The 72,089-nt window shown below is 38.7% G+C and overlaps 1 long non-coding RNA gene across 8 annotated transcripts; it reads right to left on the minus strand.

Annotated features, from left to right (window-relative positions):
- Positions 1 to 6,117: 6,117 nt before the first annotated feature.
- On the minus strand, positions 6,118 to 28,598 carry LOC103159827. Of its 8 annotated transcripts, XR_003485766.2 has the most exons (9): positions 28,440 to 28,598; positions 25,775 to 25,842; positions 24,944 to 25,034; positions 24,315 to 24,463; positions 23,497 to 23,625; positions 17,754 to 22,161; positions 17,479 to 17,649; positions 7,649 to 8,114; positions 6,118 to 6,424 (listed from the first exon to the last, which is right to left on the minus strand). It is a non-coding gene; the product is annotated as an uncharacterized LOC103159827 (long non-coding RNA). The 8 variants fall into 8 exon arrangements; XR_003485765.2 differs by lacking the exon at positions 24,944 to 25,034; XR_003485769.2 differs by lacking the exon at positions 24,944 to 25,034 and having other exon boundaries at positions 17,754 to 22,205.
- Between the last annotated feature and the right edge of the window lie 43,491 nt (positions 28,599 to 72,089).

The raw sequence follows: 72,089 nt of genomic DNA on the forward strand, positions 1-72,089 counted from the left end.
CATAGTTCAGCTCAGTGTATATCTGTGGATGTCCATCAGCCACTTGATGAGGGCTCTAGGATGGCATAAAGAGTAGTCATCAATCACATTTTAGGGGAAGGGTGTTTAGGTTATCCTCTCCATCATTGCCTGGATTGTCAGATCGCGTCATCCTTATAGGTCTCTGGAGATCTCCCTAGTTCCAGATCTCTTCTTGGACCTATAGTGGCTCCCTCTAATATGGCATCTCTCATCCTGCTCTCTCTCCTCTATTCATCCCCCAACTCAATATTTCTGCTCCTCCATTTCCTCTCCTCTACTCCTCTTCTCCTGCTCTTATTGTGGCAGCTCCCTCTCGCCTACCCTAATGCTCCCAATTAGCTCAGGAGTTCATGCCACTTCCCATTCCTGGGGTCCCTTTATAACTTAGAGTCCTTCATGTTTCCTAGTTTCTTTGGTGAAGAGGATTATAGGCTGGAAATCCTTTGCTCTATGTCTAAAATTCATATATGAGTGAGTACATACCATGTTTGTCTTTTGGTGACTGGGTTACCTCACTCAGGATGGTTTCTTCTAGTTCCATGCATTTACCTGCGAATTTCAAGATTCCATTGCTTTTTTCTGCTGATTAGTACTCCATTGTATAAATGTACCACATTTTCTCTATCCATTCTTCAGTTGAGGGGCATCTAGGTTGCTTCCAGGTTCTGGCTATTACGAACAATGCTGCTATGAACATGGTTGAACACATGTCTTTGTTGTATGAACATGCACTTTTTGGGTATATACCCAAGAGAGGAATGGTTGGATCTTAAGGTAGATTGATTCCCATTTTTCTGAGCAACTGCCATACTGATTTCCAGAGTGGTCTTACAAGTTCGCACACCCACCAGCAATGGAGGAGTGTTCCCTTTTCTCTACATCCTCTCCAGCATAGATTGTCATTGGCCTTTTTGATTTTAGCCATTCTGACAGGTGTGAGGTGGTATCTCAGAGTTGTTTTGAGTTGCATTTCTCTGATGGCCAAGGATTTTGAGCACTTTCTTAAGTGTCTTTCAGCCATTTCAGATTCCTCTGTTGAGAATTCTCTATTTAGTTCTGCACCCTACTTTTTAATTTCATTGTTTGGTGTTTTGGTGGCTAGCTTCTTAAGCTCCTTATATATTTTGGAAATCAGGCCTCTGTCAGATGTGGGATCGGTGAAGATCTTTTCCCATTCTGTGGGCAGTTGTTTTATCTTACTGACTGTGTCCTTTACCTTGCAGAAGCTTCTCAGTTTCAAGAAGTCCTATTTATTAATTGCAGACCTCAATATCTGTGCTACTGGTGTAATGTTCAGGAAGCGATCTCCTGTGCCAATTTGTTCAAGGGTAATTCCTACTTTCTCTTCCAGAAGATACAGTGTGGCTGGATTTATGGTGAGATCTTTGATCCATTTGCACTTAAGTTTTGTGAATGGTGACAGGTATGGATCTATCTGCAATCTTCTGCATGTCCGAATCCAATTGTGCCAGCACAGTTTGTTGAAGGTGCTATCTTTTTTCCATTGTATAGATTTAGCACCTTTGTCAAAAATAAGGTGTTCATAGGTGTGTTTATCAGGGTTTACAACTGAATTCCATTGGTCTATCTGTCTATTTTTGTGTCAATTTCAAGTTGCTTTCAGAACTATGGCTCTATAGTAGAGCTTGAAGTCAGGGATGGTGATGCCTCCAGAAGATCCTTTATTGTAAAGAGTTGTTTTGGCCATCCTGGGTTTTTATTTTTCCATATAAAGTTGAGTATTGTTCTTTCAATGTCTCTAAAAAACTGTATTGGGATTTTGATGGAGATTGCATTGAATCTGTAGATTGCTTTTGTCAAGATTGCCATTTTTACAATGTAGATTCTACCTATCCAAGAGCATGGGAGATCTTTCCATTTTCTGGTATCTTCTTTAATTTCTTTCTTTAAAGTCTCAAAGTTCTTATTGTACAGGTCTTCCACTTTTTTGGTTAGTGTTACCCCAAGATATTTTGTGTTGTTTGTGGGTATTGTGAAAGGTGATGTTTCCCTTATTTCTTTCTCATTGGATTTATCATCTGTATATAGTAGGGCTACTGATTATTTTTAATTAATTTTATATCCTGCTACCTTGCTGAAGGTGTTTATCAGCTGTAAGAGTTCTCTGGTAGAGTTTTTCGGGTCACTAATGTAGACTATCATGTCATCTGCAAATAGTGAAATTTTTACTTCTTGCTTTCCAATTTGTATCCCTTTGATCCGCTTTTCTTGTCTTATTGCTCTAGCTAGAACTTCAAGTACAATATTGAAGAGATATGGAGACAGTGGACAGCCTTGTCTTATTCCTGATTTTAGAGGAATCGCTTTGAGTTTCTCTCTATTTACTTTGATGTTGGCTATTGGTTTGGTGTATATTGTGTTTATCATGTTTAGATATGTTCCTATTATTCCTGTTCTCTCCAAGATCTTTATCATGAAGGGATGTTGGATTTTGTCACAGGCTTTTTCAGCGACTAGTGAGATGATCATGTGGTTTTTCTCTTTCAGTTTGTTTATATGGTGGATTACATTGATTGATTTTCATATGTTGAACCATCCTTGCATCCCTGGAATGAAGCCTACTTGATCATGGTGGATGATTTTTCTGATATGTTCTTAGATTTGATTCACCAATATTTAATTGAGTATTTTAGCATTGATGTTCATGAGGGATATCTGTCTGTAGTTCTCTTTCTTAGTCATATCTTTGTGTGGCTTGGGTATCAAAGTGATTGTAGCCTTGTAGAAAGAGTTTGGCAATACCCCATCTGCTTCTATTGTGCAGAACAGTTTGAGGAGTACTGGAATTAACTCTTGTTTGAATTTCTGGTGGAATTCTGCATTGAAGCCCTCTGGCCCTGGGCTTTTTTTGTTGGGAGGCTTTTGATGACTGCTTGTATTTCATTAGGGGTTAGAGGTCGATTTAAACTGCTTATCTATTCTTGGTTAAATTTTGGTAAGTGATATCTATCCAGAAAACTGTCCATTTCCTTTAGATTTTCGAATTTTGTGGAGTACAGGTTTTCAAAGTATGACCTGAAGATTCTCTGGATTTCCTCAGTGTCCGTTGTTATATCCCCCTTTTCATTTCTGATTTTGTTAATTAGCATGCTCTCTCTCTGCCTTTTGGTTACTTTGGCTAGAGGTTTGTCTATCTTGTCGATCTTCTCAAAGAACCAACTCTTTGTTTCATTGGTTCTTTGTAATGTTTTCCTAGTTTCTGCTTTATTGATTTCAGCCCTCGGGTTGATTATTTCCTGGTGTCTACTCCTCCTTGGTGAGTTTGCTTCTTTCTGCTCTAAAGCTTTCAGTTGTTCGTCAATTCTCTAATGTGACTTTTCTCTAGTTTCTTTATGTGGGCACTTTGTGCTATGAACTTTCCTCTCAGAACTGCTTAAGTGTTCCATAAGATTGGGTATGTTCTGTGTACATTCTCATTAAATTCTAGGAAGTCTTTAATTTCTTTTTTTATTTCTTCCTCAACCCAGGAATGGTGCAATTGGGTGTTATTCATTTTCCACGAATATGTAGGTTTTCTGCAATTCATATTGCTGTTGAATTCTAGCTTTAATGCATGGTGATCTGATAAGATACAGGGGGTTATTTCAATTCTTTTGTAACTGTGGAGGTTTGCTTTGCTGACAACTATGTGGTCAATTTTAGAGAAGCTTCCATGTGGCACTGAGAAGAAAGTATATTCTTTCATGTATGGATGGAATGTTCTATAGATATCTGTTAAAGCCAGTTGGGTAATAACTTCTGTCAGATCCTTTCTTTCTTTGTTAAGCTTCTATCTGGTGATCCTGTCTAGTTGTGTAAGGGGGGTGTAGAAGTCTCCTCCTATAAGTGTGTGTGTGTTTTATGTGTGGTTTGGGCTTTAGTAATGTTTCTTTTACAAATGTGGGTGCCTTCGTATTTGGGGCATAGATATGCAGGATTGGGACTTTATCTTTGGGTTTTTCCTGTGATGAGTATGAAAAGCCCTTCTTCATCTCTTTTGATTGATTTTAGTTTGAAGTCTAATTTGTTAGATATTAGGATTGCTACACCAGCTTGTTTCTTGAGCCCATTTGATTGGAAAATCTTTTCCCATCCTTTTGCTCTGAGGTAACGCCTGTCTTTCAAGTTGAGATGTGTTTCTTGTAAACAGCAGAAGGATGGATTCTGTCTTCTTATCCACTTTGTTAGCCTATATCCTTTTATGGGTAAGTTAAGACCATTAACATTTAGGGATATTAATGTCCATTGTTTGTTGGTTCTTGTTTCTTTTGGATTTATTGTTGGTGGTGTCATTGTGTGTGGATTTCACCCTCCTGTTTCTTTTTGTGTTTGGTAAAATTGGATTATCTATTGCCTGTGTTTTTGTCAGTGCAGTTAGGTTTGGTGGGTTGTAGTTTTTTCCTTCCAGAACCTTCTGTAGTGCTGGATTTGTGGATATTTATTGTTTAAATCTGTTTTGTCATGGAATATCTTGTTTTCTCCATCTATAGTGATTGAAAGTTTTGCTGGGTACAGTAGTCTGCGTTGACATCCATGCTCCCTTAGTGCTTGTAGAGTATCTATCCAAGACGCTCTGGCTTTCAGAGTTTCCATTGGGAAGTCGGGTGTGATTTTGATTGGTTTGCCTTTATATGTTACTTGGCCTTTTTCCTTTGCTGCTCTTAATATTTTCTCTTTATTCTGTAGATTTGGTGTTTTGATTATTATATGTCGGGGAGACATCTTTTTGTGGTCCAGTCTGTTTGATGTTCTGTAAGCTTCTTGTACTTTCATAGGCATATCCTTCTGTAGGTTGGGGAAGTTTTCTTCTATGATTTTGTTGAATATGTTTTCTGTACCTTTGAGCAGTGTTACTTCACCTTCTTCTACACCTATTATTCTTAGGTTTGGTCTTTTCACGGTGTCCCATATTTCCCGGATATTTTGTGTTAGGGATTTGTTAGACTTGAGGTTTTCTTTGGTTGGTGAATGTATATCCTCTAGCGAGTCTTCAATAGCTGAGATTCTCTCTTCCATCTCTTGAATTCTATTAGTTATACTCACATCTTTAGTTCCTGATTGTTTATCCAGTCTTTCCATTTCCATCATTGCCTCATTCTGTGTTTTTATTGTGACTATTTCAGCTTTCATGCTTTGAACTCTTTAAAGAGCTTTCTTCACTTGTTTGGTTGTTTTTTCTTGGGTTTCTTTAGATTCTTTTAGAGATTTGTTTACTTCTTGAATTTTTTGTTTTGTCTTTCCTCCATTTTGTGTAATTTTTTGCTTGCTTTTTCTTCTATTTCTTTAAGGGATTTTCTTGTTTCCTCTTTAAAGGTCTCTATCATCTTGCCAAGATAATTTTTGAGGTCCATCTCTTCTTCATGCTCTGTGTTGGGCTTTTCAGATCTTGCTGATGTGGAGTCCCTAGATTCTGGTGGTGTCATATTGGACTTTCGGTTGTTGAGTGAAATCTTATTCTGTCTTCTTCCCATATCTTCTTTTAGTGGGTGCAGGAGGGGTCTCTCTATCTCTTCTTGTGACCCAGTGGTGTGTGTGGGCCAGGAATTCAATGTCTGCTGCTCTGGATGGTCTTGCCTCACCTAGTAGTCTCCTTACTCTGAAGGAGTTAGGCCTCCATAGGGGTCAAGTCAGGGAGGGGAGGGGAAGGAAGAGTGGGGTGTTTCCAGACTCAGCGAGTTCCTCCCTGCTTGGGCAGATCTACTTCAAGCAGGTGCAGGCCCAGAGAGATTGGGGTGAATGGGGCTTTGGACAGGAGTTGGGTAAGAGCAGAGTGTCACTCACCTCGTTGTGGATCAGGTCGGTGGAAAGGGAAGGAAGAGTGGGGTGTTACCAGATTCAGGGAGCTCTCCCTCAGTTTAAAGTAATTTTTGTTTGCTTGCTTGTGTTCATGTATGTAATGTTGATACATGTGAGCCATGGCGTTCATGTGGACATTAGAAGATAACTTAGGTAATAGTCCTTACTCTCCACTTCCTTGAAATGGAGTCTTCTGCTTATTTCCATCATATAATGCCAGGTCAGCTGGCTGCAAGCTTCCAGGGATTCTTCTGTCACTACTTCCCAGCTTCCTGGAGAAGTGCTATGACAATAAACTAGTAAGTGTCTGCATTGAAGTTTTATGTAGGTTCTAGGGAAATCACATTCAAGTATTCATGTTTGTGTGGCAAGTCCTTTACCCAGTGAGCCATCTACCCAGCCTAGTATTGCTGCTGTCTGTAACATCAAAACTGTAAATTGCCTAAATTACTATCAAAACTGTATTTTAGGCAATCCTTTCCCCAAACCCTGGAACTTCTTTTCTTTCTGACACAGTGTTGAGTTTGACATTTTCGGCTCATGGGAGGGCTCTGCTGCTGTTTAAGGAGGTCTGCACTTTAAATTCTCTGAAGGCGGCTGCTGTTCTCTAGAGACAGAAGGGTAGAATTATTTATGAAGTTGTATATTCTGCTTCATACTTTTCATTTAGCTCTAATATTGCTGATCTGTCCTATACAGCCCAACACAGAAGGGTGAACATTTCTCCTCCCCTTTGCCTGACGTTGCTTGCTCCTCTCTCACAAGTTACACTAATATCCATTGTGGCAGATTTGTATTTCCTTTAAACCACTACTTTGGATTTTAATAGTCTTGACAAGTTATGTTTCCTGGGATCCAGTTTGGTTTTCGCAAAAGCATTTAAAAGCAATACTGTAGTGTATATTTCTATTGTAACTCTTGGTAAGAAAGGCAGTTTCTTTGTTTGGTGTGAGTACTTAGTCAGGGCCTGAGGGAAAGGACATCCACACCCCCCTCTTAATCCAAAGATTAATCTGAGGAGCCTGAAATTCACAGTTTTCAGTCCTTGTCTTTATCTCAATGAACTGGTAAACAGTTATTAAAAAGAAAAAGTATCTCTGATTTCCCTTCATGTTGGCAAGGAGTTGTGACATCAATATCTAGTATTTCAGGAGGAAAAATGTTTCTAATGAAAAAATGAAGAGATAGACTTATGGTAAAGACTTTGAAACTGTAATATTTCTCTTTGTTTATCATTGTGCGCCTCTGACCATGGTAGTATTACTGTCATATATTCATATGAAATGGCTGGATATCCAGTCAGAATTACATACAGTGCTCCAGATTTCCACATGCTATCTATGAGTGTCAGATCAACTATCAATGTAGAAGTGCAAATAGTGACATTAAATGTACTCAGTTGATAAAACTTTGTTTAAAAATTAAGAGGAAATCTGAATATTTATATTAGTTTTATAATTTAGCTTCATGTCATAAGTTTATTAGAAGCAATTTGAGCCTGACTGTGGAATTTTATATTTTTCTTACACTTTCATATTTCCAAATAACATCCTACTCACACTGCCTATCTCTCTCTCTTCCTCTCTCTCTCTCTCTCTCTCTCTCTCTCTCTCTCTCTCTTCCTCTCTCTCTCTCTCTCTCTCTCTCTCTCTCTCTCTCTCTCTCAAGAAGGGATGGTCCTGTCTTAGGATACCTGATGCCTAGATGGTTCTTTCTCCTTGCTAGGCTTCACATTATTGACAAACATCTTTTTGCAAGTAATGATCATAAAACTATTTAAAGCTTTAAACAGCAAAAATCAGTTAAATGATGTTTTATGATTTATACTTACATAAATCTAAGAGACCATGTACACAGCATCATGGCATCACTAGATGTCACCCCTGGTGAATCCTTCCTGCTCTGATGTTTAAACCCTTCTCCCTTGGTGCAGGAAGACTTTGTTGAAAGCAGGCAAGACATATTTCAAAGGTGCAAACTAGTCTGGTACCTTTTGTCTTTAAATTTACTTTTTCTGCTGCTGTAACAGACAACTATTGTATTTTCTATGTCACTGAAAATTCAGGTGTTTGGCCAGGTCTGAATGAGATGGGGGTCTGATGCTGTTCATCTTCACAACGCCGGAATTAATATGTAATATGTAACATGAAGCTGCCACCTTGGTGCCTGCAGGGACACAGCTTGTAAAGTTGAAATACTTCATCTGTACATGAAACATGATTTGTTGATTTTGCTCCATGTACGACAGATCTCACATTACCATTCCAGGTTAAGAGCAGGTTCCAACTGTCTGTAGCCTATTAAAATTAAGGTTGATAGAGTCTTTGTAAGGCTTTCTACTGATTTCTGCATTGTTCCACTTTCACCTAGTCAATAGGCTAGAGTCTGGTGTTAAAAGCCTTCACAGACACGACTAACACTGGCTGTTTTCATTAAATTTCCACATAGAATTTCCTTATCCAGCCTCAGAATAAACCCCCCCCCCCAGCCAGAGAGTCCAGGCCTCCTGAGCTGAGTCTGGAGGACTGATCATCATTGCCTAGCAGTTAGTAAATTTTCCTATTAGCTGTTGGGGGAACAGAAGTGAAATGAGTCCCCAGAAGCTTCTGTGCTGTGCATTCACAGTCCCACAACCAGTTACTATGTGAACAGGACATTTTCCCAATTCTGAGGAGAAGGAATATGTTGCATTTTAGATGTCTATACCTAAAGCTATGAAGACTTAGCTAATGCCTAAGCACAGTAGCAATTGTTAGAAAGGACTGTGAAAGCCACACTGGAAAAGGAAAGAAATCTAATCCTAAATTCAAACAGTTGGAAGATCATAAACTATCTCTCAAATTATGACTGACTTTCATATTTAATGTTTCTGATATATTCAATGAATGTTTTTCATTTTCATCTAATAATGGCTAGATAATTAATGCTCTGCCTGATTCTTACTTGATTAAATATATTTTAAAGATTTATTTTCAATGTTAATGTAAATTGAGTAATTAATTATTAAGAGGTTTTTCTAGAATGTACAAAAATAGTTTAGAAGTCATTTTATTATATACTCATTGTATTTACTCTAGTCTCCAATTCATGTTTCTTTTTTGTTTGTTTTTGTTTTTTTTTGGGGGGGGGACAGGGTTTCTCTGTGGCTTTGGAGGCTGTCCTGGAACTAGCTTTTGTAGATCAGGCTGGCCTCGAACTCACAGAGATCTGCCTGCCTCTGCCTCCGGAGTGCTGGGATTAAAGGCATGCGCCACCAACGCCCGGCTCAGTTCATGATTCTTATTCCAATGAGCTGTCTCTGTTTTTCTCAAGCCAAGACAAACTCACAAAACAATCAAGTCTTAGCATATAGCAGTGGTTTTTAAAATTACACCCTGATGATGTTTTTAACTGGAGAAGATATAATACCCCCTTCTTCTGCCAGAAGCTACCAAAATGTGCCATAGTCAAGATTCCATATTACCCAGAAGACAAGTTGTTAGGAGAATTGAAGCAATAGGGATGATGAGCTTTAATACAAGCTTTGTAGATGAAACAGCCCTAATCATATGCACATTGACATTAGATGATTCTCCATCAGTCAAAAATGTCCTTTATGAAGTAAAAAATCACATTTAATGCAAGTACATTATTAAACTTGAGCAACACAGATGAATACTTGAAATAAATCTTTGTAGTACATCCATGGTACAAAAGAATAGCTAGCTATGAAGAATAAAAAAGAAAAGTGAGCCCAAACCTGGGTTTTTGCACTGGAAGGACTTATTTGGTAAGACAAGACATATAGTCAGGTAACTTTAAGTTTGGTCTTATTAATAATTTGAGAGTTGGGGAAACATCTATATGTTGAGAATCTCAGTATATGGGAAGCTGAAAGTTATGAGAGGAAGGAATGATTCAATTTAAAATTGGTGATGATACCTTAGGGACATGATACATTAAAGTAAAGCTTAATGTTACTTTACAAAATGATATATGAAGACATGTAAAGATTATATTTGATAGAAAATACTAATGAATTTCAAGGTCCCAAAATTAGTTCAAAAGGGGGAAGGAAGCCAGTAACTGGTAGGCAAGATTTAAGAACATGAAATACTAAATAAACCCATAAACTAGTGACCTGATATTTACTGACCCAAATACTCCAATGATCCAAAGTTATTCCAAAGTAAGGTTATTCCAAAGTAAGGACCGGATGTTCTATAGTCTCAAAGTAGTATTTGTGTATTCTGCATTCTTGCAGTGACCAGTGATAGTTTTTCAGTGAAATATATTGAAAAGTTTAATTATGTGCACCTGTGTTTGTAACTTTCTGTTGCCCTGTCAAGATACTAGAGAAAATGGACCTTTAGGGTGCTAAGGTATGTTTAGGTTCATAGTTTCAGAGGGTTCCACCCATAGTTGATTGACTGTCACTCACATCCCTGCAGCAAGAGACCAAACAGACAAAACACTCTCTGTCAATAAATCCCTTTCCCATGAATTCACAAAACCGGGGTCCAGAACTAGGTTAAGCCACTGAGGGAGATCAGAGCTCTAGCTTCAACCTCTTTCAAAATTCTCACCTCAGATGAAAGTACTGAAGACTAAGTCTACAAGCCGTGAAGTCTGGGGATGATGAAGATAAAATATGACAATGCCCATGTACATATTTAGAGGAAGCAACATCACTGTGATATTTACTAACTTAATGAAAATCTCAAAATCATGGCTTACCGGAGATAAATTAGTATGTGGAGCAGGAAACAAATGTAACAAACAGAAAACAAATGTAACAAAGATGAAAAGTAGAAGCCATTTCTGCCTCAGCCATTGACATTCATCTGGAGTCATGAGAAGAGTAGCTCTCAGACACTGGTAAAATTGAAACGACACTAGATGGGTATTTTTGGAAATAATTTTTTTTCTTTTTTGGATTTTCGAGACAGGGTTTCTGTGTAGCTTTGAGCCTATCCTGGCACTCGCTCTGTAGACCAGGCTGAACTCGAACTCACAGAGATCCATCTGCCTCTGCCTCTCGAGTGCTGTGATTAAAGGCTTGTGCCAACAACGCCCTGCTGGAAATAAGTTTTCATTTTCAAAACTTTGCTAACTGATCCTTCGACATGTCCTGATTATGACAATATTTTGTATCACATTTGCAGGCACTTGACTTTAACACTCCATCAAGACTAAGAAGCTCCTCCAACAACCAGGTAAAGATGACAGTTCCTTTAAGAAAAAGCCAATTAGAAATTAAATTGAAGAAAAATCTATTTTTTGAATATGTTTTACTGCTTTCTACCCCATTAAAACAAAGAAATCCATTTCAAAACCCCATATTTCAAATATAATTACATTAATTTTCAAATATAAGTTTGCTGATTTAATTATTAATTCACCTGTTTTTGCTTGCCTATTTGTAGGAAAATATTGATAAACAGCCCTTTTCTTCTGTCCTTTACAGTTAGGTGAGATTGACAAATTAGTTTATTTAATTAATAAGTTAATAGATTCAATCACTAAAATTAATTCATTAATATGGATCTTGAGCTACTTGATAGCCGCCTATTGATAACTTTATTTCATTAAATTTTTCATTAAATTGCAGACAATATGATGAGGAATGGTAAAGACACTGATATATATGATGCTTTCCCTGCCACTTTTGTAGCAATATTTTCCCATTCTTATATGGAATAATATCCATGATTTTTTCATGTATATGTGATACTATGCATCTTTTCAGTATGAGATGACATTGGTGTCCTTCTGTTTGATAAAGCCAGGACTGCAGCAGCAACTGAAAAGCGTTCTCGCTGACATAAACTCATCCCATAAGGATTATGAACTCAGCATTGCCAATGGACTTTTTGCAGAAAAGGTGTTTGACTTTCATAAGGTGAGTAAAACTGCTTTATCTCAGAAGGTTGCTTCCACTCTAGACCTGAGTCTTCTTCCATCTACTATGTGAATAATGTCTTCTACCTTTCTATGAACCATGACAAATGTTATTTTATTATTCTTGCTGCTACTGTGGCCTTCAAAATACTAACTTTTGATCTAGTGAACCCACATATTCAGCGTGGTCCAACTGGTGGACTTCAGATGGAGAGACCATGGGCAGTAGCAGGGATGTTGAGCAGTAACTAGAAGTGGTAAGTGGGGGACTCCATGGCCTCAGAGATGAACCACTGCTTCCTTTGAGCCTCGGGTCTACTTACTAAGACAATGAGTCACTTCCTGTGAGCTGTCTTTCCTTGCCACCATTTTTTCTCAGCTATGCTCCTCATTTTTCCTTCTAGTTGTTTGTTCTCAGTGAGATTGTTTGGACATGAGTTCATTCCAAGGAGATGTAGCCAAATAAGGTCAGCTTTTATAGACATGGCAGAGGAGAAATTCAGCCTCAACAAAGAAATCGGTCAGGTGACTAAAATTTCTGGAGGACTTTGGTAGTCAGTGCTTCATCACTGCACTCTGCCCACTGGGAGGCCAAGAGTTCCAGTCTGTACTCTCTAAGCTACTGTACTCACCCAGCTTTGGAACCTTCATGCAGTGACTATCAGAAGCTGTTCACTTGGTTAGGACTATTAAGCAGTCACATGCCTCTATTTCTCTGGGACTTAATTTCCCTTCTACTTGTTCACTCTTCAAAGAATCTTCCATAAAACTCTGTCTCAATGACATCAGCAGGCTAATCACCTGCATCTTTGTCAACTCTCTGTGTTCCACCCAACCATTCCTGCTCACTCCAACTGTCACACACACAAATTCTTTGCCCCTCCCCAGCACCACTCCCAAATCCTTTGGTTATACTCCTAACTACCAAGTATCAGGCCACCATTTCTTTTTCTACCATCTGAAAAATTTTTTGTGATGTTTTAAGAAAGCAATTCTGTGTGCTTACTGTATTTGATTTTCATATTCTCACAGAGATTGCTAACTCATTCCTAAGGGAATGTCAAATTATTTAAAGTTCAAGTTGATTTGTCTACTGTGCTATTATATACAGCAGAACCTCATGTTCTTTTCCCTGATACTCATGGAATGGAAAGACACTGCAGTGAGTATAGGAGGCACAGTGAAGGCAAGCTTTCATCAAGAACAGGAAAATGAAGAGATTACTCCTTTTAACCAAAATAGAATTTAGTCACTTTCCTCACTCAGTTTCCTCCCTCCAGGTGCCCTTCCTCCAATTCCTTTTTTATCTTCCCCATTCTCAAGTTGATTGCTTCTTTATCTTTGACTATTATAGTTATATACATACATATACACATGTATGTTATTTGTGTGTATATGGCTTCAGGGCCGACCACTTTGCATTGGACAACCATTAAAGGGGATAGTCTGTGAGAGAGGCTCATTTTCCTTCTGTTAGAATCCATTAATTATGTATAATTCTTTGTCTAGGCATGAGCCACTTCATGTTTATTAATATTGCCATTTTTCTAATTTTTAATGTAGTCATTTTATTTTGTTTTCAGAGACAGGGCTTCTCTGTGTAGCATTGGAGCCTATCCTAGCACTTGCTCTGTAGACCACACTGGCCTCAGACACACAGAGATGCATCTTCTTCTGCCTCCTGAGTGCTGGGATTAAAGGCATGTGTCACCAATGCCTGGCTATGCAGTCATCTCTAAAAATGACTATTGCGCAAAAGACTTTTTTGTATTCTGGCTCTAACAGTCTTTCGACCCACTCTTTATAGATGTTCCAAAAGCCATAAATACAGGAGCTGTGATATAGATGTTTCTGTTGGGCATGGGCTTCCTATAATCTGTTGATCTCTGTATTGCACACAATTGTTTTCTGTGATGGTCTTCATTTGCTGTAAAGGAAAGCTTCTGTGATGAGGTTTGGTAGTTATATTTATCTGTGGATATTAGATAAGATTTACAATGTAATTTGGAATTATGCTGACCTAGCTAAGTGGTGGTAATATGTTCTTGTCTAATGTCCATGAACACACTATCCATCAGAAGTTGGTTAGGTTTTCACTACTGGGCATGATTTCCCTCCTGTTGAGGTGTTCTTAAGTTTAATTAGAAAGCTCTTTGATACCATCAACATTTGAGCTCCACTTATTGAACTTTTATGTATATATTGCCTTGCTGGCCACTAGCTTGGTTCACAGTTATGGCAGGCTTATCAAACTGTTGATTTTTTTCCTTACCTTGGTAACATGTACAGTATTTTTTGGCTTGATGAAACTTAGAGTGTAGGAAAGAGGCTTTCCATTCAGACATGTCTCAAACCATCTGAGTCCTGTGTCCTAAGTGTGTGTTGTCTTCAGTAATAGTGACATACCCTCAAACCCTGAGAGATAGACAAAGACTAAATCAATAGTTTACATTATTTTAGGAGTCACTTGGACTACCATGACCACCTATTCAAAAGGAGGTTTCTCATGACTGCTACTGAAATTTTTTGAATTTATAGTTTTGAGGGGAGCATTCGCAACTCAGGTGACTTAACTATCTTTAATATGTCAGTATATATGTATATACTATAAACATATTATGTATAATTTAGGTAAATATAAAATAACATTATTCCTTGAGGCTTCATCAAGCAACTTTGGTATTATTTGTTATCTCAAACATCTATACATATAGTAGATTATTCTTCTTTTTTTCTTTTCTTTTTAATGATGTCTATACCTGTGGGTCGTTCTAGAGATATGTACACTTGAGTGCAATTGCCTAAGGAGGCTAGAAGACATTATAGGTTTCCTTAGAGTTGCAGTTACAAGGTTATTGTCCATCCAACATAGGTGCTAGAAACTGAACTTGGGTCCTCTGGGAGAGCACCAAGAAGTATTCTTAAACTCTGAGCTTGTGATCCAGCACCCACAGTAAGTGATTAGGTAAAACTTTTTTGAACCTAAAAATAACAAATTTAGTTATCAGCTTAAATTAAAAATGGTTCTGGATAGAAGATAATGAACATTGTTCCCCAACCAAGGAGTAAAGGAAGAAATTAAAAGTAAAGTTGAAAATATGCTGAAACAAATGAAAAATATAATACACCAAAGCTTATGAAATGAAAATTTGAGAAATAAATTTGTAGCACTAAATACCTACTTTTAAAAAGGGTAAAAAACAAATGTAAACTATATATTACATCTAAATAAATTTGAAAAAGATGAGTATATTAAGCATTTATAGATTGAAATAAACAAGAATAATATAACATATAGAAATTAAGTAGATGAAAGAATAATAGCAAACAACTGTGAATTGAAGATTAGGGACATTTTTCGCAATGAAAAGAAAATCTGACAAACATTTAACTGGATCAGTAAGACAAGCAAACTCAATACTAGAAGTGAAGGAGATAATACAACTGACATTGTAGTTATCCAAATGATAGTGAGACCTTTATGAACAGTTACATTCCAAAGAACAGGATAATCTAGAATAAGTGAGGATATGTTTGGAAACATAAAACATATAAATGCTGAATCAAAGGAACAGGAAACTTGAATAGAGTTGCAATCAGTAATATTGATTTATAAATAAAAAGTCTCACTTCCAATGAAAGCTGAGGACTCCTAAAGTCACCAGATAATTACAGAACTGTCAGACTTTGTGAAACTCTTCTAAAAACCCTGAAGAGTAAGCATATCCAAACTTGTGTTAGAAGGTCAGCACTGTCATACTACACAACACCATTGCCATGCTATGCAACAGTACTGCCAGGGTACACAACAGCACAGCCATGCTACTCAAGAGTACCGCCATGTTACACAACAGCACTGCCATGCTACACAACATCACCACAGTACACTAGAGTGCTACCATGCTACATAAGAACTCTGAAAAAATGAAATTAAAGCCCAAGATCCATTTGGAATATGGAGCTTAAAAATCTTTTTATAATTTATTAATAATGTATTTTTAAATTTCATTTTATATTCTAACCACAGATATCCCTCATATCCCTCATATCCCTCCTCCCACCCTCCTTCACACTCTCCCAGCCCACCCTTAGTCCAGTCCCCTTCACAGGTAAGGGCTCTCTCTCATAAGGAGTCAACAAAGTCTGACACAGTAGCTTGGGACAGGGCCAAGTCCCTCTCCCATGTATGTATCAGTTATCTATCTACTGTATATAATATGTATTTATCTGTCACCTAGCTATCTCTAAAGGCTCCATCAAAAATCTGCTAGAACTCCTAACAAATTTAGTAACATTATAGTTTGGAAAGTTAACTTACCAAAAGTAGCATTCCTAAACACTACCCACAAACTATCTGGAAATTCAATCCACAAAACAATCCCATTTATATACAGCTATCAAATATAACATTTAGCAATAAGTATCATATTTGTTCTGTCTGTTAGTATTCCATTGTTGTGAAACACCATGACCAAGGTAATTATAATAACAGAAAACATTTAATTGGGGCTTGATTACAGTTTCAGATTCAGAGTTTTAGTCCATTGTCATTATGGCAGAGAGCATGGTGGCATGCAGGCAGTCAGGATGCTGGAGAAGAAGCTGAGAGTTTTGCATCCAGATCCAAAGGAAGCAAGAAGAGAAAAAAGCCACTGTGCCTACTGTGGGCTTCTGTGACCACAGAGTCCACCCTAGTAGCCACACTTCCTCAACAAGCCCACACCTCCTAATCCCTCCCAAACAGTGACACTCCTTAATGACTAAGCATCCAAACATATGAGCCTATGGATGCCATTCTTATTCAAACTACCACAGTCTGTATATAGGAAACTATAAAACATTAATCAAGGAAATAGATTGAAAATAAAAGGTTTGTCACCAGGTTTTAAAAAAATGGATAATATAAAATGTGGGAATCCTGTTTTCTCTGGAAAGACTGTGACAGAGGAGTTGGGGAAAGACAAGGAGAAAATATGTGAATGCCATTCTACTGAGTTCTTTAGCAAGGGTTCTCTAGAGGATAGAAATAACAGCCTACAGAAAGATTTGTTAAAAAGACTTGACTCAGTTGACTAGGGAGGCCGAGGAATCCTAAAATCTACAATAGGCAAGTCAGATGGTTTAGAAGACCTAGGTAAGAAGTTGTCAGTGTCCAGACCTATTAAAAAAAAAATACATGTTTCATTGTAGTCCAAAAGTCAAATGGCCTTGTCCCAGCTCCAACAGGCAAGCTGCAGAACCACCTCTTATGTTGGTCCTACTTGGACTTTCACTTGATAGGAACTGGATGGAGGAGGCCTACCTACAATCGAGTTAATAAACCTTCTGTTGGGCTGGAGTGATGGCTCAGCCATTAAAGGTTAGGCTCACAACCAAAATACCTTCTGTCATCAGTGATGCCTCAACTTCATATATCCTCCCAGACATATGCTAAGTAAAATTTGTTATGTAGACACAAAAAAATCAGCCATCAAAGAAAGGGATAAAGATAGCAGGATTCTCTTGGGAAAGGGACAGGATGCTTCTGCTTCCAAGAGAGAGAAACTAATCTGGAATTATTAGTGTCAATAGATGAATATAACAATATTGGCCCGCATTGATATATTTAGAGGAGTTCAGGACCTGGGCAAAGAGAAAAGTTTGTTTGGGCAACTAATATTTCCTTTTACAAACAAAGTAACTGCACAGAAAATACCCACCATTCAGTTTCTACAGCTAACACCTCTATGCTCTTTCTAAACACACCCATTCATCAATCCACCCCCCCTATCTCCCACATACCTGTATAATTTTTGGTGCATCTCAAATGTGCATCAGCAATTTCACCCCTAACCATATCAGCACATATAACAAGTTCCTAGAACTTAGCATGTTTCAAGTTCTTGTTCTTTTTCTTCTGAGATAGCTTCCTTAAATAGACTGTTTCAACATTACTTCGATATTTGATGATCTCTGAAAGACATATGTACCCTTGTAACTCATTGCCATCAGCTTTGATAACAATACTGTCTCCCCTAGAAAGTTCCCTTCCTTGTCCACCTCAAGGATGTCCTTACCTCCATCCCTTCCCCAGAAGGAGCTATTGTTCTGATTCTTCTTCCTTTTTCAACCATACATTGGTTTTCTCTGTTCTGGAACTTTAGATAAATTTAACTGTGTTGTAAACACTCTTGGGTTAAGGTGTCTTTCACTTAGAGAAGTGTTTTATGATTATGTTATGTTGTCACATTTATCAGCTGTCCGTGCTTTTCTCTTGTAAAAACTATTCTGTTTGTGTGAATATGTGATAGTTTGTTTATCCATCCTACTGTTGATGGACACGTGCTGTTTCCAGTTTCTGTTTATTGTAAATAAACCCATATGAATAGTCCTGTTTAAAAAATATGATAACTCTTAGAAAGAAATTGGTATGATATATTAATTGAATTTAAAGAAAAATGTATAAATGCCCAACAGCCTGTAAGTCTTCCAGGGTTGCCTGGAAGTGCTAGACTACAATATTGTCTATGTAGTTCTCTAGCCTCTGCTTCTCTCAGCTTTTTTCCTTACTGATAGCTTATGTTTATGACATTAATCTCTCTAAATATGGTGGAGTTTTGAAACTAATCTCTGTAATTAGTATCTGTGAATGGATAAGTAGATGTAGAGATGAATGAATGGAGAGATGGAAGTTAAGCAGTAAATGAAAAAGAGTTTGATTCATACATCACTAGCCAATCCTCAATGTTAGTACATAAAATGTTATATAATTTACTAGGATAATTATTAGTAAATATAGATCAATATAAGCTATATTATTTTTCTTACAAATACAATGTTTTTCCAAAACTTATGTATGCCTTTGCTATATTTCTAGAATAGTGGTAAATTGGGCAACTATTTCCTTTTTATGAAAAATAAGTACTTTTGAATGCTCACTAGGTAGAAATCAGTGTGTTTTATACTAGGAATGGTAATGAATACAGCATGCATGGTGTCAACTTCACAGAATTTGGTGTCTTATTTAGAATATCTCAAATGAAAGTAAAATGTACTGTGACGTCCATGATTATGTTTGAAGAGATGGTGGTGTTAATAACCATGATTGGGTAACTACATGTTAAATGTATCTATCAAATTATCATAATGTCCTCTCTACAAGTGTTCAGATACTAACTTTTTAAATGAAAGGTGAAAGTGAAGATATTGTTTTAAGCCACAGAAGGGACCTAGGAAAGAAGTCTTTCAAGAAGAGACAGTAGGTAATGCTTGGAAAACAAGCGGGGCAAGTCGGACAATAAGGAACATTAGAGTGTTGTTCAAAGGTTTGAAATAAGACAGGCTACATGGAATTATAATTCTAGAGGAATTATAAGGAACTTGGGGTGACAAGAGCAATACTGTGAAGAGGGAAATAACAAGAAATTAGGAAAATGAAGCCTAAAGCCATTTCAGCTCTGTTTGGAGTGTGGGGTCTTATCTTATGGATGGTAAGTAGCCCTTGGAGGCTTTTAGCTAGAAGGGAGGTAATGGGGACACTGGAATACTTATGATGAGAAGGCAGTGCTAAAGCCAAGACAGTCAGCTTTACCCATTATCACCAAATCCAACGCTGAGAAAGTAAACTCAATATTCAACATCAAGTTTATTACTAGCCTGTTTCTATTCCTCTGGTCATATTGTCTCATTATGGAGGCAAGTGGAAATGAAGAATAAATAATTCAAAATATATTTATTTTATTCTTAATTGCTGATATTTACAATACTGACTCTATTTTCTTATTTGCAGAATTACATTGATTGTGCTGAAAAGTTATACAATGCCAGCGTGGAAAGAGTTGACTTCACAAATGGTGTAGAAGAAACCAGATATAAAATTAATAAATGGATTGAAAATGAGACACATGGCAAGTAAAATCCTTTATTTTCTACACTATTTATTAAGATCAGTCTACTTGAAAAATGGGATTTTTATGCACATAAAATATAATCCCTTCTAATCTAATGATTGATATTATTTAAGACTATATATACTTGGTTGAATTTGATATTAAAATTACTCCCTATCAAAATAATATATTTGACAAAGATAATACCTTCAGAGAACTGTGACTCTTTATAGTACCTTTCACAGCAAAAATATGAATTCTAGACAAAGTTCTCCTCTAACATAAAACAAACATAGAAATCTGTTAATCTTTTATGCTGCTAATCAACTGATTACAAAGCTAATAGTACTTATTACTTAGTGGTGGGTTCTGATTTGTACTGTGAATTTATTCATGTATTTGAGTTTTGCTTTACCTCAGAACTATGAACCATGAGACTCACACTCCATTTAGCAGCATACAAGCACTCCTTGGAAGAAGAAAATGATTTCTCCATTTCATTTTTTCCCTCACTGTTACATTATCACTGTGGCTTTGCTCACTACCCACTGCAATTTCAAATAATATATATATAAGTATATATATATATAATATATATATATATATATAATACTTATGAACCAAAAGAAATGACAACACTTGGTTTTGGAATAACTGAGTGGCATTCTATACAACAGTAGTGAAGGACATTTGATTACCTCCTCTAATTTGCAACACTAAACATATTTCATATCCTTCTCTTTATATGCAAATATATGCACCCAGAGTCTAAATAATACCTACAATCTAAAAAGACTATGCTCAGCATTTCAAATTGTCTCCCTTATTCCATGCATTACTTCCCTATTTCTTTACACAATGCAATAGTCATACTTTCAAATGACAAATTGGATCATTTATCATTGTGTCCTTCCTTTTGCATTGAAACCCAGACAGTGATATTCTATCATATTCAGGATAATCCAAAAGTCTTACAGAGAATCAAACTTTCTCTTATTCTGGGTTTGCTTCATGCCTTTCTAAGCTCAGTGTAGTTAACATACTCTAATGAGGCACATTTCTTTATACATACTTTTCTTTTCCAATTTCTGTATTTTTGAATAGTCTCAGACTTGTGGACCATCTTTCTGCCCCTAAATGCTTTCAATTTAAGCAGACAGTCCTATTCATTGTCAGTTTTTCCTAATCTGTATCCTTTTAGCACAGTATACTTACACATTGCTGCAACACTGTATGCCAAAGTAACTTTCTTGGTTGTTGACTCTATTGTGCTATAGCTGTGGAAGATTAGTTAATATTGACTCCATGTAATGTAACTACCCAGCTAAATGGTTTAAGTCTTGTTGAAATAGCAACAATTATTGGGGCTGATGGAAAGGAGGCTTGGGTATCTACATCTAACCCCACAGTGAATGTGTGGTAATCTCAGGCAATAAATCCTAGAAAGCCAACAGGTATTATAGGTAAAATCATGACTGTACAGACAAAGAATTCTTTTTTTGTGGGAATCCAAGATGGCTTGGACTACAGCTTTCCTTGCTACAATTTAAGCATCTGGAATAAAGAATATAAATAAGGAAAGTCTCATTCATTTGAAATGGGGGGAATTAACCTTTTTAATGGAATCTAATTAAGTTTTAGTTGAATTAACTAAGTTTCAGAGAAGTCTGGTTAGTGCTATCAAGGGGCTCTTATAACTGTTTTCCCAGGTAGGAGTCATGTTGTCATTGTTTTTTGTTTCTTTGGTGATATTTCCATTATTTTTACTTTTAGTGATATATTTTTATCTCTCACACAAAATTGGTTCCAATTTTGTCTTTAAAATTAAGTCATAAATAGATAAATTGGTTTATTGGTCTAGGTAAAGTGACTAAGCACCTTAATCTTAAGATCTCCACGAATGTTGATCTTGTCACTGATTAACAAGTGATTTGTTAATATTAATAGTTGATTATTTCTGGGAAACGCTGAGCTATTTCTGATCATGACATGGTTGGGACATCTGATGCTGTCCAAGTTTTGAAGGAATGAATCATCATTTCCAGGGCAACTGTAGCTGGCAATGTTTCAGGGTCATCTGTCCATCAGGACTCCTCTGTGATTGTTGGCCAATAAGTCCTGCTTTGGCTGTCAAAGTTTGATTTTTCTGAGAATGATATTTCTGAAGTCTCATTGTTATTTTGGGGGTCACTTGAAAGTTTTTCTGTAAGCAGTGCTCAGAAAAGGGACATCCTGAGGTTTCATTTCTCTTGTGAGGGCTTCACCACTTCAAAATTTAGATTATTGGAAGTTTATTCTACATCAGAAGGACCTCCTCAAACTGTGTCGTCCATCTGGTGTTTGTGTGGCCATATTCTTTCAGGATAGTTATTGGTCACCTTTTCTGCTAAACAGATTTCTGTTTTGTTCTGGAAATGCAATTCCCCAGGTTTTGCTTGAGTGTCTTTGAGAAGGCTCAATTTCCTCACTGCAGGATTTGGTATATCAGCTGTATGAGGACTCACCGTAGCTCTGTGGACTCCAAGGCCATGGTGATGCTTACACTTGCTTTCTTGTTGAGTGTATCAATCATCCAAAGTCCTTGTGCTTCAGTTGTCTTCACAGGAAACCAAAAGAACAGCAGCACAGATTTCATAAAAACTTTAAAGGTTTAAACAAATACTGTCCTTAAAGGGTTTAGAACATAATGGGCATATTCATTATCAATGTGTTATTACTAATTTCATAGTTATTTGTATAATAATGATCTAAGAAGAAAATCGTGCCTGTTAACAGTCTGCGAGCATATTTAAAAACTATTTCAATATAGATGAGCATTGTTCCCTTCAACTTATTTTCAAAAGGCAAAATCAAGAAGGTGTTAGGTGGAAGCAGCCTCAGCTCATCGGCTGTCATGGTGCTGGTGAATGCAGTTTACTTCAAAGGTAAATGGAAATCTGCCTTCAACAAGAGTGAGACTCTCAACTGCCGCTTCAGGTCTCCAATGGTATGTACATATTGCTAAAGGACCCCCCCAATTTTGTGAGAATTGTGGTATTTGCACGAATTTCTTCTGTGTCGCCCGATTTGGTCAGATCTATCACCTGCTATATAGAAGTGGCATATCGTCTTGGAAAACTCTAAATGTTGCTGGACTCTCCACTACTTGAAGTGATTAAGTCAGACAATAATTAAAATTTATTTTTAATTACTGAGTATTTTATGTTAAATGCAGAGAAACTAAGATGAGTACCAATCTAAGTCTTAGTTTTATTTGTTCCATATAAAAATACAGATTGAAATCATCCTTATACATGGGGAATTTTAGATGCAAATGCTGATAACCATCAGCAGTGGCATGCCTTTCTTTGGTGGCCTACTGGCCAGTCTTGACATGAAGTCAAGGTTGATGGAGAAAGTTCCTGGCTTAAGAGTGTCTGGGAAGCAGAAAGAGATGAGCACAGAAACACCTCAGAAACTGTGTATGGATAACAAGAAAATATAATAAATCACAGTAAGACACAACTTGGGCTTGTACTCTTTTGTACTTGCAATACAAAACATATTCCAGAGGTCTTGTTAGCATTTCAGTAGCTGAGATGGTCATCATTTGGAAATGAATTTTTGTTCCATGTTTCTTCCATCTGCCTTTCACCTCACAGATGGTATAAGTTGTGTCCCTTTTAACAATAAAGACACAGTATGCAGCATTCTTGCCTCCTGGATTGTCTTTGGATTCTATTGGAGCTTAAAAAATGCATTATCCAATAAAAGCCACTTTTTAAAAACCCTTCCTGCATCTCCTTGTGTGTAGGCTTTGTAATAGTATAGGCTATGCGGTCTTGACTGCTGGTGTCACAGTTAGTGCAGATAGTTTAAAAGTTATTGAAGGAAGAGGAATAGTAGAACTCATAGTAAAATAAAAAAAAACTAACAAAAATTATTGAAATACCTTTGTGAGGTATTTGACTCTTTTCCATGTCCATATAGAAATGGCATTCTGTGGCTGAGCCATCCCAGTCCCTACTTGGAACAAGTCCACTCTGTCTTCTTTCCATGGGTACATGTGTTAATTGTTGTTCTGAAGCACAAAAGAACAATTGTATTAGAAGGAGATATCTTTCCTTCAAAGACACAGCACTAACTGTCCTCTCATGTGAAAATTTTGCCCTTAAAAGGGATATTACAGAAATGTTGGCAATTTTGTCTATTTTAATATCTAAAGGAAAAAGAACTTGTTATATGTGTGTGGTATTTCTAAATTTATGAACATTATCTTCAAGATAATTATTAGAATGCTCCTTAAGTTCATGAGATATAATCTACGACTTTGTAGGAATTTTTAATTTTTCTAAGACATCATTCTTAAATTACACAGTTTTGATAGCTCTAATCTCTATTTTGTTTTTGATGTGAGAAAATTCACTCTTTATTTATTGACATTTTGTAATTACTCATTACTTAATAGAGGCATTTCAGCTAAAACACTAAGTATAAGGTAATCTTCCACCTATTAGCTATATTAACCCATAGAATCCTCACTACCCAGTGGAGTGGGGGATTGTTGCCATTTCTATCATACAGATGAGGATCTTGAGACAGAAATGTGAGTTACCTTACCCCAAGAAAGTCTGAATGTTTACAATTAAGATGAATGCATTTTACAACCAACACTTGTAACATACCAGAAAATCTCCCAGGTCTACTGACTGAACCCGCGTTTTTATATGTACTTGGCCTATGAGTATGATGATATGGGATTGTAAATACCTCTTTGTGATCTGATTTCCAGTGTTCTGATAAAATAGTTGCTATGATGCATCAAGAACGGAAGTTCAATTTGTCTACAATTCAGGATCCACCTATGCAGGTTCTGGAGCTCCAGTATCATGGTGGCATAAACATGTACATCATGCTGCCTGAAAATGACATATCCCAAGTAAGTTATCATTGTCCTATCCATATAAGGGAATACTGTATACCAAATACTCTTGGTTATTTTATTTTTTTATGTGTGTGTGTGTGTGTGTGTGTGTGTGTGTGTGTGTGTGTGTGTGTGTTTGTGTACACAGTAAGGAAGTTGACACAATAGAAGGCTAAAATCAAGGAGAAAAATTAAATTCAGAATAAGAACTTATTATACACAATTTGCAAACTGGATTATTTAAACACAGAAATTCCCAGTGAACTAAATTTAACTTTGTGAATTTAGGAACTTTATAAAAATGTAAGTTTGATGCCCATGAAAATTATTTTAGAATTCCAGTGCATTTGAATTTAAGGCGTATCCACATACAGGATTTCTACTATTTATGAAAAAGAAACCTCCCATTATAAACCAGGCAAGTTTTACTTGTGAATTTCTTGAAGCAGCCATGATGTTGGAGAGAGGTACTTACTCTAGGTGTGCTTGCTTTGCATCCCAGGTGTGACTTCCTCAATCCTCTGAGCTTCTGTTCTCATGTGTTGGGTAAGAGCTGTGAGTCCAAGCTTCCCCATGGGAAAGGGACAGATCTATTATTCCATTCCCTGAAGCTGGGTCCTGGGTCTTTTGCCTCATGACACTTAGGTTGACTTATTATTTTGTTTTTAAATTTTACTTTATGCCTGTGGGTGTTTTGACTGCATGTACTTCTATGCATCAAACACATGTCTGATATCCTTGGAGCAAGAAGGTATCAGATTCCCTGACTGGAATTACAGATGGTTGTAAGCCTCATGTAGGTGCTGAGAATTAAACTGCTGAGCTAATTCTCTAGCCCTCCACTGTTTTTTTAAGCTATCCAAACATTATACTTTATATGTCTTTCATAATGGGAAAATGATTAGAAACACTGTTTTAAATAATAACTAAGCTCTGTTTTTCTTTGATCAGCCCCTGTTTTTGTATTCCTTTTTATGTCTACTCTTATTTTATTAGAGTAATTTTAAAATACTTTGCAGGAATAGTAACTCCAACTTTATTTTTAAAGATTTTTGTTTTCATAAATTTTAATTATTATAAATTTGGGGAGGATAGTATAATTATATCATTTCCCTCTTCCTTTTCTTTCCTTAGACCCTCCCACATATACCTCCTTGTTCTGTTTTTCTTACCTGTTATTCCACATTGCCTCTGTCTTTTCCATTATGGGCAGAGATCAGACATGTCATCACACATAATTCATACATCACACATCACACATAATTCATGGCTTGTCATACCAAAGTGAGTTTAACATGCAACTCACTTGTTTAAAAATACTTGAACTATTCTTTTCAATCATTTGCTCTCTGAGATTTCCTCCATATGTAGTTCCTATAATTAAACAAAAAAACAAACAAATAAATAAAAGACAGAACAAACAGAATCATTACTGAAAACCATGTGTCACGGCAGTGCCATTTCATCCTTTCCTAAAAGTGTGTTTTATTTAAAAATCTCTACAGATTGAATGCAAGCTGAACTTTCAGAATCTAATGAACTGGACCAGTAGGAGGAATATGAAATCTCAGTATGTGGATGTATTTCTCCCTCAGTTCAAGATAGAGAAGAATTATGAAATGAGGCACCATTTGAAATCCCTAGGGTTGCAAGACATCTTTGATGAGTGCAGAGCAGATCTCTCTGGAATGTCTTCTGGAGGCCATCTCTATGTATCAAAGCTAATGCACAAGTCGTTCTTGGAGGTCACGGAGGAGGGCACCGAGACCACTGCTGCCACAGAAGACAACATTGTAGAAAAGCAGCTCCCCGAATCCACAGTGTTCAGAGCTGATCACCCCTTTCTGTTTGTTATCAGTAAGAATGATATCATCTTATTTACTGGTAAAGTCTCTTGCCCTTGAAAATCCAATTGGTTTCCCATACAGTAATAGGCATCAAGAATCATCGTTAAGTGAATAGAATTTTCATTAAAAGTGCATGGGTTTGTTTTATTTTGTTTCAGTTTATTGGTGCTCAGCAAATAATATTGGTGACTTGACCCTTTTCAATTACCTGGTTGAAAGTCTCAACCTCTGCTCTCATCATTTCTACTCCTGTTTATTGCCCTCTGTCTAATTTCATTGGCTTTCTATCCACAATCTCCACTACCATTATTTCCAAAGTCCCATCTGGAAACATGGGTTCTGCTCTACTAGCAAGGAGAATGCAGAAACTGCCTGGGAGTCTTCTGTTTAATCTCTTCAGTTGTCACAGGTATCCCTGCTTCATGATACATCAGTTTGAGAAGTAAGCCACTTGTTTCCTAGAAATCAGTATGACGGATCATTCATCCTTGCTGACCAAAAGACACCAGAATTTGCTTTAGTACACTTGACTTTCCAGTCACTGTATAATGGAAAGGCTCTAAAATGCAGAATTGAGATTCTTAGGCAACTAAAATATTTTGTTAAAAACCTTAAATTTATAGCCTTTTGCTTTGCTTGATATGACTTAATATGTACATAGTTTTCAAATATTAAATACTTTTTAAACACTGGCAGTTGTTACTTACGGTATATTGTTTCATAAACTGTTAGGATAAATCTTTCTGCCAAAAGCCGCCTGAGCCCCACCTCCACGTGTGAGCTTTACGACAGCCGCCCACCGGAGTTAGGGCCCAAATTAATACACAGAAAGACTTGTATTAGATACAAATGCTGCTTGGCCAATGACTAGGAATCTCATCTGTTAGCTCAGTCTTAACTATCATAAATCTATATATGTTATAAGACTTAACTTATCGGACACCTTATAGGCGTCCCTCCTTGCCGGTAGCTCACATCCTGCCACTGGGGGAGGCAAACAGGAAAAAGGGGGACACTTCCTGTTTCATCGCTTAGCTATGAGTCTCCATGCTATGTCACTTCCTGCCTGGATCACCACTTATCTACATTTCCAAGAATCCTCTTTGACTCCTAGTACTGTCTAACTTGCTGCCTCATTGGCCAAACAGTACTTTATTTAATAATCAATAAGATAAACATACACAGTACATTACCCATCATCTCCTCTTTTCTGTCTAAATAAAAAGAAGGGTAACTTATCTTTTATAATAACTGAAGAAAACTATAACCATAACTATCTGTCTTCAATTCTATCAAAGACCACAGAAGGATAATATATAAACTCTAGAATTGACAGGATATTTCGCTACCTGGACAGTCACCCAAAGTTCCCGTGTAACATTGGGGCATCCATCTTCAGCCTATAGGCACACTTCTCCATTTTAACAGGAACTCCTCAGTACTGTCTTGTTTTGCAAGTTCAGCAGTCATGTTCTTGTGGGTCCTTCATGTCCAGTTTATACAGCAACAAACATTCCAGGCAAGAGCAGTTTCTTGCCCAAATGGCTAATCTTGCCATGTTGAAAGCAAACTCCATAATGAGTTTCTTCGATGCCCATCTTCCTTTCTGGCATAATTGGTGTGCCAGGAGCAGTTGTGTCTCACTGCCAAGAAAAACCCTAATCCATTTAAATGCCATATTTCTGTAGGTCTTTGAAAGGTTTGAAGAATACCTATCTATCTTAAATACATCTCTGTATATCTAGAAAACCTAACTAACCTAATTAGAAGTTCTGACTATTATAGGTAATTATATAACCTGTATTTAATTATGCATATCATTTTAAAAGATCTGTATAAACACAATACCTAAACAAGAGGAGACATATACATATCACAAAATTGACCTTAAAGTTGTATCAATAAAGTTGTATCAATGTAAAGTATTCATTCCTATATCCTATTCCCCTTTTTTTTCTTTAAAAAATTGACTATGCTCATTATCATTTATAGCCAACCCCATTTAAATGAAAGCATTTATAAACAATGTTTTGGAATATGGGCGTCGTTCTTTCTAAACTGCTTCCTGCTGATTTGGGGTGATGTTCATACCATTGGGATCATAATAAAACATAGAAACCTGACCAAGTCCTTGTTTTGTAGTCTGTAATCATCTCAGATTCAGGGGGTCTTGCTTGATCAAACCATATTCGTCTGGAAGGAATTCACAGCTTTTTATTTTCTGTGGAAATACAAGCAAAACCTTTATTTCTAAGTAGCCTGTCCTTAAATTTTGAAGTTAGAGCATTTTTAAAATGTGTAAGTTGGATTAATTTAGCGGCATTTATAATCAAATGTATTTTAGCAGCAGTAAGTCTTTGCTCTGCAATCAAACAATTTAAAGACAACAATATGGCATATAGTATCCAGATTCTCTGTGTATTTTCCATCTTTATGTGACTTTTTATTACTTTATTTTTACTTTCTTTTGTTTCTTTTTTCCCCCGAGACAGGGTTTCTCTGTGGAAATCCGCCTGCCTCTGCTTCCTTCTCTCACAAGTCTACATATATTTTTAAATGCAGTGTAAACCTTTAAAGTAATTTCTTCATCTGGATCTGTCTTTACTGTAAATCTTTACGTTTTTCTGGCCACCAGTCTTTTAACTGTTAAACAACACTGCCAAAATTAAAGTGACGGCTTTCTTAGCCGCTGTCTTCGTTTTTTTTCCCGCTTTTGCTGAGTCAGGAAATCTCTCTTAAAGCAACCAGTCAAGTCTCTGTTTGTCTCTAGCAAAACAGAGATCACCCAAGAAAACGCTGCTAATAAGAAGTCATGCTTGTCTCTGATCTTTTGCTGCTAAAATCCCTTTTTAAGCTTTTGTAAAGTTTACATGAAAGTTTGTACTACCTCCAGCTGCCCAGGTTCTGCCGCTGTTTGACTAGTCTCTGGAAGGCAGGAAGGTGGCTTGCGGTGGTGAGAGCTCAGAATCCTAACCCTAGAACCCTCAAGGGCTGCAGGCCGTCTCAGTCCAAACTCCAAGATTTCAAACTCCAAGAGCACTGGGACAGCGCAAGCATATGGGGGCTGCTCTGATGCCTCTCAGCAGCCCAATAGGGCAGGCTGTGGTGGCAGGTTTCCCTCTTTCTCTGGGAACCTTGGGGTATGGGGTGATCCCGCTCACTGACACCATTCTGTTATGATAAATCTTTCTGCCAAAAGCCACCTGAGCCCCACTGCCACGTGTGAGCTTTACGCCAGCCGCCCACCCGAGTTAGGGCCCAAATTAATACACAGAAAGACTTGTATTAGGTACAAATGCTGCTTGGCCAATGACTAGGACTTCTGATCTGCTAGCTCAGTCTTAAGTATCATAAATCAATATATGTTATAAGATTTATCTTATCGGACGCCTTATTGATGTCCCTCCTTGCCGGTGGCACACATCCTGCTGCTGGGGGAGGCAAACGGGAAAAAGGGGGACACTTCCTGTTTCATCGCTTAGCTATGAGTCTCCTTGTATGTCACTTCCTTCCTGGATCACCACTTATCTACTACATTTCCCAGAATCCTCTTTGACTCCCAGCCCTGTCTAACTTGCTGCCATTGGCCAAACAGAACATATTTAACAATCAATAAGATAAACATACACAGTACATTCCCCATCAATACACTTTTACGATTATGAGTTTTTCCCATATTTATCATAATAAAGATGTACAACACCTGCACAGTGTGACCGTTCTACTCTGATCAATTTTGAGTCTATCTGCTCATTATTTTCTAGACCACGGAAGGAAGCAGTAAAAGAATAGAGTGCTTTCATAACACAAGACTAATTTGAATCAATGTTGCTTATTTATGATACATAATATTACTTTTACACTCATATTAATGAGAGAATGGTGAACACTAATTTAAAGTTGTTAGTGGAAGACATGGCTAGATGCATGTAGCTTACCTAAGTTTTTACTCCTCTCTTCCTCCATCCCATTTTGGTCACCCTGGTCATTTGGCTACTTTCTCTTGAGACTTGCCTGTTCCCAACCCTCCTTGTTACCAAGGAGGATTTTGTAGGGCCCTGAACTGGGTGATGCAGACCCTGGTATTCTATATGTATGGTAATCTATATGTATTGTCTCTCCTTTATACCTTCATCCCAGTTTTCCTAGACCCACAAGATGGGTTCCTCCCCTGAGGCTCTCTCTGTCTCTGTCTCTGTCTCTGTCTCTCTCTCTCTCTCTGTCTCTCTCTGTCTCTCTCTGTCTCTCTCTCTCTCTCTCTCTCTGGATATTACTTGATTTCAATCCCACTTACTACCAGGGACTCTGCAACCACCACACATGCCACAGACAGACCCTAGTAGGCTACTTTTACTTTATTCCCATTGTCCTCCAATTCAACTGTCTGAGTCAAATCCAACCTCCAATCTTTGCCCAGGACTCCTAAACCCAACCCATGTCAAGTCTGGTGAGTTTACTGAGCCCTAGCCCACTTGAAATCTCTCCAGTCTCTATACCTAACCTGAATTATACACTTTGTGTACCATCCCACTATGATCATTCCTACTTGAGTCATTTCCAATACTCAGGGTATCCCCCGTCAAATAACTGGTAGACCAGCTCAGTCAGGTGAGTCCATCAGACCCTAGCCTCCCTGTAACATATATAGCCTCCAGGCATAGTCCAGGTTATACCAGTGTGCACAGTTCTAGCCTGAGTGAGTTCCAGGAATCTCAACATTCTGCACCATGTCCCACTCTTAAGCTTTGTCTTACCTGCACAGCATACATAGCCTTCTCAGAGATACACAAAAATACACAAGAAAACTTCTAGAACTGATTGACAAATCAATAAATTGGAAGGACACAAAATCAACTAGCAAAGATCAGTAGTTTTTCTGTATCACAAAAAAATGTTCAGAAAGAGATCATGGGAAAACCCCCATTCACAATAATGCATATTCGTACACACATGCATGCACACATGTGTACTCATAAATATCTCCAACCAAAGAAGTAAAAGACTTCTATAATAAAACGTTTAAAACTTTGAAGAGAGAGATAAAGAAAGGCATTATAAATGGAAAAAATCCTCATCTCATTAATGTATTAGTAAGAATTAATTGTGCCAAAATGACAATTCTACCAAAAGTTATTTACAAATTAAATGTAATTCTAATTTTAAAACATCCACAATATTCTTCACATAAATAGACAAAAACTCATAATATTCACATGGAGCCATGAAAGACAACCAAAGCAATCCTAAACTAAAAAACAATGTTGAAGAGATAACTATTTCAGATATATTAGAGACCTATAGCAATAAGAACAGCATGGTATTGGCATAAAAACAGTCATGTAGACCAATGGAATAAAATATAAGATCCAAACATCAGTGCACATAGCTTCAACCTTCTAAAAACTGACAAAGTTTTAAATATATACATTGGAAAAACAGCATCATCAGTAATGGTGCTAGGAAAACTAGATGTCCACACACAGAAGAATGAAGTTAGGGAAATATCTATCACCTTGTACAAAAATTAACTGCAAATGGATCAAAGACCTCAGTGTGAAACCTGAAACTGCTGCAAGAAAACATAGGCTGTATCCTGCATGATAGAGGTATGGGAAAGGACTTCCTGAATAGGACCACTTTCCCTCAGGAACTAACTCCAATTGAAAAGTGGGATTTCACTAAAGGAAAAGCTTCTGAATAGATAAGGAAACAACCAATTGAATGAAGAGGAAGCCTACAGAGTGGGAAAGAATCTTTTTCAGCTCTACATCTCACAGAGGTCTGGCTTCTAGAGTATGTAAAGAAATCAAGGAATAAACAGTCAAGAAAACAAATGACCCAAATAAAAGTGGGCTATGAACAGAGTTATCAAAAGAAGAAATAAGAGTAGCTAAGAAATGTCTCAAAACATGGTCCAAAAGCAGTGGCCCTTGTGGAATCAGCTCATTGCTGAAGCTATAAGCAAATCTTGGGCTCAGTGGTAACAAAGGTATAGCTTCTTACTTCTGCTTTTTCTGATGGCTTTCATGCTTGTAAGAGCAGCCACTCTTTCTGTATTACTGCTGTGTTCCACACCTCTAGATTGACAGTCACTGGAGCATCTGAGTCTAGGTTACCACTGTATTCCACATGTCTAGGATGACATGCACTGGGAGCATCTGAGTGTAAGTCACTATTGTATCCTACATCTCTATAATGACAGTCACTGGGAGCATCTGAGTCTAGGTCACCACTGTATTCCAGATCACTAGAATGACATGGCACTTGAAAACACTTAATAAGCATTTAAAGTGAAAGTAGTCATCAGTCCCCAGGATGTGATTTGGAAAAGGAGTGTGGCCCTAGGAGCTTTTTAGTATCAAATAAAGTAGCTGGTTCTGTAATGGAGTTCCCTGTATACAAAAATTTAATTTTAACTTTTAGGTTCATATTTATCTAGTCTGGTTTTTAACTGTAATCTTCTCCAGAGCTTATCCAAAATTCTCTGTATCTGACAGCGTCTAATGAGGTGTCCTTAATAAATGTTGATAGCACCTACCTGCTCAGTGTCTTTGTCCATCCTCACAATTTCCTCCCTAATGAGTCCATATCCATATCCATATCCTAGTTTGAAATACGTAAGTTTGTTCTATGAAACACATTGGCATTTTTTATTGTCTGTGTTACATTTTCTCAAGTAACTGCTTTTAGTTGAGATAGATAAAATTTAACAGCCCAATAATAAATAGGCTTGTCCTTCTTACTCACATTGGAAGTATTTCTTGGCAGTTATCACTAAACCACCTCTTGAATGTACCAGCTCTCCTTTTTATCTCATCACCTCTGAACCAGTTTGCCTCCTGTAACTGCTTCTCTGTTTTAAACTTAAGTCATTAGTATATTGTAAGATTTCATGCTCATCTGTACGTACAATTATCTTTTAGAAGCAAATAGGACCAAGTCTGTTTTCATGGAAAACGGTATGTATTTAATACCTAAGGACACAGGCAAAGCTCCTTGCTATGACACTGAACACTATAAACAACTCACTCTGCCTCTCTTTCTGCTTGTGTTACACTCGAAAAGAGTATAGTGTGTGTGTGTGTGTGTGTGTGTGTGTGTGTGTGTGTGTGTGTGCTCTAATTGTTAGATCACTATTCTCATATAGCTGTGGCCCATCTGATTTACACTTTCTCCCTACCTTTGTTTAATAATTTTCACTTGATTGTTAAAGAAATTGGTTGCATTCAAACTTGCCATGGTGATTTCTTCTCAGTTGGAAAAAAACATAAACAAAAGTAGATAATATATCCTTTCTAGAGTACTGTGCTTTGTTTTTCTTCTGTGCTCTATTTATGTATATTCAGTTGTTTGTGTGTGTGCATTGGCATTGATTGTAAAACCTTTAAGGGTAATGAAGTAAATATGGTAGAGATATCTTCCTCACTTTAAAATGACTCTCTTAACGTCCAAAGAAACTGAAAATAAAGATTGTGCCCAGCCCTCACTACTATCTCCCCAAGGCATGTCTTAAGAACTCCCTGTGTTTTGCTGGTCACAGGAGAAACCCCATTTTTGAGAGCTTGTTTGGAGGTTCTACTAGGGGAGCACAGCTACTCGCACACCCTTGACTGAAGACCGGTTCTCCTCTATTCGGGGAAGGTCGTCCTCTTTGACCGAGCGCGCAGCTTCGGGAGGGACACACATGGAGCGGTGAGGGAGGAAGGGGACACCTGCCTAGCCAGCCAGATCAGCCGAATCAACCCTGGTGATCAATGGGGTGACAGATGTCACAGCTAGATCGCCCTCACATCCGAGAAACCCTAGTTTTAAAGGCATGGTCTACACTGTGGAAGAAAGTCCCCTGGTAGATTGTCTATTTCTATTGGACTAGGGAGAGCTGCTTCAGTGAAGAGTAGGATGAGAACCTCCTCACTACCATTGTATTTGCTGGTTTTCATTTAAAAACACTTCCACAGACTACCTAATTTTCACCACCATCTTGTCAGGTGGAGATTACTATGGTTATTTTCACATTATAGGAAAAATAAGAAATCAGAGAGATTCGCCATTTGTCATATCATGTGTTTTTCCATTAGAATGTTTTGCATTGAACTTCATCCCAAGTCTGACTTGACCTTGGTTCTGTTCAGAATCTTTTCCAGCCTCCACTTCTTGTGGCTCATTTCCTTATGCAGCCTTCTTATGAATTTTGATGATGTCATACTTTCCCAGAATCACACACCTCTTATGGACATTTGTTCTTATGTTCTGGCCATTTACACAATATTTAGGTCATTCTATTTGTCTGGATATCATTTATAATAGTGAACTTTCTTGGAGTTTACATAAAGGTAACTTACCTATAAAACCCGAGTATTAACTCTGACAAAAAGACAGGTGTATTATGCTCACTGCATAATTTCTTTCTCTATAATATATAATCCTTTCTCTGACAGATTCTACTTATTCACAGAAAAATACACATGTGTCTTTAACTTGGGTGTCAGCTGACATCTACCTCTTGTTTCTCTTACTAAAGACAGGCTGGCATGACTAGTATAGCACACATAAATGGTAACTTTCTTTCACAGAAAGACTATCTGACTAACCAAACTTAGCTATCCTTTTGTATTTTTTTTTAGCATTGTCATCCAAAAACAAAAACACTACTTCCCTTGAAACGTAAGAATATTTTAGTGAAATTTAAGCAACTAATTGTTTGTAAGTAGCTTGTGTTTGGGGTAATTTAAACAAGGTGAGACAACAGACCTTTTTCATCTCTTTATCATTAGTACATTGGAAGGAAAAGAAAAATGACAAAAGAGAAAATGAAGTGGGGAATAAAATGGAAGTTTCTCTAGACATTTTAGACTTTTTTTGTTTTGTTTTTTAAGACAGGGTTTCTCTGTGTAGTGTTGGCTGTCCTAGAACTCACTCTGTAGACCAGACTGACCTAGAATTCAGAGAGATCTTCCTGCCTCTGATTCTGAGTATTGGGATTGAAGGCATGCACTACCACCACCTGGCATTTCTAGACATTTTAAAAACCTATTTTAAGCTACTAATTAATTTCCAAGTGTGACTCCTCAGAGAAGACTGTCTTCACTGGTGCCTGATGCTTAGGGTCCATTTGCACAGGTGAAGGAGTGGTATTAGTGTGATGAATAGATACTAGTGGGTACTTAGAAATCAGGAGCAAGAATTTAAAGGATTCCTGTGGGAAGAAGGCTTTGGATCAGAGTCAATGCTTTGGAGCAATGAGCAGACACTCCACATAATACAGCTTGTAGAAAATACGAACAGTGCAAGGTGGGCTGGAGCTAAGGTATAAGCTGACTGCACAAGCCTTGGGGGTTGCCTGTAGGGAGCTGCAGAATACTGCACCCAAAAGATGGCGCCAGTTTCTGCCCTCCGCCAGCCCGATGGCGAGCGCTCTCTGTGGTAAACAACTCCTAATTTGGTAAAGGTCATGTATCCTCTTAATTCTGCTTGGAGACAACCAATCCTGGCGCACCACATAGGGTTAGGTGATTGGTAGATGTAGACTATATCAGGCCCCGTCTCCCTCGACCCGGGGCAGCCGCCATTATACACTGTAAAGCAAAGAGGTTCCCGATTAAACTGTGTTGAAGAAGATTCCTCGGTGTGGCGTCGTTCTTGCTGGTCAAGGGTGGCGCCGCAGTTGCCTCTGTTGTAAAGTTAATACAAACATATTAGAAGGCTATAAGAAAGTGAGTAACATTCTTAAATTTTGCAGTACTGAAAAATCATGACATGATAATTAGTGTGGGAGACACACACACATACACACACACACACACACACACACACACACACACACACACACACACACACACACACTCCTAAATACGTAAAGACAACATGCTCAGTAGGAATAATGTACTTGTGTATGTGCCTTCAGGGATGACCATTTGATACTGGGTAACCACTTGTAATAACAGTGGAATGCTAATAATCACATCCACACCTATATCTAATAATCCTTCAATTATAATGCTATTTATTTGTACCCTTAACTTTGGTCTTTGGTCATTTATAAAAGTCTGCCAAAATGTATGTTTTATGGTTGCTCCTGGAATTTTTGTTTCATCCTCCAAAGCTATTCTATCATCCAGAGCAGCATGGTTTTTACAATATGCACTAGATCCTTTAATTGTTCTGGGGAGGAGTTTCCTCCACATTGACTGAGAATGGCTAGACCACGTTCAACTTGGGGGCCTGTGAGAGGTCCCCTAAGGCATTTCCCAATGGTAAAGTGCTGCCTTATTTGTCTCTTATTGATCTGCATCCATTGGTTCAATGTGGGACTTTGACACATCTTTTGCATAATCCAGAAGGTTGGAGCCTTCTCTTTGGGTCATTCCTAGAAGAAACATTGATTCTTGGAATACCCTGTGTACAATTTCTTGTTAGATGGCCTCTCTTACCACAATTAAAACATTTGACATTTTGATGTCTCTTTAGGCCTTTGGAAATCACCTGTCCTATCCAATCTTCATCCCTATAGTTATGAGACTCAATATTGACTACGCATTGGATCCATTCTTTTATGGGTTCTGATCTGACCTTTAAAGGTACAATTATCTTTTTGTATTCTAAATTTGCATTTTCAAAAGCCAAAGATTCAACCAGCACTCGCCTAACTTCATGATCTGGTATCAATCTCTCTATTTACAGCTTTAGTCAGTTTTTGCAAAAAGTCAGTAAAGTGTTCTTTTGAGCCTTGCATGACTTTAATAAATGGCTCAGTTACATTTCCTGATTCTTTAATCTTATACCAAGCATTTAAGTCTGCTGTATGGCACTGGGACTAGGTTGCTTATCAAAAGTAGCCTGCTTATTTATGTCAGCAAATCAGCCCTTGCCAAGGATATGATCTTGGGAAATCTCAAAACTTCTAATCTTCCCTTGCTGTTCAAGTGCCTTAGCTTCTTCTCTTAACCAAAATTTCCATTGTGACTAATGACTATATTTTAATATGGCTGAGACTGATTGATTCCAATCGTCTGGAGTCATTCTCTTCCTGGAAGAGCAGGTATTCAGCATCTGCCTTACATATGCTTACTGCATACACAGGAGACTGTTGTATCCTTAATATCTTTTAAAACTCTCATATGTACAGGCTCCCATTTACAATTGTTCATATCCTTCAGGATAAGTAACATAAGCTGGCTTTTCACAAATAGTAATAGAATAGACCACAGCAGGTAAACGCACAACTTTAAGCAAGTCATCTCTGACTCTGTAAAGTACTGGTAAGGTTAAGTCCTTTCTAATCCTTTTCATCTGTACCTTAACACTCTTTTTAAAAAAGTAGTTTTATCAAGTTTTCCTAAGGCTTGAAATCTACTTATCACTGCTCTTTGTAGGGTCTGAACCTCCAGAAGAGTGAATGATTACAGTGATTTTATTAGATCAATCAGTTTTTTGTTTTCACCATTCACATATGGTTCTACAGATTTCATTTTATCAGTCAATGGAAGCTCTTCATCCTTAGAGATTATCTGTACAGCATGCAGGTTGCCTTCCAAAAGCAATGTTCTGACAATTTTTCATAACCATTTGACATGGAATGAATTTTGTCTACCAATGTATCATTATAATTTTCTGTGGAATGAATCCTTCTAACTAATCTCTCATTACTACTTTGTGAAGTCTGTTATCATTTCAATAGGTTTCTCATTCTTGGCACTGTTATCAAACCACTTTTAAGGATATGATATGAATCACCAGACTAATAACAGCTATAGCTAAAAATGTATACGCTCCAGATAGGTTGTATATTCTAAAATTCCATGCATAGTAGAAACAAAAAAGTTTTAAAATTCCTGAATGGTGATACTACCCACCACTGGTGTGGAGGAAATTTACAAATTGTAAAAAAAATTTACTTATTTATTTATTAGCTTAAAGTGTAAAGTCATCAAATAATTTACCTCAGATAAAATCCTTGGGAGACTATTCTAGGTGCCCTAGGTGTTTTTAGGATGTAATGATGATGTTTGGTCAGCAGGTGTCACAGGTGTACCGCTAGAGCAGGTTGCTTCAGGCTGACCGAGACCCCTGGAGTGGGCTCCTATGACTTGAAGACTCACCCTGGCAAACTCCCACCTGGTACCCTGTAAAGCTGCAGGACCACAACATTATATACACCAATGAAGCAGCACACGGAACGAATTTGGAAGTCCTCAGGCTCAGTAGGTGCTCCAAAGGCTGGAGCAGATTGTGCCCCAGGTGCTTAGAACAGTGGACTGGTGGAATGTCCCAGCGACTCCTGCAACAAACTCGGGACAATGGAACGCAGGGCTGGGATCTAGGAGCTATAACGCTGGCGGAGTAAGTACTGGGTCCCATTTTTGTCTCAATAAAAAGCCGGGTCAGGCTGGACCCAAGGTTCAATGCACCACGTGTACAAGCCTCTAAGGCAAGTCTTAGCCACTGGTTAACATGGCAGGCAGCCAGGAGCAGGCCTGATGGACCAAGTGATTCCTGTAGCAAACCAGTGGCTGATGGAGCAGGCGGTGTGGTTTGAGCCAAGCTGGAGGAGAGGAAGCTGTGGGGTGGGAATCCTGTGTCTCGGGGATCTGAATATGTGTCCTGGGAAGCATGCCAGCAGCCACAGAGGATGGGAGGTCATGCGGGCATTTTGGGATCAGACCACGTGGGCACCCCTTGTAAAGAGAAATCCACGTGCCTATGTTTAAGGGGTATCAATGATTTATTAAGACATGAAAGGGGAAAACACACTCACGAATACCGGATATGGTAAATCTAGTTGCAGAGTCCTTGGAAAGCTGGGTACCCATCACATGCTGTCTTACGAAAAATCCGCTTTGTCCAACAGTCTCACTGCATGCAGGAATCACACTTACAGGCAGGCCCCATGCCCAAAAGTAGACAGCCAACACAAAACAAGCTCACTGTTATTCTTAGAGTTTGTTTTTTCCTCATTAAGTTATGTCTGGGCATTTTGTGTAAACCCTATAGGTCCTTTGCTCATATGTTATGGATTCCAATTTTGTATCTTAATGGGATTTCTGTGTGTGTGAACAAGTGTGTTTCTGAGTCTTTGTCTTACTTATGCTTGTTCTTTGGCACTTTTTTTGTTGTTGCTCATTTGTTTTATCTTATTCAGGTTTGTTTTCATTTTTATCTTTGAAAGGTTCAGGCATAATGCTGGCCTGCCCCTGTTACCTGGTGAAACAGGCAATACCCTGGTCAGCCCAAGGTTCCATGGGAACTAAGTCTGCATGCAGGTGCAGAGGACCCCTTTAAAGATAGGCTCCTGCCCATTTATGCTCTCTGTTCCTCTGTTCCCACTCTCTGTTTTCTCTGTTCCCCTGCTCTGCTTTATCTCTACTCTGTCTCCCACCTATGTTCTCGCTCTGTCTCTCTAAGGCGACCGGCTGTGGCAGTCAGCCATTTACCCTGTTCCTCTTCTTAGTCTCCCCATTCTGCCAGGCCTTATAATAAACTCACAGTCTTATGTCTCATGTCTCAGCATTTCTCTTTTCTTCTTTTTAAACAAAACAATAACATTTTGGCGCCCGACTTGGTTTAGGCTCTCTCCGTAGACCCTCTCCCAAAGCTAGCTGGTGGGATAGTCTTTCTTTGTAACTTTTCCTGCCAGGAGCACGGGAAATCTCGCAGATCCTAAAATCTAAACTCTTAGCCCACTTCCATCTTCGCTTTTCCTGTACTCCCTCTGTCTGCAACAGTCTGAGATGCCGGAATTCAACTTGCCGCTTTTCCAACTAAGTATTTCTGGAACTCACTGATCTGCCTATTCGCTACAATCCGGTAAGATACCCAAAACCGTTCCCATGGGGCAGACCCAGCACTGTTCACTCTCGGTCCATTTTTCAGTTTTGGGCCGGGTGCTCTCAGACAGGGCATTCTGTGCCATTTTTTGGCCTTGCCCACGGGAAATACATTTTTATGGAATCTTTCGGTTACTGCCAGCGAGTAGGTAAATGAGCGGAGTTCTGCCTCCCAGTGGGAACTTTCTTTCACCTGGGAATGTCCCTCATTGTTCTGATTGTTCTATTTCTGACTGTGTTTCCTCTTGGTTGGCAATGTCTGCTTGAGACGCTCTAATAGTTTTTTTGTTTGTTTGGTGGTTTTCATTTTTCCACATGAATGAGGTTTGAAACTTTTCTGGCAATTGAGAATATGCTTACGGGGGTCGCCATCTCAACCACGTGGGATAACCTGGGGGCTGCCATCTTGGTCATAACCAGGTGACCTAGCTTAGGCCTGCCCACTCAGTTCAGTTGTTAGACCCCCGAAAACTCAAGTATCCTGGGTCCCAGGCCACGTTCGCGGTCACCCCAATCACCAGGCGGATTCGAGAGCTTGCTTCAAACTGCATTAGGCTTTATTGTAATTTAACGAGCTAACCCCATGTTAGCTCGGGTCTTTCACCCACCCGCCATGGCGGACAGCTAGAAAAGACAGCTCCTAGGGTCTCCCAAGAGATCTTATAGGGCTGTGTAAGGGGAGTGTCTAGGGGTACGCACAGGCTTACGTACAGGCTCACAATTGGTGTGCTTCCAGGCTTGGAGGGCTTGCCTTGTGTTGATTGGTTAACTGGTTGTTATGGCCCATAGGCCCTCCCAGGGTGGTTGCTATGCTCTCTACGTCATTGCTGTGCGCTTGTCCGTAAAGCACACCCAGGGTCATAAAGCATAGCGCCACCAGCTAACTTCCGATTGGTTCCTTGTCACGAGACAGGCATCTGACTTTCTAGTGACTAACTTCTGATGGGTTCCTTGTCACGAGACAGGCATCTGACCTCTAAGTGACCAAGGCAGGTTTATGGCAAGCACGTGTTCGGCTGTTATGGCTGCCAAAAGGGAAGCTGATTCCTTCACAGTGACTTGCACAGGCAAGCACTGCCACCTGACATCTTGCTTTTTATTTCTTCTTTCACTTGTTGGGTGCATTTCCTGAAGGTCAGGCATGGGATCCCACTCCAGGAGCGGTGCTTTTTTGCTTTTTCAGTTTGGACTGCTGGGTCCTTTTTCAGTTTCGGGACAGCCGTGTCCCCTTCGGGGCCAGGCCCCTGGCAACTCCCACGGGCAGATGTGCATCCGGAGAGGAGCTTTTTGCCAGTTTTCCACTTGCCTCACCCATGGGAAATGCATAGAGGAACCTTTCTGGTTTCATCCAACAAGCAGGTAAACAGACAAAAGCGGCTTGCGGTCCCCGCTGTTTTGGTCATGTGACCTACCTGTAGGCACACCCAGCTCTAGCGGCCTATGCCAGCAAACCTGTCTGCCGGATTTTTGATTTCTGCCTGATCTTTTTGCTTTTTACTTTATTTTTTGTCTATGATTTCTTCTTTCACTGGCTCTGTTGTTCATGGCTTGTTTACTAAATACTGTGCCTTTCCAGGGCCCTCTGTTTAAATCTACTCTCTCCCTTTAAATCTCCTGTCCATTTGCTACAATGTATAGATCAGAGTTTACATTCTGGTTCCCCCTTTACTGTTATCCAGTCCTGCTTGTCTTTGTACCTGTAATTTAACTTTATACTTATCTAGCTCTATATGCAACTTAAATTAAACTATACTAAGTCTCATATTTCTAAATTGCTGTATATTTAAATGACGTCCAACATTTAAAGTCATAAAGTTCTAATCTAACTTTACTCAAAATGTAAGCTAAGTCTATACAACTTAAATTTAACTCATGCATCTTTATCATAAAGGTCTATTTCAAATTAACAAAATATTTGTACCACTCAGTTTATCCTATAAGCCATTTACAAAGGTACAGCTTTTATTACAAAAAGGGATTTTTCTCTAACTAAAGGCAAACTTTTAACTGCTGAGATACTAAACTAGACAGCCCTCAAATGCTCAGAGATCTAGAGAATATGGCATTTAAAATGTTTTGTTAAAAAGCTTTTTATAACAGAGAGATAGGCCAGCTGCTGGCCCCACCCCATTTCCTCCGAGAAGACTGATGGGCACTGAAGAAGCTTCATCTCGAGTCAGTGACAACGCTAGTCACAGAGCAACCCTGCCCTTCACCTCAACTGCTACAAAGTATTCCAGACCTTGGACAAGAGGACAACGGAATCGACTTTCCCGGCGTTGCTTGGGCCAACAGTAGGCGAGTCTTCCCAAAGTCTGTAATCCACAGGTCACAAGTTATCAGCAAGAAGGCAGGTGTCCTGCAGCCCACTAATATGGATGGAGGACCTTGGGGATGGCTGTCCATGCAGCCTGCTGGCAAGTCTCTGTTATTCTTTAATCATTGATTCAGGTAAAATCTTATCCTTCTCAAGAATTCTGATGCTTTTGACGACTAGTAGTCTTGCCAGCTTAAAGCAAAAAAATTCCAGTAACAGGTGTTTTAGGGTTTATCTATGTGAATATAAGAAAGTCTAAGATGTATGAAGGTCTGAGAATGTAGTTACGAAGGCCTGAGGAAATAAAGGCTTAAGTGATGATAAAATGATTTGAGACATTAAAAAGAATAAAATATGTTCCGGATTTCTCTATTTCTCATGCTACTGTTCATAATAAAGTTCAACAATACCACTATAGGATCATAGCTACAAGGTCAAGATTAAGATGCTTTTCATTGTCCTAAAAAAACCTGTCTATTTTTAAATGGTAATAAAGCCAAGTTGCTTCTAACGTGTCTAATACTTATGTTTCCACAAACTTTAAGGATTCTTGTAAGTTCCAGGGAGCCGAATCAGATCCAAACAGTCAGATTCACTCCAGGTAATATTCAACCTTTCCCCGGTCCCAAATTCCCTTCCTTCATGTTAGGACTCCTCGGGAACCCCTCCCTCATCTTACAATCTTTCCCTCAAGTGACAGGACCTAAGAAAAAATTTTTTTCTAAACTTAACCTTGTCCTCTGCTCTGTCAACATCTTGCCAGGTCTAAAAGGTGCCAGGGAGTTCCATACAGCCTGGACTGCAATGAAACAACCAGCTACCCCAGGACGTGGCAGCACCCCAACCTTCTAGTGTCCCCCAAAGATGGTCAACGCCTCCCACGTCAGCAGGAAGCAGTCTTAAGAATTCAACGCCCTTACTCCTTAACCTGCCATGTCTAAACACCCCACCTTTTTTTAATAATAAGTAGAGGTGGGAATGAAAGGTTCAGGCATTATACTGGCCTGCCCCTGTTACCTGATGAAACAGGCAATATCCTGGTCAGCCCAAGGTTCCATGGGAACTAAGTCTGCATGCAGGTGCAGAGGACCCCTTTAAAGATAGGCTCCTGCCCATTTATGCTCTCTGTTCCTCTGTTCCCACTCTCTGTTTTCTCTGTTCCCCTGCTCTGCTTTATCTCTACTCTGTCTCCCACCTATGTTCTCGCTCTGTCTCTCTAAGGCGACCGGCTGTGGCAGTCAGCCATTTACCCTGTTCCTCTTCTTAGTCTCCCCATTCTGCCGGGCCTTATAATAAACTTATAGTCTTATGTCTCGTGTCTCAGCATTTCTCTTTTCTTCTTTTTAAACAAAACAATAACAATCTTCTCATTACTATTTATTACTATTTTAAGTAATTTATTTGTTTTCTAAAGAGAGAGAGAGAGAGTGAGCAAGAAAAGGTGTGGATTTGGGTAGGAGAGAAGGTGGGGAGGATCTGGGTGCTGTTGAGGGAGGGGAAACCCTTATCAAACTATACTGTCTAAACTTTTTATTTTCAGTAAAAAAAAAAAAAAGTGACAATTTCTCAGGCTTAGGGAACAAATCATTATCCTCTGTTTCCTGAAGCGTTTAAGTTGTCATGTTTCCTGTTTATTACCCATTGGCTTCTTGATTCATTCTTTTCAAAATGTTCTCATCAATGTGGGCTCCTATTCTTCACAACACTGCGACTGAGTGAACAAGGAATGATGACCTCTTTAGGCATTTTGTCACATCAAGCGATGATGAGAGCAGCAACACAACAATCTTGGTCCTTAGAGGTTCCCTGTGATGACTCTAGCAAGAGAGGAAAGGGACTCCTTTAAGAACAGAGGAAATGGGTTAAAATCCTATATCTGATTAAACAAACGATGAATTCCTTCCTTCTAAGTTGTGTGCTTCAGCCTAGCTGTTTTCAATCCTCAGGCCCGCTTTCATATTTTCACCTTATCTACTGTTGATGATTTGCTGAATCCTCATCCAGTTTCAATAAGATTGTAACTAGAAGCTGCAATGGATGGTGAATTTGAATGAAGAGGAATCAGCCCAGGATGCCCATCAATGCACAGTGTCGGCAATTTCGAGACTGGAGTTAAGGCTTGGAGTCACAATGCCGGATGACAAAGCCCCCAGTGGGGGACCGAATATTTCTGTTATGGAATATTTTGGAGCCCAGTCTCTACCTCCTGTAAACAGGGGCACTGGAAAGCTCTGGCCCACTATTGTATTGTTAATGCCAGTAAGGCTACTATTGTTTACAAATGCCTCAGGGTAATATGCCTCTTATTTGCATCTCTATGCACCTAAGCATCTGAATAGGCCCTCACCTGGACAGGAAGAGCAGAGATATGTGAGTAACTTGTGAGGATGGAAGGTTAAGAGTGAGGGGGAGAGGACCAGAGGAGAGAGGAGAACAAAGAGAGATGGTTCCCTCATGATCATGAGAGAACGGTTAAAAAGCACCTGGAAAAGATGGCTAATAAAGAAATGACTCTAGTTCTACAACATGGAACTGAGAGCTCTCTAAAGATGACAAGATGTCTGTGTTTGGTCTTTATTGCCGTTGGGTTGCTAGGAGCTTCCAGGTCCACACACCCCCACTCCGGTAGAACCTCATTGCTGTTGTGGGTTAAAGCTGATACATGCCGGGTCACGACAGCCCCCCTTCTCCCCTTCCCCTTCTGAACTGTGTGATCCTAGGTAGAAGACACCTCATCTACCTCAATGTCTTCATTGTTAAAGTAGGATTATCTTATACTGAATCTGAAAGAGTTGCAGATACATAAAGTGAGAAAATACTTATAAAACTTCTGGTAACTTCCAAATGCCTAATAAACAGTATCTGCTTTATAATTTTCACTGAATAAAACTGCCTGTGTCACAGACTAGAGTAATGGTTGCCCATGCACTGAAAATGAATGTGTTTTTCTTGTATATTGCAATGTAAGGCCATTCTTCATTTTAATTTGATTTGCTTTTCATACTCATGTAAATCTGTATTGGATGTTCACAATTTCAAGTAGCAAAACTTACTCATTTTTTTAAAGAAGGAAATCTATTCTCTCTGAGGCTTTGCACCATTACCAGTTTTCCCTAGCTGAACTTTCCCTACACAGTCCTCATGGACTCAGCAGGCAACACCCTACCTCCCCTCCCTGCTTTAAGCGCTTTTCTAGAAGTAGTTCTCCCAGGTGTGTTTCTATAGGCTGCACTAGGTAATTGGCTGAACTAGTTTTCCTTGAGAACAAAGTCCATCCCTCCTGGATGTCTGTCTGTAATATCATGCATGATGAATTATGTTAATTTTTTCAAATGATAAAAATTTGAGAACCCAGCAGTGCTATCCTTCTTTCAGCTTTTGTGCCATTTCTCTTTCATAAATCTTTGAGAAAAATCAAAGGCTGCCAAACTGTCTTATATGTGGGGGACCTTTTCCCACTTCTATCCTGTGAAAATCATAATCCAAGCGTTTACTCTCATGTAACTCTCATTTCATAAGCTCTGCTATCAACTCAGTATAGACTGTGCAAAGAGGACTATTGAACCCTGTTAACTGTATTTTTCTGCTACTTAAATATCTCATGAGATTTTTTTTAACTTTTTAAATTTAAATTAGAAACAATCTTGTTTTACATGTCAATCCCAGTTCCCTCTCCCTCTCCTCCTCTTTCTGCTCCCCAGGGAGAGTGAGGGCTTCCATGGGGCATCTTCAAAGTCTGTTATATCATTTGGAGCAGGGCCTAGGCCCTCCCCTCATGTGTCTAGGCTGAGAGAGTATCCCTCTATGTGGAATGGGCTCCCAAAGTCCATTCTTATACTAGGGATAAACACTGATCCACTACCAGAAGCCTCATAGATTTCCCAGACCTCCTAACTGACACCCACATTCAGGGTTTCTGGGTTGGTCCTATGCTGGTTTCCCACCTATCAGTCTTGGGTCCATGAGGTCCTCCTTATTCAGATCATCTGTTTCTGGGGGTTTCTCCAGCCTGGTCTTGATCCCTTTGCTCATCACTCTTCCCTCTCTGCAAATGGATTCCAGGAGTTCAGATCATTGTTTAGTTGTGGGTGTCTGCTTCTGCTTCCATCAGCTACTGGATAAAGACTCTGGGATGGCATATAAGATAGTCATCAATCTCATTATAGGGGAAGGGCATTTAAGGTAGCCTCTCCACTATTGCTTAGATTCTTAGTTGGTGTCATCCTTATAGCTCTCTGGACATTTCCCTAGTACCAGATTTCTCTGTAGACCTAGAATGGCTCCTTCTATTATGGTACCTCTTTTCTTGCTCTCCTGTATCCACCCCTGGACTCAATCTTCCAGCTCCCTCATGCTCTCCTCTCCTCTTCTCCCCTTCTGTTTCTCTTAACTCCCTCACCCTCCCTCTATTCTCCCAATTTGCTCAGGAGATCTTGTCCATTTCCCCTTTTCTGGGGTACCATGCATGTCTCTCTTAGGGTCCTCCTTCTTCCTAGCTTCTCAGGTGGTGTAGATTGTAGGATGGTAATCCTTTGCTCTGTGTCTAATATCCATATGATCTCATGGGATATTTTATGAAGCCCTAAATTTCACCCCTTTGGTTTTTATATGTTTTGAAGCTTTTTATTCTTTCCTCTCTCTTTGTGGCTTGGTCACCTGAGCTGAATTTTAATTATGTTTAACTGCTGTTACCTAACGCTTTGTTGGAAGAGATTCTTCATGAAACAGAGAAAATGTGTTTTTATTGATTGAAAAATGAAGACACAGTACTTAAATCTATTGTGATAAATGAAAAATTCAAGTTCTTAGGAAATCCATAAGAAATGAATTAATTATACCAGGGTTAATAGAAACATAGTGATAAAATTTCTGAGAGTTAAATGAAGAAAACCACAAAGTTATTGTGCATATAAGTTGTATCCATGTACTAAATTACTTAAGAAAACAATCATTTCTAGTTTATATATTACATGAAATTGTGTGCCTAGTACTTAGACTCTTCTTTAAACACATTAAAAAACTTTGCTGTAGTAGTGTTTGATGATTATTGGGTGGGAACTTTTAATGTGTTCTATAAACAATTTCGTGACTTTCCATGGATAGTGAATTGCATTTTTATTTATTTCATACACACACACACACACACACACACACACACACACACACACACACATATATATATATATATATATATATATATATATATATATATATATTTGGGGAAGGAGCACATATGCAAAGGTGTGCATGTGGAGGCCAGAGGACAATGTCAGGTGAGGTCAGTTCTCCCTTTCTCTACATGGCTCTAGGAGCAGAAGGGCATGAAAGTCACAAGAGTGTGGAGATGATGAGGGGAAGCAGGCTCAAACTGACTATAAGACAGAATGCTTCTCTTTCCTAGTATGGCTACTGAGTGAGATTTCCAAAGACATGTTTTCTGGTGTTGCAGAAAGCTGTCTTATCACTGTCTTTATTCTTAGGTTAAAGCAACGGTTTTACAGGGGCCAGAGCTAAGGTCAACTGAATATTTGTAAATACCTGAAAACACTTACAACCTGCAGAGAAATTGTACCCACCCTGCTCTTTCTAGGTTAGCTTGTTGTCTAGTAAATTAGGAAGAATGATGCTTGGGAGGTAAATTAGGAAATTTTGGTTTTAATTCTGATTTGGGTCTTTTCTAGATGTCTAGGCCCAAGCAATTCAGTAGCCATGCTGATAACTAATACCACCCCAGTTTCCCCATTTGAAGAACTTAGAGATAGAAACTTTGCTTCTCAAGTCTATGAGTCTTGCTTGAGTTAAATCCGTATTTCTCAGGATGAATGTGGATGGCATTTTGAGAATGTTTTCTATTGGAAAAATTTATATTTGATGTCACATTTATCACACATGGCCACTGTGTAAGGAATCTTTTATACACCCAGGTTCTGAGAAGTAATTTACTATCTGTAAAATCTACAGTTCATATTAGAACTCAAGCCATCTGATTTAAAAGTGATCTGCTATAAAGAGTCATGACCAACCATTTCAATTGAGTGCTCCTTAGTGAAGCAGAGGCATTTTTCCCAGCCTGTGGATGAAACTGGAATGAGCTGAAACACTTAGATGGTTGTCTTCAGATGTGTGAGTGTTTAGTAATGGTGACAGGCTTCACAGACAGCCCAGTGATGATCCTTATCTCACAAATTCACAGATAAGGCATCCTTACATTTCCTTATATGTTCTTGTGCTGTCAATCTTGTCAGACCCTCAAATGAGGTAACACCCAGGCTCAGACAGACAAGTATGGTATGTATTCACTTATATGCAGATATTATCTGTTAAGTCAATGATGAGCACAGTGGTTAGATAGAGAGTTAGGAACTAGTGTGTATAGATAGAGCTCATTAGGAAAGAGAAATAGAATAGATACTTATGGATGGATGGCATGGGGTGCTGCAAAGAGACAATAAAGAGGGGATGAGGAGAGAATGTTGAGAGTGACAGTTAAAATCAAGAGCCATTTCATGTGTAGTATGGAAACCTGATGCAGTAGAAGCTTCCTAAGATATATGCATATATGTTGGTGATCTAAATGAAATTGCCAAATAGCAGGGGATACTCTTCAAAGCAGGCTGCATGCCCAGCAATAGATGCCAACAGAAAACTCAACTGCATCTTTGGAGGATCTTTGCCTTATAATGTCATGGAAGGCTTGAGTTTTTTTTTTTTCCTTAATATATATACAGTGGTTAGGGACAGCATTGAGAAGCATCTGTTTTTACATAGGACAGCCAGGGAAGTTCCCTTTTAAAGTTGTAATATGAACCATTAAATAATTTTTAAGTTTTGAGACTACCATGGAGTAAATTTGAGTTACTATTATTTGTTAGTAATTACTGGTGTTTTATTTATTATTTCTCACATAAAATTCCTTCCCCATCATGAGTCTAGTCACACTGAATTGATATGAGGAAGAATTGGAATCTGGCTACATGCCACAGGCTCAGTACATTCGATTCAACATCTCCAAACAACAGCACATGATTAGAAGATAAAGGCCAGAGGTCTCTAGGATTTCTTTTATCTCTTACATTTAATAATCTTACAAAAAGTATATGAAATGAGGAAGTCTAATACAGAGGGAGAGGGAGGCAGGAGGGACAAATGCTTTAAAAAGGCACAGGAAACATAGTATGTGTTTAAGATGAACACCTAATACATGTAACATACGAGCATATGCATATACACACATATGCACACAGCTTGAATTAAATTAAATGCCCCTCACACCAGAGCCATAGGCATCTAACAAAAACTCCAGTGCCAGACATGGAAAACCTCCCCAAGTTGTTGGTTAGGGGAATTCCCAGAGATTTCATTAAATAATATCAGCTATTGCCATTGCCATTGATTGCCTCCCAGAAATTGAAGATAAGACTGTATTGGTGAAAATAGCACACACTGATGACATAGGACTTGGATGAATTGACCTGGAACTGGCTTGGAAGCCTCTTCCTTGAGGACTGGCTCTCAACTATTCAAGATGCTAAGGAAGAAAAAGCAAACAATAGGCCCTACTCAGTTGTTAAGCCTATGGATCACAACAGTGACCATCAGGATATACACTTACATATGCATGTACATGTACATATACATGTGTATGTATGTATGTGTGCATGTGTAGCAAGTATTAATGAATTTGAGAGGTTTTGGGGACACATGGGAGGAGTTGGAAGGAAAGGGGATGAAAATGATATAAATATAGCATTCCTATATGGAATTACCAAAAAATTAGTAACAAAAATTTTAAATAAAAATTTAAAGTATGCTAAATGATGTCTATTTAATATGACCTTCATAATTACATTATGAAGTCTATATTTTAATATACTTGAGCCATAAAATTGGACAGTTTTGAACAGCTTTAAGATCTTTATAAATGAGTGCAATTACAGTTTGATAATCTGATCATGAGTATGGAGAAATGGGTCAACTCATTTCCCCCTGTTAATACTTAATATTAATCGGACAATATGGATGAGGCTGGTTGTGTCCGATTTATTAAACCATTAACCACTCAATGGGATATGGTGAGTCTGAATTTTTGTGCAAAAAAATAGTACTGACATCACCACTGGAGGACCTATGACCACCATGGTCATCCTCAAGGCTGATCTGGAGGTTGCTGACTCTGGTGAGTCAGAGCCCTCGAGCATCAAGAAAGAGGAGTATAAAACCCCAACATTTCCAAGGCAGCCCATCCATTACCCATCTTTATCTTACACAAGAACGTCATGGGCATCTTTTTGTATGGCATCCTCCTCCTCCTCCTGAGTTTTTATTGAAATCGCTGTGTATTAATTCATCAGGATACTGTGAGCCTGTAGAATCTGTTCACTGTAGGTATAATAAAGAGTAGTGCACCAAGCCTCTTAGGTCTTTTTCTTTCTTCTGTCTCCTGTGGAATATCCATCCCATTCTTGCTGAGCTCAGTAGAGATGCTTAAAGCTATATTATGCTATTAGCTGTACTTAGTTTAAAAATTAAGAGCAATAGCAATTGTTTAAGCAGCTTCTGAACTACTTGGGATTTTATTAGTAAGTTTTCATGACTAAGATTGCCTTTTTCCTAAGCAGCAGCTTTATTGAGAATGTACTTACCGAGTACATCTAAGACCTTGTCTGTGTCATCCAAGAGACACTGGCAAAGGGAGCAAGGCTTCTCAGAGTGAATTGCAGGTATAAGTATCCTGATAATTTAACTCTCATGAAAATCCCAAAGGGTGCTAATTATTATTTTTTCCATTTCATTTTCAAGTTCTGGTCTTTCTTCTGGCCTCCAGGTATATGCTTCATCTGAAGTCTGACTTTGGAGAATCACATGAGAAAATAAAGGAGAAAGGACTAAACTGGCAGACGTAAGTAGAAAATCCATCTCAGTAAATATAGAAGCTGGCAACCTTGGACAAGGCAACAATACCCAAGGAAGTAGTAGATGAATGGTTAACTTTATAGTTACATGTAGCAGAACTATGTACCTATTTAGTCAAGGAGCAATGTACAGGAGCCCCAAGCATGCTCTGGGTGCTGTTGTCTTTTGTTGGCCTCTCTATTTTTTATTCTTTGTTTTCTGCTCTGAAGAAAGATGGGCATTTATGCCCAGTGTAATTTGTCTGTGGAACTAGTTACCTAATGTTTCTTTTTGTCATACATTTTTATAGCCTCTTTACACTTTCTGTTTGATTTGGTAAGAATGATCTAGAGAAGCAGTAGTCAGAGATGGGGGAAGGGGTTGAGGGAAAAGACATAAAGTTACAAAATTCCTTTCTATAAAAGTAATAATTCAGAAGGGAACTGGGATTGTCATGTAATTCAATATTATTTCTAATTCAAATAAAAAATGATAAAAAGTAATAATTCAAGGCTCTAAAGTTATTTTTAGATGGGACATACAGAAGCCATGCACCAAAGCATCCTGCTCCTATGCAAGTGAATCATACAGAAAGAACAGTCCCCGGAGGAGCTGAGTGTTGTTAACAAGTCCGCCTCCCCCCAAGTACACCAGGTATATACTTGTAGAGGGTGTGTCAACAACTCTGCTGACAGAAAGATTGTTGGTCTTGAGACACCAGCCCTGGCACTTACCAGCAAGTAGAATCAGGATTTAATTAGTTGAGACTTTTTTATGGGTACCTTTGGAATCATAAAGCTCACATACTATTGCTAAAAGAAAATCTGCTAGAATAATTTTGAAGTCCTTTTACAGATGGATTTGTCTCTGATTGATTGCATTGATGCAATTTCGGAATTCAACAACTTCCTTCTTTGGCCAGGATTTTCTTTTCTAAAATTCAGGTATTCTGACGTTTTGTCTGTACTTGGAGTTCAGTGTTGTTTGAATAATGTGGAGTTTTACTTTTGTGTTAACACTCACTAATTTATTCCTCTATTTCTCTGTCTTGTGACTTCAAACTCCATGTCACCTTACCCCTTGTGAAGACACACAAATTCCTCTTCTTATTGGGTCTGTCTGCCATGAACCACTTTCCCACCCCGTTCTCTTTGCTGCAGTTCTCTCTGCTTCTCCTCGAGGGGAAAAGAATCTGCTCTGAGCTCATTGGAAATTCTGTTTTGTCTTACACAACTATTGAAATACTGCTTGACTATAGAAAGTAGTCTAAACCTTATTCAAGAATAAGACAATGTCTTTCTTCTGTAATGTGGCAGAGCTTAGCTTCGATTATAAATTATTTGTTGGATATGTAAGCACACTGATGTCTATAAACTGGCTGCTGAGTGTGGGAGCACATTTACATCTTCAGTCGATGTATTTTAGTTTCAGCAGTACAGGATTTGGGTTAATAGAACAAAATACAATGGAGTAAAAATTGGACTAGCATTTATACTTCTTCAAAACTGGTACAAATGAGTGCTGCATATACATGCCAAAAGCCCCTTGCCTTCCTAACCACCATCAACTATGATACAACAATTCCTAGCACCCAAAGACTGACCTTGTGAATGGTATTCTATTTGTCTAAGAAAGACAAGGAAAACAACAAGAAAGGAAAGGGGATAGACTGAGGCTGGGAGACAGGGAGGAGAGAGAGAGGAGAAGGAAGGAGGGAAAGAGGGAGATAAGGTAAGGGGAAGAGAGAGAGGGATGTATCTGTGTAAAATTCAAAAGAATTTACCCCAAATGCAACTGTAACAGCAATAACGAGAAATTACAATTCTTGACAACATTATAATTATCACTTATAAACTGAGTTTTCTTTTCTTTTCTTTTCTTTTTTGTTTATTTGAGACAGGGTTTCTCTGTGTAGCTTTGGAGCCTATCCTGGCACTCGCTTTGGAGACCAGGCTGTCCTCGAACTCACAGAGATCTGCCTCCCAAGAGCTGGGATTAAAGGCATGTGCCACCAACGCCCAGCAGCAAATTGAGTTTTTTTTTTTAAGCTAACTAAAATGCATTCAAGGGGTTAACACAAAGACAAATTTCTTCATTTCCAACAAAAGTTAAATATTTAAAAATGTCTGAAATATATGTGGGATATATAGATAGGCTTGCAGTTACCATAAGATTGAATAAGACCATATTGTCTTCATTTCGATACCTTTGGTTTTAAATTTTATTTTGCACTTAATAAAAATATTTCCATGTATCAAAATTTACATTTTTGAATGCTTAACCTTATATATCACTTGTTTTACTAAAAAGGATTTATTTTTAAGTTTATTAAGTACATGCATGTGGTATGTCTGTGTGCAGTTTCTGTGGAGGCCAGAAGGGGCTGCCAGATGCCCTGGAGGTGAGTTACAGGCAGTAGTGAGCCAGTTGAGGGTGCTCGGTACCTAACTGTGGCTCTTTGGAAGAACAAGAAACAATCTTTACTGAGCCATTACTACACTGTTATTATTTTTAATATATCATCTTTTCTTTTTTTTGCATTTTAAGCACATTTTATTCTTCACCATCTTCAGCTCCTCCCTGCCTTTTGTAGCAGATTAATTGTAGGATCTGTCTGGAATTATACCTAACACACAAATTCTGGTTTGGTACTCATATACTTGGATGATTAAAAGAATAATGAAAGAAGTCTGGCATGTTGGTGCACATCTGTAATTCCAGCTGTAAGGAGGTTGAGGCAGGAAGACTAAGAATTCTAGGCCAGCCTTGAATATTTACTGAGTGACAGTCTCAAACCAAACCCAACCAAACCAGTGAAGCCCAAAACAAAACAACATAAACAAAAGGAAAAGAAGCAGAAGATGAGCACATTGATGAAGTCAGAAGGTTGATACCCATTACCTGTTCTCAGAGTGTCTGTGAAAAACATGGCACCATCCACAGATTCTGGGCCTGCAGCAAAGCAATAAAGAGATCCATTGCTGAGGGCAGCTTGGCTTTCTCATGCTGGCTGTCCTTGCTCTGGGAATAGGGAGGCTGCCCCAGGCTGGTTCTATGTACAGTCCCATCCTAGCAGAGGTATGCTGAATCTCTGTCTTAAGAAAATGTTGGCAAAAGATGAAAGATGAATTTTGACATGAGATGTTATGAATTAATCTTTTTGATCTGAACATTTAAAAACTGACAAGCAATGAGGACAAAAATATGCCAAAAATAATGAATAAAACATTGAACCCATAAAGTTCCCACCCTTGGTATTCTGTCACACTAAAGTGTACAGAGAAAAGCTTACTAATGCATTTTGCAGCAGAGAGAGATGCATTTTTCTGGAAGGGGAAATACTGTCAGGATACAGTAGTAAAATTCCTTCTGGGACCATGTCTACATTTGTATGGGAGGCGCAATACTGCCAGGATACAATAGTAACATTCCTTCTGGAACCATGTCTTCTATTTAAGATTGTTTCTGAAACAAAGAACTGCAAAGGCTTGACTGTAATTTGTGTGAGCTCATATTTTTCCCACTTAAGTACAGAACTTTCTGGAAAAGAAACATCCTGCGTTACTCTGGGAGCTGTCCCACAACATGGAATTGTAACATTCCAGGTGTAACATTCTCTCCACCATTCACTCCTGAGAGATTTTCAGACTACAATGATAGTTGTTGTAGCAGTAAACGTTACATGGTGATGATAAATAATGTAAAATTACAGAAATAGCATTTGTTTCTAATATGAATTTGTTGATCTGGGTAATGACTTTCTCATGCCTGAATCTGACACTAATATCTCTAAGGCAGTATAAGGCTTTTGATCTGTGCAGAGGCACAGGGATGCTAGGTGTGGTGGCTATGAGGGTGGAAAGGAGACAGTGCCCAGTGCCAAAGTCATACAGCTCCCAGGAACTGAGCTGAAAAGCACTTCCTGAACTGGCAGGCTCTCTCTCCCCACCTCTCTCCCTCTGTTTTCTTTCTTTCTCTCCCTCTCTTTTCTCTTCCTTTCCCTTCTTCCCAGTTGGAACAATCAAACAAACAACAAAACCAACAAAACAGGTACAAGCTTGACTTCTAAACTGCCCAAGGCCATTATTTAAGTTGTAAAGTTCTCTTTCATTTTAATTCCAGGTAAGTTGTTAGAAAAGCAAGGAAAGATGTATGAAAGAGTTAATATTTCACTTAGAACACTGGTGTCAGAGAATATAGTGAATCATGCAATTTTTTTGTGTGAAGCTTTTTGGCTGAAACAGGCTCCAGCAGAATCTGTAAAAAGGAATATATTGTGAAGTCATGTGATACTATTACACCTTGTTATACTTATAGCCTGAATTATAGCTCTGTGTTCAAATTATGCACATTGTGCTATTATATTATGTATTATGTATTTTGTATTATGCATTTTGCCAGACTAGTACAAAAGCCTCATTTCAATTACAAGTTACAAACTACTTTTAGAAAACTTGGGGATTGGAATTTGGGATCTGATCTATTATGCATGCATGGGAGTCAAGTGCTCTTCCATTGCTTGCCATTGCTTTCTTGAGAAAGGGTCTTGTGATGTAGCCCATGCTGACCTGAAACTTGCTGCCTTGCCTCCACTCCTAAGTCCTGAGATCACAGACCTGCATAGCACCCAGCTTCAAACTGCTCTCTCCCATGCAGATGAATGCGAGCCTCTCTGTGCAGAACAGTTTCTTTTTGCTCTAGTAAGTGATCCTGAAGTTCTCTGAGATGGTCCACATCTGCTTTCCCAGAGATCTTTACCCTGTTTGGGATGAACATTCATAAAGCAACCTGGCAAATTCTGTTTATTCAACTAGCTTGCTTATCTATACTTTCTATTATTTTAATATGCTAGATCAAGATATTACTTCATTGTTATGTATCAGTTGCTTTAAATTTGGTCATGAGAGTTGTCAAACCATGTGCCTGTGTGTCTGATGTACCTCCATATGGTTTTGTGAACATCCCTATCCTTCAGCATAGCACTACTGTCTCATCTGAAATCACGCAATTCTTTGAGAAGCCCTAGTTTGCTTGTTTATATGTTTTAATGGAGGAGGAAATTATGTAGAAAGTGAAATGTAGATGTCATTCTTTGTTAGGGATATTTCTAGGCTTCTTCTATGGGAAAAGACAGGGAGTTAACATACAATAGCACAGTGTATGATGTGGTATATTTTACAACATAAAATATGTCTAAGTGTTTAGTGAAAGGTTCAGGCATCTCAAATTTCTAACTTAAGCAAAAACTTAACATTTAGACTGACCACTTGCAAATCAAATCCAGCAATACAGACTTTCTCTCATGTTACTCCTTTTGTATTTCTGTCTTCTTTCTATAACAGTCAAAATAATGATTCTTACTATCAATATATTTGCTTTGTCCTACAAGAGATACGGTGGTTTGAGAATCAATGGACCTTTTTGACAGGAGTAAGATGACTAGGGAAGTACATTTCATGATATCCTAGTGACCTCTAGTGTTCTCTTTGTTGCTTTTGCAGTTTTCCAATGGCAATCTATAGTAAGGCTGTTTCTCAGCTTGTCTCTGTGCCAGCATTTTCACCCTTTTGTGTCAGATGATGCCTGCTTGTCATTGGATGTTCAGTGGAATGCATGATGCCTGGTAGTATGCTCAAAATGTCTCCAGAGATTTCCTCCTGGAGGGGAGAGCATCCATGATTGAGTACCACTGCTCAATCCAGACAGAGAGTAGAAAATAATCATTGCTTGAATGCTACCTAAATATGAATATATAACTGTTCAATGAAGAAAGGAACTAATTAGAATTTCTCATTTTATTCATTTCTAGTGTCTCATATTTCCTGAGGTTCCTAGGATTATAGGATTTGTTACCATTGAGTCTGGTCAGTTGCCATGCAGTTTTCAGATAAAAATATTGACATTGAAAAAAAACTGTTCATATGAATATGCTCTGAAAATGTTTTATCATCAGGATAAACAGGAAAGATAGGCAGGGCTGGTTTTTGCCCCAAGGACAATTGAATCACTCACTGATTATATTCCTCAGTGTGAGTCAGTTTGGCTGGTCTTTAAAAGGTATGTGAAAATGTCTTGTTTAGTTTTGGAAGCACACCATCATTATAAATTTGTTGTACAGATGCTGGGGACTGAACTCAGAGCTTCACACATCCTAGGCAAGCATGTCGCCATTAAGTTGCACCCCCAACTCATCTTTCTACTTTCAAAAAATATTTTTGAGACAACAATCTAATTACGTTTTCCATGCTGGCATCAAACTTGGAATCCCCTATGCCAGCCTTACTAGTGGCTGATAATATAGGCCACCACACCATTTATATCACTTGCACTTTGTATAGCTCTTCTATTATTCTGTGAATCTCACTATGTCTTGCTAAAAAGGACAAATTCAGGAGGAACCACAGGGTTCATGTCCTCACTACAGAAGTGAAAAATACCTCTTACAAAGATGCAGAATACAACCTCAACTGAATGAGGATCTCTCCACGATAGGAAGAGTAAGATGAAACCATAGTCAAAGTTAGTTTAAGGAACATCAAGAAATCCCATATGTAAAGCAGAGTGTGATGCTGAAAGATGTGGAGACAAGACTTGTTTCTAAAGATTGACAGCGTGTTTGGAGAGACTGGTGTTGCAAATGTGCTGTCAAATGAAATAACAGGGGCATGAGTGAAGGAGAGATTGCATAGTTAAGGACAGAATGATGATGGCTTCATGGAGAAATAAAGAGACTTGCCATCAAAACAATGTGATTCCGCTGAGCCTTGATGGACAAGCAGAATTTGTAGAAACAGATTGTAGACAGACTTTTCTTTTTGGGCCACCAACTCACACACACACAAAAGTGACTCAGAGACTTAATATTATTTATGAAAACTCAGCTAATAGTTTAGGCTTGTTTCTAACTAGCTCTAATAACTTAAACCCATTTCTACCCATGTACTTGTTGCCATGTCACTTGTGGCTTTACCTCTACCCCTACATGTCTGTTCCCTCTCATTTGCTGGCAACTCCTGGCATCTCCACCCTTCTTCTTCCCAGCATTCTCTCTGCCTGGAAAATTCTGCCTAGCTATTGGTCATTTAGCTTATTTATTAAACCAGTCAGTGACACATCTTTACACAATATAAATGAATAATGCATATTTCCCCCTTTTTATCTAAAGAAAAAGGTTTTAACTCTAACATAATAAAACTATAAATAATAAGAACAATTATCAGGTAGGAATTACATTTACAATGTCCAGTCCATTTTATTTGGCATATTTGGAGAAAATACTCCAGTACTTTTTCTATCTTGATGAATCCAAAGCTCTGTGCTTAATTTACTTTCAATCATAACTAACGAAAACTGCAACTATAACTATCTAGCCTTCCACTCCATCAAAGAGCCCAGAAGGACATAATATTACCCGAGTAATCAGGAAGTGCAATGCAAGCCACTTCCAAAACTACAGAAACTACAGAGACATTTTGTTGCCTAGACAGTAACCCAAGATTCCTCTGCAACATTGGGGCTTCCAATGTTTGTCCTACAAGCCTAGAATATCTGGAAGACTCTTCTATGAAGCTGGAATTGTGAAGGATTGCCCCACCCTATCTTGACAAAGTTTGACATTCCTTTTTTTTGTATCCTGCTTGTCCAATGCATACAGCACACTGTCAGCAATCAAAGCAAGAGGAGTTTCTTTGCCCATATGACTAGATTTTGACACAAAAAGCAAACTCTATATGGAGATCCTATAATGCCCATCATTTTTTTTTAAGTAGAGTGGTGCTGTCAGGAGCAGATGTGTTTCACTGTCATGAAAGGCCTTTTGTTAATATAACACTTTTAATGCCATATTCTGTAGGCTTTGAAGTGTTTGAAGATCACCTATTTATCTAAAATGTATCTCTGTATGACTTGAAAACATATCTAATATAACTGTAAGTTTGATTGTTATAGATAACTATTAACCTGTATTTCTTTAATATCTTAAATAGCTTTCAAAGAGTAAAAGTTTACATAACCTTTTAAAATGAGCTACATAGCTATAATACCTTAAACAAGAGTAGTAGAAACATATATAACAAAATAACCTTAAATTTGTATCAATATATAAAAATCCACATCAATGTAGAATATTTTAGACTAGTGGTTTGAAGGTGACAGAGAAGGCTTATAGATTCAAAATACCTTTATTCAGATAAATACCAGCCAAGTGCAAGCCAGAGCGTGCCCACAGGTCGCAAGCTAGTGTGGCCAGAGAGAAGGGCAATACTTGTGCACATGGTCCCTTAAGAATTGTCCCTGCATCATCTTGGACCTCTCCTGACCACACCCTCATGGGCATGTCCAGGCACACCTGTCAGGGCTACTAGGAGACAGGGCTACAGTGTCTCTCTACAATTCCCCTTTTGGTCTAAAAGAGGATTAAAACTTAATAATGTAAAATATCCAAAATTAACAAAGGTAAAATACAAGAAGATATAATAATCTGCTATTGCACATCCTAACTATGTCTATTCCGGCTAAGCCTAAAGTCATGTGGAAAGGGTGTTTAACTTGAACACCTCCTTCCAATCCCAAATCTAAACAATAAGAAAGTTATTCCGAACTAGGCTTACATTACCCTAATAAACAATAATGGGGAACGGGGCATAGCATCATCTAAGTTACTTCCTGCTGAAATGGGACGATGGTAGCCTGTGAGTATTGTTGTTCTTTAGACTGCTTCCTGTTGTCTGGGAGCAAGGGCATCTTTGGAGGACCCTGAGAAAATTAGGATAATGTTCAAGTCCTGGCTAGGATGGTTTGTGAGGCTGGACCATCTCAGTCAGCAGGCTTGAAGCTCTTCCAGGTGCAGAACTCTGAAAAAACTGCAAAAGAGGCATTCTATGAGTCTGGATCACCTGAACCACCCATTTTCATTGGTGTCTGCTCCCCTTGCCCTGAAAACAGATAAATTTTTAGAGGTAACATACATATCCACATTAACACAAGTATGGACTTTGCATTGTACACAAGCCAGCCAAAGATGATTTCATGTTTGAACAGATAAAATATTTGTCACCTACCTTTTAGTTTTTCTAGGTTTATGTCTTTATGTTTGTAGCCAGAATTTTCAGGGGGTCTTCCCTGACAAAAATCTGATGTCTATCAACCTTGAATTAATCCACAGCCTTTTGTTTTCTGTGGAAACAAAAGTATAACCTCTTCTACAATACAACATTTTTAAAACTCCATTTTGAAATTAGGACATTAAAAAAAAACTATATAGCTTGCTTTAATTTAGCAGTTTTCATATTCCAATGCCTCTCAGCAGCTATTGTTCATTTATCAGCAATCAAAAAATTTAAAGTCAATATAGCACCATCCAGGATCCAGATTCCCTGTGTGGTTCTCATCTCTATAAGTCTTATTTTGTTATTATTTATGAACAATTTACTTTTTATACCTATCTATATCCATTTTCCTCTCTTAAACATATGCACATTTTAAATACACTGTAACCTGTTCTGAGTTTTTTTTTTCCTTTCTGAACCTTCTTTACTGTATATCTGTGTCCTTTTCTGTCTGCAGTAGCAAAATCTTTTAACTATTGCACAGATTCGCTCATGGAGCACTGGTGGGGCTCGAGCTGGGGGCCTTGCCCTTGCTGGTGGGGCTTGTGCTGGTAGCTCAAATGTGTGGGCAGTGGCTAGGAGAGGCCTTTCTTTACCTCAGTCTGCATGAGATACTGCAGGACCAGAAAGCCAAATTTGGCTTCATTTTTGTGTGTTTAGAACATTTTTTAAAAATCTTTCTCAGATCTTAACCTGGAAATAAGGGGTCCATGTTGGATACCATATGTAGACAGAATTTTCTTTTGGGGCTGCCAGCTCACAAGAAATGCCTTGGAGACTTATTATTATGAAAGCTTGGGAAGTAGCCTAGGCTTATTTCTAACTATAAACCCATTTCAATTCATCTATATGTTGCTATGTGAGTCATGGCTTTACCTGTGCTCCATGTCTTTTCCCTCTCCATCTGCTGGTGACTCCTTATGTCTCTGCCCTTCTTCTTCCCAGTGCTCTTTCTACCCTGAGAATCCTGCCAAGCTATTGGTCATTTAGCTTTTTTATTAAACCAAGTACAGTGACATATCTTCACACAGTGTAAAGAAATATTCCACAACAGCAGATGACAAATAGAAAAGAGCAAGGCAGACTTGCAGTGTTGGCCTCTGGCTTTCATGTATATGTGTGTCTATGCAGACTCCCACCGTGTCCTCCCAAATATGAACATATACATATGACCACACACACGTGCACACAACACACACACACACACACACACACACACACACACACACACACACACACAGAAACACACATACACACACATACACACACATACACACACATACAGACACAGAGACATACAAACACAGACACACACACCACATACTACACACACAACACACACACACACACACACACACACACACACACACACACACACACACACACACACACACACACACACACACACACACACACACACACAGACCACATACCACACACACACACACACACACACACACACACACACAGACTTCCTTAGAGTAGTAAAGAAGGAAGGCTGCTTCTCAGAGTAAAGGTGAGCACTCTTTTACTGGAGAAGCCTGACACCTAGTGGACAGAAGTTGTGTGGCACTTAGCTGGTAGAAAATGTATACAGGGTCAGTCAGATACAGCGTGTGATGGGAGGGTGTAAATTCTGCAAAAATTGTCTAGAGAAGAATTACTATATTTCTAATCTCAAATTAATATTCTAAAGTTCTATTAAGTAATAAATTAAATATAATAAACTTTTCATACCTATATTGAGCCTTTGATCTGTTGGACAATTGAAAATGAATTTTAAAAAAAGGAAAAGCCTGCCATCAGCTCCAAAGTTGCTTTCTAGATGAGCCTGCATCTGCTTTCTGGAATTTGTATATGTAATTTTACAAGATATGCTTTTAATTTCTTGGCTTCTTTTTTGAGTGCGTATGTATGCTGGTATGTGAATGCACATGTATAGAAGTCAGAGGTCAATGCCAAATGACCTTCCTTGTTCACTGTCCACACTAGTTGTTGGAAGAAGTTCTGATGAACCTGGAGTTCACCAATTTGCCTAGACTAGATCAAGAAGAAGCCCTAGAGCCCTTTCTGTCTCCACTGCACCTGAACTGGATTACGGCAATGACCACTGTACCCAGCTATTAAAAGTGAGTTCTGGTGATCAAACTTCGGTCTTCTCATTTGTGCAGCAAGCACTTTACCAATTGAGTCACCCCCAAATCTTGTACTTTGCTTCTTTAACTTGGCTTAATCATTTTGAAGTGAGTCCAATCTATGTGCAGCAGTGATTTGCTCCTTTAATTGCTGTGTTCTATTGTCCAGGTACAGCTCGTAGAGTCACTGATGTACTTAAAGGGGGCCATAGGCCTAAACGAAAGCTGTTTCAGCTTCTAAGAGAAAAGTTTGCAAGTCTGGGGCCAGTAGGTTCCTTAGCATAGCAAGATCAGAGATGATAAATGAGATTTGACAGTTTCATACAGTGTGTTTGACCAATTTGCCTTCTCTAGTTTTCTCAGGTCCACCCCCTTCCTTATTCTCAACTTTGTGTTCTTTTTTAAAACTCGTCAAGGCCAATATGTGCTGTCCAAATATTCTTGGATGTTTGGTCTTCCACTACAGCATGGTTAACTTGAAGTCTTAAAGACAATTTCCTTTTTTTCCTCTCTCAGTAGCGAACAGTTGTGAACTGCTCCAAGAGCAGGGCTTGGATTTTATGTTCAAGCCCCATCTACATTTTGGGATTCAGTCTGCTTGGGCTCACACATGTTTGTGAATGTTGGCACAGATACTGTGAATTCATATGTGCAGTTTTTCCATGTTGTGTCCTGAAGACAGGGCTTCTTTGTACACCCACTGCCCCTGGCTCTTGAACTCGTCTTCCCCTCTTCCAAAATGATCCCAGAGCCACAGGAATCTTCCAAAATGATCCCAGAGCCACATGAAGTACAATATTTATTTTCCCTTTAGGGCTGAGTATTTTTTAGCCTGTTAATATCCTGAAAAGTTGTGGATCTCTGTGTTAAACGCCATCAACTGGAGATAGAATCTTTTCAGGTTAGGAGGGAGAGATGTATTTACCTATGGGCATAACAATTAGTCATTATGGGTCAGTTTAATTTAAACAGTGTAATTTATCTACAGATTCTCACCCTAATAATGGTTCCCAGATAGGGGTTTTATGCTGTGGAGAGGGACTGTAAGTCCAATCAGAAAGTGCTTGGTTACTCCCAGAGTATTTTCAACACTATTGCACAAATGGGCATGTAATACCTGGCCAGTCATTGTAGTAGCTTGCAAGAGTCACAGCTGTGTATGGTTGCTGATTACTTTTCTCCTCCGGTAACTGGCACAGCACATTTCAGCACTGAGAGTTAGCCAGTACAGATAAAATCTCCAGATTGAAAACAGCTTGGTTTCTCTGTGTTCTGTGACTGGAGTATGTAATGTCTTCAGCAATAGGCTCTTACTGTCTATTCTGTGACTCCATTCCTTGGGTAGAGTAACAGCAGACCAAAGTACAGGTACTACCAAAGTCCAACTCTGTGAGCCAATGAGATTTTTGGGCTTTCTTACAGAAATATGGATGAGGTAATCCTTATAGGAGCATAAATGACTTAAAGACAGTTATACCACCAAAATCCCGCTCCAACATAAGTGACAGTGCCTGAAAACTGAATATCTGAAGTGGACTGCCCAACCTGCAGGCAATCAGCTGGTTGGAGTGTGTCCTTTCCTTCTGTTTCCAGGAAGCTCAAACTGGCCTTTGCTTCTTCTAGGCAGTTTAACTGGTCTCTGTTTCTTCCAGGTTTCTTGGTTCAAGTCACTACTAAGCAGATGTCTGAGGGTCTTCTTTGAAGTTTGGCTTCTCTGAGAACGACCATCAGCAATCTTTACTGATGACATATTCTTGGAGATGAGTGGGGTTAGTGAATCTTGTCAGTTTCAGGGAGTTCCTGAAGTTATTTTGAGTTGTTGATTTCCTTCCTTAAAGAGCTTTCCTGCAGGATGGAGCATTTTCTTATAACCCTTTACCCATATTTGTTATAGTAATCCCAATTAAAAAAAAACTTCATTCATTTACCAAATTAGACATTGGTGCAATCATTACTTCAGTCTGTTATAGGCTCACTTTCAGGGCTAAGTAGAAGTGTGTGTGTGTGTGGTGTGTGTGTGTGTGTGTGTGTGTGTGTGTGTGTGTGTGTGTGTGTGTTGTGCCTCTCTAGAGAACTCTGTCACCCAACAGGAACTTGAGTTGAGAAGAACAAGGTCACTACCAGAAGGAAAGGGAAGAGAGGAAAATAACAGCAATGATATTTGAGAAAGCCATATGGAATCATATTTTAGATAAAATTAAATATAACTAACACATATATGTATGTGTTTATTCATACACATATAGTTTTATACATAAACATGTACAGTTTAAATGAATTTACATCACTAGAACTAATAATGTTCTCTCCTAGAGCCATTGACTATTTAAAAAAATGACCAAAGTACCAAATGTGAGAAATGCCATTTTGAATGGTCGGCCAGGGGTGTCCAAGAGACTCCCAAATAATATAAACTATTGCTCACCATTCATTGCCTCCCAGAGGATGAAAGAAAGGCACTATTGCTGAAAAAAATTCAGTGTGGACACAGGACACACACAGTCCAAGCTGGATCTTATCTAAAAGCCTCCCTGGGGACTAGCTTTCAAAGTCACAGAAGGTACTATGCAATCTTACAAGGGAGAGAAGCAACCAGTATTCCTACACAGCTGTGATACCTAAAATCCACAACAATGACCAGAATGGTAAGTCATACCTAAGGACAAAATATTAGCATTCATATCTTGGTGGTAACATTTCACCCTTAGGTGTGTCTGGTACTGGAAACCTCCCCAACATCCTTGGCTAACAAGGTCATGGATTTTAGAGAAGAACATCATACTACCATCTTCCTGAACAGCATAATTTCTAACTACATTCTAAATACTTATTCTTCTTTGCACAGATAAGTGTAGCTCTCGTGCCTCATCAAGGAAACTTCTCTTTGCAACAGACAGAGACCAGAAAACCACAACTGACCAGAATGGAGAGATCAATGGATTATGGGGAACCCATCCAAAAAGGATACTACGTTCTACCACATGACTTCTAAATCTGAGGCTCAGGGACCACCACAGAAGGGGGAAGAAAGATTGTAAGAACAAGATGACTAGGAAATGTGTTGTGAAATTGTTTCTTTAGAAATAAAAAGAAAGCTTCATTCATGATACCTCAAGAAGATCTGAATAAATACAACATAAATGATATGATGAAGTAAGGAGGAAATGTCACAGGGCCCACTCATAAACAAAGAACTACAAACAATAAAGAAATGATTGCAGCAGGACAAATAATCTTTCCCAGGATGAGTCCTTGTATTTGGTTATCCAATGTCATCTCACCAGGCCTCAAATCATATACATATATGTGAAAGGACTGAGTAGGTTGTATTTGTATTTTTATGCATGTATATACATGCATATGTAACAAAGAAAAAGAGGCCATAAGTTTGGGAGGAAGCAAGTGGGGACATGGGAGCAGATGGAGGTGAAAAGGAAGGGAAACTGGTGTAATTATATTTTATTTTGTTACATTGATATAAATGGTTGTTCTCCATACTGATAAAAATGACTTATAATATTCTGCTATATTCAGATCAGTGCCTTATTCAGCCATCATCAAAGAAGCTTCCTCCTGCAGCAGATGGGAACTGATACAGAGACCTACAGCCAGACATTACACATGTGTGCTCACATGCATGTGAGCACGCACATGCAGACACACACACACACACACACACACTCTCTCTCTCTCTCTCTCTCTCTCTCTCTCTCTCTCTCTCTCTCTCTCTCTCTCTCTCCTTGGAACACTGACCTAAATTGGATGTCTCCATAAATTATCTTCAATCAGATCAAGCTCAGAGAATCCAAAGGAAGAGGAAATGCCGAGAGTGTAAGAGATGGATGGGATGGATGGAGGGCACTAAGAAAACAAGACCATCTATTCAACATCTGCAAGGCTCATAGGAATTCACAGAGACTGAAATATCAATCGCAGGCCTACAGGGAACTGCACCAGGTCCTCTGCATATATATTATGGTACCCAGATTTGTGTTTGTATGGGATTCCTGGGTGTGTGAACAAATGGGTCTCTGATTCTTGTGCCTTCTCTTGGACTCTTTTACTTTTGTTGATTTGTTTTATCCAATTTGTGATGGTTTTTGTTTTTATCTTATCATATTTTATTATTATCAGAAGCCTGTTCTTTTCTAATGAGAGAAAGAAAGGGAGTGGATCTAGATGGGAGGAGGAGTGGGGAGGAGTAGAGAGAGGAGAAATCATAATCAGGATGTATTGTATAGAAAATAATGTATTTTCAATTAAAGGGAAACAGTTTTTAAAATGTTATGTTTCTTCTTTACTAAAAATAAAATTCATAGTTGCATTGTCAACAAAAAAAATGGTTGCTCTCTTGGGCTTGAAGGCAGGTCTTCATTCATTCCTCATTCATTTCCACCCCTTCACCAAGTTAAGATTAATAACTACTACCATGTCACAAATACAGACCTCCAAACCTCTCTTAACTCCAGGATTATATCAAAATGCTAGCCCTACCCTGCTCATCCTAGCTCCCCTTCTGACTATTTCCTGCTTGGGCAGCTTCTTCCCCCAGTGATCTACATTCTGTCTCCTAAAAGAAGAGACAAGGATTTAGTCCATGGCTTCAGAACATAACTATCAAAATGGAAGACACATCACAGATGATATACCAATTATCAGAGAAAGAGAGCCAGACAGTGGTGTGGTGGCACATGCCTTTAATCCCCACTCTGGAGACAGAGGCAGGTGAATCTCTGTGAACTTGAGACCAGCCTGATCTACATCTCCAGTTCCAGGCCAGCCAGAGCTACATAGTGTGACACGGCCAAGAAAAGGAATAAAGCAAGGTTAATCCTCATCAGAAAAACACTGTCAAGGATGAGTCCAGCTGAAGGAGAAGAGTTAATGTCAGCACCAGGAAGTGTCAAACATGATCTAAGATGGAGAACCAGGAAGTGTCAAATACGATCAGAGACCAAGAATGGGGCTGAAATAAGTCTAGCAATGGTTCTTCTCACCTCCTCCTGCATGCTCATCTGGAGCTGCTTTTCCTCACTTACTCCTGGATTGGAGGCCACACTTAGGGAATGCCACATTATTTATTATCAGGCTAGAAATGGTGTAAAGGATTTGCCTTTGAACTGCTAGGATTTCACTTTTCACTGCAATTATTTAAAAGTTACTCAAAATCAGTCTAGTCACGAAGATGATTTACCAAAAAGCTAAGGAGATTAAAGGAAAACATGGAGGAAGTCAGTAGACATCTAATACGCGGGTGGAAGAGAGATGCTCATGTCTCATAATTAGTTTCAGCTGTCAGCTAGACACAGGTGGACTCAAACTATCAAGAGAACCTCACTTGAGAAACTGCCTTGGTCGGGCTGGCCTGTGGGAATGTCCACGATGGCATTCTCTTAATTGGAGGTTGTTGTGGAAGGGCCTAGGCCACTGTGGGTCCCATCCTAAGCAGCTCATTCTGAATTTCACAATACAGCTGGCTGAGCAGTTATAGGAGGAAGCCAGCCAGCCAGCCAGCAGCTTTCTCCACAGTTTTCCTTGAATTCCTACTTGAGAGCCTTCTCTGATTTCTCTCAATGATTGATTGTGACCTGGAAGTGTAAGCTAAACAAAGCCTTTCCTTCCCACATTGCTTTAGGCCATTGTGTTTACAAAAGCAGTAGAAAGAAAACAAGAGTACCACAGGAGTGAATGAAATCTCAAAGCGAAGAAGCTTAACTCCCTAAAAGAAGACTTCTGAACAGTTTTTCTTTCTATTAATAGGGCCATCTTTCTTTATTTTAAAATTTATTTTACATCCAACTACAGTTTCCCTTCCCTCCTCTCCTCCGGGTCCCTTCCCCCACCTCCTCTCTTGCCCCCCCATCCACCCCTCCATTTCTGAACATAAAAGGGCAGGTCCCCCTCAAAAATCAGCCAAACATGGCATATCAAACTGCAGTAGACCTAAGCACCTCTCATTGTATTGAGGTTGGACAAGGCAACCCAGTATGAGGAAGAAGGTCCCAAAAGCCAGTCAAAGAATCAGAGACAACTCCTGCTCCCACTCTTAGGAGTCCCACAAGAAGATCAAGCTACACAACTGTCTCATATATGTAGAGGGCCTAGGTCAGTTCCATGCAGATCCCCTGGTGGTAGGTTCAGACTCTGTGAGCATCTGTTAGCGCAGATTGGTTGATTCTGTGGGTTTTCTTGTGGTGTCCTTTACCCACCTGGCTCCTACAGTTCTTCCTCTGTTTCTTCTTCAGGATTCCCTAACTCAGGCTAATGTTTGGCTGTGGATCTCTACATCTGTTCCTATCAGTTGCTGGATGAAGCCTCTTTGTTGACAATTGTGCTAAGCACCAGTCTATGTGCATAGCAGAATATCATTAGGCATCATTACAGTGACATTTTTTCTTCAATTGTGTTTGGTTCTATCCAAGGTCTCTGGGCCATCTAGCTTCAAGGTCTTGTCACTCTAGGCAGTGTCAGGGGTGGACTAACTCTCATGACATGGGTCTCAGACTGGAACAATCATTGGCTGGCCACTCTTTCAATCTCTGTGCTACCTTACCCCAGCACATCCCATAGGCATGACAGACTATAGAATGTCATGTGGCTGGGTTGGTATCCCAATCCCTCCACTGGAAGTCTTGCCTGATTATAGGAGATGACCAGTTCAGGTTATATATTCACTATTGCTAGGAGTCTTAGCTGAGATCATCCTTATAGACTCCTGGGAGTATCCCTTGCACCAGATTTCTACCTGACCCCCAAATGCTCCCACCTTTCTAGTAGTCTCTTATAGTACTACTGCCCTCCACCCTCCCCAACCTGTTTCTTCATATTCGAATCCCCACCTGGGCCCAATCTACCAATGAAATCTCTTCTATTTCCCCTTCCCAGGTGATCTAAATTTCTCCCACCCTTTGAGCCCTCCTTGTTACCTAGCCTCTCTGTAAAGGATAAGCATGGTTATCCTTTAGTTTACAGCTAATATCCACTTATAGGTGAGTACATACCATGTTTGTCTTTCTCACTCAGGATGATTTTTTTCTAGTTCCATCCATTTGCCAGCAAATTTCATGCTGTCCTTGTTTTCACATTTTCTTTATTCATTCTTTGCTTGAGGGGCATGTAGGTTGCTTCAAGTTTCAGGCTATTACAAAACAAAACAAAACAAAGCTACTATGCACATAGTTTGAGCAAGTTTCTTTATGCATTGATTTGGTTTTATACCCAAAAGTGGTATAGCTGGGTCTTGAGGTAGGTGGATTCCCAATTCCCACTATTCTGAGAAACTGCCATATTGATTTCCATACTGGCTATGAAGGTTGCACTCCCACCAACAATGGAGGGATGTTTCTCCTGCTCTACATCTCCACCAGCACAAAGTGTCACTTGTGTTTTTGAACTTAGCCATTCTGACACGTGTAAGATAGAATCTTAGAGTTGTTTGAATTTCCATTTCTTTGGTGGCAAGGACATTGATCATTTATTTGTTTCTCACCCATTTGAGATTCTTCTGTTGAGAATTCTCTGTTTAGATCTATACCACATTTTTTTTTTTGGTTTTTCAAAACATGGTTTCTCTGTGGCTTTGGAGGCTATCCTGGAGCTAGCTTTTGTAGACCAGGCTGGTCTCGAACTCACAGAGATCCGCCTACCTCTGCCTCCCGAGTATAACAAATTTTTAAATTGGATTATTTGGTTTTATTATATCTAGTTTCTTGAGTTCTTTATATACTTTGAAAATCAGCCCTCTGTAAGATGTGGGGTTTGTAAAGATCTTTTTCCATTCCATAGGCTGTCATTTTGTCCTATTGGCATTGTCCTTTGCCTTATAGAAGCTTTTAAGTCTCGCGAGGTCCTATTTGTTATTTGTTTAACTGTTGCTCTTAGTGTCTGTGCCATCTTGGTGTTCTATTCAGGAGGTTATCTCCCATGTCAGTGCATTCAAGGCTATTCTCCACTTTCTCTTCTATAAGGTTCAGTGAAACTGGATTTCTGAGGTCTTTGATCCACATGCTGACATCCAGTTATCACAGCACCTTTTGTTGAAGATTCTTTCTTTTTTCCATTGTGTAATTTTGGCTTCTTTGGTGAAAATCAGGTGTCCATAAGTGTGTGGATATATGTCTGGGTCTTCAATTCAATTCCATTGATTCACCAGTCTGTTTTTTATGCCAATATCATGTGGTTTTTATTACTATAGCTCTGTAGTAGAGCTTGAAATCAAGGATGGTGATACCTCCAGAAGTTCTTTTTATTATACAGGATTGTTTTAGTTATCCTGAGTTTTCTGTTTTCCATATGACATTGAATATTGTTCTTTAGGTCTATAAAAAACTGTGTTGGAATTTTAATGGGGATTGTTTGAATCTATAGATTGCTGGTAAGATGGAGGTCTTTCCATCTTCTGATATCTTCTCCAATTTTGTTTTTCAAAGACTTGAAGTTCTTGGCTCACAGGTGTGTCACTTGCTTGGTTAGTTACCCCAAGATATGTTGTGTTATTTGAGGCTATAGTGAAGGGTAATGTTTCCCTGATTTCTCTCAGACCATTTATCATTTGTACATAGAATGGCTACTGATTGTTTTGTTGGTTAATCTTGTATCTAGCCACATCACTTAAGGTGTTGATCAGCTGTGACAGAATTCTTGGGATTGCATATATATATATATATATATATATATATATATATATATATATATATAATCTGTGAATAATGATACTTACTAGTTTCTAATTTGTATCCTCTTGATCTCATACAGTTGTCTTATTGCTCTAGTTAGAGTTTTAAGTACTATATTGAATAGATGTGGAGAGAGTGGACAGCTTTGTCTTCTTTTGATTTTAGTAGAATTGCTTTGATGAGTTTTTCTCCACTAATTCAATGTTGGCTATCAGATTGCTGTATATTGCTTTTATTATATTTAGATATGTCTCTTGTATCCCTGATCTCTTTGTGGCTTTTATCATGAAGGGGTGTTGGATTTTGTTAAAGGTCTTTTCAGCAACTAATGAGATGATCATGGTTTTTTTTCAGTTTGTTTATATAATGGAGCACACTGCAAGATTTTTTCCAGAACAGTTTTTATGGGTAAATTAATTGGAAACCTGAGAGAATATCAATACACAGAAAGTTCTGGGTCAGTGAAGCAGAATAGAAGAACCAGACACAAACCTATGCAGCTACAACCCCTGAGTTTTGACAAGTGAAAAGAGAATAGAGAAAGCCCCTCTAGCAGAGGGTGCCAGAAAACAAGATGACCACATGGTGAAGAACACTCAAAACTGGAACTTGTAAAGAAAAAAGAAGGAAAATGCTTCGAAATAGGCAAGGAATTCCTGAATAGAACCCTAGTCACTTAAGAAGTAAGGCCAATTATTTACAAATGGTACTTCATAAAATTATAACATTCTGAACAGTAAAGCAAGTGAAAACACAACATAATGAATGGAAGTCAATGTTTTCTAGCTATGCATCCAAGAGAGGATTAATTTCTAGAATATAAAA

Source organism: Cricetulus griseus, chromosome 5, assembly GCF_003668045.3.
Source record: "Cricetulus griseus strain 17A/GY chromosome 5, alternate assembly CriGri-PICRH-1.0, whole genome shotgun sequence".
Lineage (NCBI taxonomy): Eukaryota > Metazoa > Chordata > Mammalia > Rodentia > Cricetidae > Cricetulus > Cricetulus griseus.